Raw genomic sequence first — 72,089 nt, 5'->3', positions numbered from 1 at the left:
TCAATCTCGTTTTTGAACCGATTAATCGGTTCATTTTGAGTTTCCTCCCTTTCTTGGGTTCCTTCGGTCCAGATTAGGGTTCCTACTCTATTTAGGGTTTATGTGAGTCCTATCTCTGATTTGGTTTGTTCTCCTTCAAATTCCCTCTTCTATTTGTGTCTAGGGTTAGTGCGAAGAAGACACGAGGCCACGAGATCGCTTGCAATGCGGAGAAGACACGAGGCCAGTTTTTATCAATTTTATTCACTGTCTCTGCATAAAGAAATTTCTTTTCCTGCTTTAAGAATATTGTTTAGTAGGATCGTGGAACTAAGGAAATTCACATGATATTCAATTTCTTTTGCAGGTTGGTGAGAGGGGGATAGAACTATCTAGGGGACAGAAATAAAGGATTGCAATACCTCATGCCATAGTTAAGAATCCATCAATCCTTTTACTAGATGAAGAAATCAATGCTCTGGATGTGTTAGTTAGTTGTATGAACATTAAGGAATATTGAATGATCAATGTTTTCATCATATCAATCAGTGATACTATTTTGGTTTAGGGTTCATTATCTACATAAAGTGATTTCTATGCTTTAAGTTTGAAATGTGGATAAATTTGAGACATTATTTGCATCTATGTAGAATATATTGTTGCTGCAATGACTGGAGCATCTTTCTTGTTTTTAATTTTTTCCCCTTTTATTTCTTTGTGTGTCCATTTGTGAGATTTCTTCATGATGTTGGTTCGTATTGGTTGTATATGTGTGTTTAGGTGTTTATGAATTTGCAAAATTGTAGAAGACCTAAATCTGTTTAGTAGAAGTCTTGGGAGGTATTTTAAATTATTCAAATTTCTGGAACTCGTTGAGATGAAAGCAGTCATTTTAATTATATGAATTTTAATGTGTCTATTCAGACCCTGATGCTGAAGTTATGGCCTTGTCCCCCAAGAGTCTTCTGGCCATAAATAAATTCATTTGTGAGATCTGCAACAAAGGATTTCAAAGAGAGCAGAACCTGCAACATCACAGAAGAGGGCACAATTTTCTGTGGAAGCTGAAGCAGAGAACAAGCAAAGAGGTGAGGAAGAAGGTGTATGTGTGTTTAGAGCCAATTTGTGTGCATCATGACACCATTTATAATATATGGCCACGCATACACTTTCACACATTCCATATCCTTTCTTGCAAGATGATATGCGTTAGAACAATGGCATGTTTAACAACATTATTTTGGGTATCTACAAGGAATTTATTCATGAAATTTATGATGATCAACTCTTTATAAAGTTGAAAAAAGGGTTCAATTTTCCTGCCATGGATCTTTGGGTTGGTTAAGAGTCAATGATACATTGCATAGTTTGTGTTATGTGTTTTTACTTTTCTTAAAAAAATCTTTCATATTGTACCTGGAAGCATTTCCCTAAGTTTGAAGTATTTTGGATTATCATTTAATTTCAAATTTGTATATTGGCTAAATGGATAAAAGGATAACATGCAGGGACCATTGTTTTTAATTCATAAAATCCCACTGAGTACTTGTCTTCCACTTCCTTTGCTAAATTTTAATGTCTTAACTTCAGTTGTATCTTTGTATAATGTTTTCCAAATTAGTTTTAATAAAGTTTTAACGAAAATCAATAACTAGTTTTAATACTTAAAGGGATAATGCCTTTCTAAATATGAATGTAGATATTGGCTTGGGATGAATGTAATTGTTAGAATTTAATTATTTTATCCCTTACAGTAGTTCCAAAAGTACTTTTGCATTATATGTGTTTATCTTACTACACATTGATTTTCATCAATTTATTGAGCATTGATTATATCTTATACTCTTGTATGCTCTGTTTTGAAATTTTGGGTTTTTAATTGATTTCTCCTAAATCACATTTTAAATCATTAATACAACTTCAGAATACTAAGCTTTTTTTTTTAGTTTATTATCATTAAGACGTGATCTTAGAAGAGGGATATGTTTGAAAGCTTCTTCGAGGAACTTGTAATCAAGGTGGGTTCCGCTACCTCATCTTATAGAACCTTTGGGCATTTACTTTTTAGTGAATGTTTACTATATATGCCCATATTTGTTAATATTAAGTATTATGCAATTTTTGTATTTAGCACTACATTGGCGTATGAAATTTGGGGCAATTTTTTTAAAGTCACAGTTCATAATGAAGACCATCAAGTGGCTTTTATATAAATCAACAACTTTTATTTGTTTCAGAGTCCAAATGGTGTTTGGAACATTTTTGGTGGCAAGCTTTCATAGGACTTGAAGTAATTGTATGTGATGATCCAAATTTTGAGGGGCGTAGAAAGCCTTCCAATGGTATATTTATATTATATTTATTTATGTTTCAACTATAGCAACCATGTTAGCCTGTTGGTAGCATTTCAAGAGAAAGGAAGTAGAGATTTGTGGTTTGGGATAGTAGAAGTTAAAGAAGATTTTGTCAGTGAACTTTTAATGGTTTTTGAAATTTGCTGAGATTTGTGGTTCAATTTGATTGATCTTTTTTATCCCCTAATTCTAAGCCATCATCTGTTAGAAAACTTTTAATGGTTTTTGAAATTTTCTTTAAATATTTTATTTGTCCATATATATTGAAATGTGTTTCAACTAAACTTTTTGTTAATTTTTGGTTCAGGCACTGCTTAAGGCTATAGGAGCTAGTGTTTACTTGGTCAGGAAACCGAATAATTCTTGTAATTGTCTTTATGAATAAGAGTTGTATTTTTTTAGTTTTATTTATAGAATTATCTAATAAAGTTTTCATATTTTAATTATTTGGTTCAAGCACAATCATATGTAAATTTGTTACATTTGTAATCTTGTAATTATATATTATACATTATATATTATGAATATATTTGGCAATTTGATATTGTATCTGGCAATTTAACAGTTATGTTTGATTCTTATCAATTATATGAAATTTCTAGGTATTAGGTGTAAACGTGGAATTATTTAATTTTTTTTTATAAAACTATAAAGTTATATACGGATTACATACGGATTTTTCTGTACATAAATTACATACGAATTTTTTTGTATATAAATTACATACGGATTTTTCCGTATATAAATTATATACGGATTTTTCCGTATATAAATTATATACGGATATATCCGTATATAATTTATCTACGATCATTTTATATACGGATTTTTGTCCGTATATAATCCGTATGTAATACTATTTTATATACAGATTTTAGGTCTTATATACGAATTTTGGTCGTATGTAATTGCGTTTTTTCTTGTAGTGTTTGTGGCTTATCCTTAGGTCCAGTGCTTGAGGTTTTCCTTTAAGTTGAATTTCTTCATGTGGCTCAAGCTTTTCAAGTTTCACGCTTTAGGTGCGCCAAAGTCAGTTTACCAGAACTTGTTTAATGTCATTTAGCTCGACGCTTGTAATTCGTGGTTCATGATCAATTCTTCTAGTGTGTTTCTTCTCTTCATCACACCTATAAGGCTTCAACTTTTTAGTGGTCACTAATTTTGTCCTTCTGGAATAAGGATGTTCAATCTTAACCTTCCCGTCAACTTTTATTTCTTTGACAATCCACATCTTCGACCATTTTGCTCTCCATTTTTTGGGAATAATCTTGAACTTAGGTTGACAAAACTTCACTAGTTGGCTTGGTCTGTATCCATTTTCTTCATTCATAGTACTATCATGATCTTATCTATCATCCTTTTCCTTCAGTTGGGTGATTCTATTAACTTAATGTACTTTATCGATCATTCCTTGCACTGATCACTAGTGCAGCGAAGGGATACAACAACAACTATTTTTAAGTTATGACAACGATTTTAGAACCGAGACATATTAAGATGAGGTAAAAAAAAAGGAGACTTTAGGCCGCGATTCAGAACCGAAGCCAATAGTTGAAGATTTTTCTTCGATTATAAGAAAACCAAAACAGTAAATAGAAAAAAAATGAAAAAAGAAAAGAAAATAATTTTGGGTTTATGATAGCCGTTCCAATAGCAACCATTGCCATAGACCCTCTCAGATTTTAAATAATTATTTAATTTTCAGACTTTACAACAACATTTCTAGGGAGAACCTATTCCATTCAATAATATTCACTTTCTTTAGTTTATTTAAAATATATAAAATTTCACAAAATTTTGTCAGCATTTCGCATTGGTCTCCAGGTTACATGAAATGAAAAATGATTAAAAATTACAATCAAATATGCACCCAAAGATCAATACAAAACACGGTTCCAAAATATTCATGAATTTTAAGTCATGTATATTAAAATTTATATGCATTAATAAACTATGAAAAAATGATCACTCTTTTTAAACTGTTTAACTAGACAATTTAAGATTCGATACTATAAATAATAATTACTGTCTTCTCCTATATTCATTTTTGAATCATATATTTTTTCAACAAACTTAAAGACAATAAATAGTTTTTGTATTGAATTTCAAATGGTAAATTAAGGCTAATTTAATAGTACAATATATTTTCGCATATAATTAATCATATATCAAACATAAAAAAAAATGAATAACCTATTGAATTAAAATAGGAACCTGGTTGAGAAAAACAAAAAAAAGGTAGAGAACAATGGAGAATGCTGCAACTGTAAGTAGTTTTTTAAATAATAGAAACTAAAAGTTCAGTTAATAACTATAAATATACAAAGAGTAAAAAGGAAAAAGAGTATAAAAATAAAACATTAAATTACATATAATCTATTATATTTGAAAAAATTTATGTATGGCGTATTTTTAACATGTGATTTAAAGGATAATAAGGTAATTCTATTTTCAAAAAGTGTCGTCAAAATGGGTTGAAATCCGTGAGCCAATCCGGCTCACCACGCGTTTGAGTCGGGTTGGGTTGGAAAAAAATGTGAAAAATTTGATGCGAGCCAATTTTGACCCGGCTCACCCGGATTGAACCCGTAGTGAGCCGAGTTGGCTCACCAACCCATATATTTTTTTTATTGAAATCAAATTAATCAAATTAATTATTCAAATCCTATTTTTTTTTATTGAAATCAAATTAATTATTCAAAACGCACAACCTTTACTTCGCAGTAGAGCTTTTCGTGCTGCGTTGTGCTGTTGTCTATCGAAAAGTTCCCCTCTACTATATATTTTTTGTTAACGACTATATGTAGTTTCTTGGTCAAACGGTTGTGTATGTCTCATTAAACTAAATTGACACAAAATTTTATGCTTGATAGCTTAGAATATATAACAATAGAGTTCTTTTATTTCATTTTCTATTATATCAATTGATCTAATTATTATTGTTTCAATTTGATTGATCAAAGTAACATGTTATAAGAATCTCAGAAGAAGAGGGTGAAAAAAAGTTAAGTGAACCAATGAACCTACTCGTTTAACCCACCAACCCGTGGTGGGTCGGGTTCAAATTTTTTCGGCTCGTTAATAAATGAGTCGGATTGGATTGACTCATTAAGTGACCAACCCGTGATGGGTTGGGTTGGATCAGGCCGGATTACCCGTTTTGACAGCTCTATTCAAAAGGGTGGATAATAAACTTTTTATGCCTTTGTAGAGATGATAGTGTGAGACAAGTTGTGGGAGGGGTTTGTCTGAAAAAAAAAGTGCACGATGAATTGAGTATTTTAACTCATTGTTTTGTTTAGGTTGGTTTTTGCATAATTCATAATCTATACGGATTAATGACAGGGTAGGCGAACTAACCTACATAACCCCAGAAAAAAAAATCATTATATTTCTTTTGTATATATCAGTTCTCCATTTAATATTGAGTAATTACTATATTTTTTTTAGTTTAAACAACAATTTATTGTGTTTTTTTATCTCCTAAAAGAAATTTAACTTTAACATATTTATTTGACATAAATATTAATCATATGTTTACTTAGCTTATTTTAATATTTTTGTTAGAATAACAAAGATGTAAAGTATTAAAATAAAATTATTATTGCAACATAAGTATAGTTATTTGTAAGATTTTTTATTATACAGGCTAACCATAAACTCATAGTTCAATCACTAGACCAACATAATTAACACACAATTGAATTCTTACGCAAGATATATCATTCTAATCCACTCTTAGCGGATAAAGCCAAAACAAGTCTAACCAAACCGGATGTCATCCTTGCCAATTTATACCTCCCATCTCTAATAATATTACTAAGAAAATAACATATCACTATATCCAAGATATTAATGATATTTTAAATCTATTTATTTTATTTTTTAACTTAAAATTCTAGTATATTCTATTGTATTATTAAATGGATTGTCAACTGTGAATTTATTTTAGGGAGTGCGAAAGTATTATTTTGCCTTTAATAACTACTTATTCCCAAACCAAACTGTTCCCTATCTCATATACCAAACATATCTCATATACAAAGATACCATTTAGTTATTAGAAACTTTTGGATCAGTGTCATTTATTAGTCACGCTAAAAAAAATTATCAATAGAAAAAAAAATAGTTTTATAATCTATAATTAAATTATTAGGTATCTTTTTACAAATTATTTTATAAAAATTAATTTTATTTTTTAAATATTTATATACTATTAGTAATTGATATAAATGCTTTTAAATATAAACTAATGTATTTGGCTTATGTATAGATGAGGTTGAACCATGTTGCTTATAAATTTATAAATATAATAGGAAAAAACTCTATACAAATTAAGTATGAACCATAACTAAATGAAATTCATATATGAATTTGTCAATTAAGTTAGTAATATAATGTAGTATTAAGGATAATAAAAATTGTAACAGTAGATAAGTTTTGTTATATAAGTTTCTAAAACATATTTTAAGATTAATGATATCAATAATGTTATGATACAATTATTTTTTAGTGAGTTTGCCGAAACTGATTAGAGATTAAAAAAATATTTTAAGAAGTCGAATTCTTAAACTTTATGTTTTAGTAATTATTCAAAGATTTATTAATAATAATTAACTTACAAAATAGATTTTTTTTTAAAATGATATTATTGAATGTACATATATACATCTCCAAAATTTTCACAAACCTACTCATGGGAAGTAACAGGTGCAATGCCATAGTCGAGAAGAAGAAGAGTTTAACAGCGTTGATGAATTTAAAGAACCATTTAGAATTAAACCGGTGTAAGAGCCGGTAAACAGATAAAAAAATATATTCAAAATTGGTTAATACAAATATTTTGTTCTAGAAATGTTTTTAATGAAATTAATATTATTTTGATTCTTTAAAATTCATTTAAATTACTTATCATTTTAGGATTAAACATATGATTGTGATATATTTAACGTATATTTGACATTTTAAAAATGTATATGTTTAATTTGTAAGTATGATGATGATACTATATATTAGAAGTCTAGTTTTCAACATTGTACATAAAAGGTTTTTGGTTTGTTTGAGTTTTGGTTTTAAAATTTAAACATGGATGAGAGGCAGTGGAAATGAAGATGTGGCACAGACATATATATAGAAGAATTTAAAAATTTAGACACAGTAACAGGGGAAAACTGATATGGTTGGTTGTTATCTGATGCATATGATCGAGGATGGTCTCACACAGCACAGGCTGTCACCTCTTTTCTCACGACACATGGCGAACACCACTGAGGGCTTTGGACCACAGCTCCCACGTGGCTGTGGCCACCCTTGCCGGCCGGCGGCAGCGCCACCTGGACCCTCTTAGACGACCAAGTTGAGGACCACCTTAACCCCTTTCATGTCGTAGCTACCACTCCCATTTTGTTCTCACAAGTGCTATGCTTTCAATTATTTCATGCCCTTTTCCCCAAAACCCCTTCCCCAACCTCAACTCTCACCACACACCCATAATTTTTAATGCTTTTCTTCCTTTCACTTTCCCTTTTCCCTTTATTACCTTTTCCTAACCTACTCATACACACATTTCAGCTTTATCATAATCAACAACATGTTTTTTTTATTTTTAAACAAACTCATTTCAACTTATAATTTTTTTACAAGTCTTAATGAAAAGTCTATTCTGATAAATTTGATTGCACATCTAAGGGTGGAGTGACGGTGGACCCTTGGTGTAATGATCCAAAAGAAAGTGACATGTAGAGAAGGACATGGATGTCTGCTTCTCTTGTCCCAAGAACAACAACCCATCAGAAGAGGATGATATCTACATGGTTCCTCTAACTGCCTAATTAATTACATAGGCTATCAAATTAGAGACTAGACTGCCCTACATATCGCTGTAAGAGAAATAATAGTCAAAAGCTTCAAAATGGAATTTTCGTATTTTCCTCAATCCCCTCTTTCTAACACCATCATATATTTCTAATTATCAATACCTACCTAGCACGCAGGTATTCGGTTCCCTTCTTCTCTTCAAAGACAAACCTTCATTCATAATTATATCTAATTTTTATATGTATAAAACCTCTTATTTTTTCTGCAAGAGCGTGGAAAAGGGAACTTGATTGGTTATTTTTCTCTAATTAATCTATTTGTTTCCATTGTTTGAGAAATTAAATGAAACCTAGTTATATATGTCTTTGTTTGACTATAAAAATAAACTATGATGATTTAAGCAAATACTCATGGAGAAGCATATCTGGTACTTGTTTCTTCAAAAACAACATGTTTCTTTCTCTAAAATAAGCACAAGTCTTGGACAGTTCTGTTTGAGACATGAATAACATCAATTATAAATATGGTGACAACATGTTGGCATTATTTTATTATTTTTTTTCTTAGTATACGTCTCTACCTAGGTAGGGTTCAACGTTTTGCACGAATGAGGTGTGAGAAGCAAGTGTATTTTAAGAAGAAACTAGGGTTTGGTAATGCGAGAGCTCCATGGATCTTAATTTTAAAGCAAGAAGGTCAATCCTTGGTTGTTAACTCCATAGAGTGTTAAGAAATGCCCCATTTGAGGAAAATTTCGGTTAGCCCTTAACATCAGTAGGTATGGATTTTCGTCTGTTATTAAATACTTATAATATCCTACCAAGTAAGATTTAACAAGCAAGTTGATTATCCTATTTTCAAAAGTAAACAAACACACACAAACAGAACTATATTAATATCAATCTTAATTATTGCACTTATTTATATACCTAAGACTTCACTTTTTATGAGGTGATAGCTCCTATTCTGACTAAAAGATCCATTATTTGGATAAAAATAACTTTTTATTTTCATAAATTCATTTTACTATCTATAAATATAAATATGTTTTCAAAATGTTTCGGTGTTTTAATTTTTCTAGTTGGTTTTAATATTTATATATTTTAAAAGCTTAGTAATATTTATTTATTTCATGAAAACATGTTTTTGTGATGTGATTTAATTTTATATATTACATTATTACTAAAAAAGAAATAAAATTCAAAATGTTAAGTCAACAAAAAAATATATTGTTTGGAAAACTAAAACAATGTAAAGTCTTCTTTGATTATAAAGACTATAAATACATCTTACCTAAATTTATTAGTTTCTAGCTTGCTTGATTAGGAATAACAAAGGTGTTATAACAAGCTTAGATGAGTGGATTCAAATTGCAAAAAAATATACCCTTTTTGTCACATCTGGTTAACAAGGTTGGTTTGAGAATATTTTCAAATTAAAAGAAAAGAGAAAAGAAAGAAAAAGGTTAAGAAAAATACATCATAACTATAACTAGGTAGTTGAAAAAACCTCTTTTGCTGGTTTCAAATTATACAGTAGCAAAAATAATCCCCAACATTCTATTCTGGAACTAGAGCAGAATCTATGAATACAGAAAGCAAAGTCTACCCACAACCAGAGTGAAAAAATGTGATATTTAATAGACCCAGTTAATATATATATATATATATATATATATATATATATATATATATATATATATATATATATATATATATATATATATATATATATATATATATATATATATATATATATATATACATGTATTGGTTTCTCTGAGGTAGGAGTGTGTAAGTCTAAGAAAATCATAAGTGGGTCTTAATTTCCTTAACTGAGCAAGAGCAGAAGAAAGAAACTAATTGGAGGACCACACCCTTTAGCAAAATTGAAATAGTTTGTCTCTTGTGTTGGACGTTAGTTATGACAATATATATAATGAGGTACAGTAAGAAAGAATGAATTCGTAGGTTTAAAATGTAGAAACTGATCTCTGACAGAGGATACCTGGTTTATTCCTCCTTAATGGATTGATTATGACTATAATAATAATAAGATGAAAAGGGTTCGTAGAGAAGAGAAAAGAGTACGTATAAGGGGAGGGCAGGTGCAAAAGTTGGCATTATAGTAGTACAAATGATTAGGTCAAAACTCGAAAAACTAGAAAGAAAGGAGGTAGCGAGAGAAGTGAGGTTGTGGTCACAAGTTGAAAGATGGTTGTGTAAATGTAAGTGTGCTCTAAAGTAAGAAGAAAAAGGAGAAGCATCTAGAAAAGGAAAGAAGGGAAGAGGGAGGGACCATGCATCCATTTTGAAACAGAGCGTGGGTGGCATTCTGTTTATCATCCATTTATTTATTTGCTTATTATTAGAGATAGAAAGTGATTAGATAGATATAGAGAGAAAGAGCTATGATTTGTGAGGTTCTCAAGTGTGAAGTAATAGATGATGAGTGATGAGTTTCTTTTGTCGCGCTCTACCTTTTGCTTTGCATACTTTCCTTTTCCATCTCCATTGGGAAAAAAAAGGAGACAGTTACAATTTGGCGTTGACGCTTCCTCGTACATCAGTTTGTTTTTGTACTTTTCTCCTCCACACTCTTTCCCCTTTAATTTTTTATTTTCCTTTCCTAATTATTGCTCTCCTACCTTTCTCTTTTTCTTATCTTCTCTTCCCCTTTTTACTTTCCATTTCAAGCAACATGAATCAACTTCAAATTACAAAAACAAATTAGCTTATTGCAGTCTTCCATTATTGTCTTTTCTTGTCTTTTAAGTCTCTATGCTTATCAAATAACATACAACTATATATTTTAGTACAACCATGTTTAGCTCATTCCACTTCTGTTCTTTAAAAATTATATCAGTCGAATCATTTTATTGAGGAGAGAATTTGAATTCAGGACTGTTTCGTGTTTCTAGTCAATTCTGATATACAATGCAAAGAAAGAAATAAAAATAAAAAAACACATCCCTTTTATACATATAGAGTGAAATGAAAAAAAAAAAACTTCCAAAAAAAGAAGAGAAAAAAGTTGAAAAAATAAGGTACTACTTGAAAAACAAGGATTTTATTTTCATATTAGATAAAATGAAAAAAAAAAAAACACCCTTGTTAAATAGGACTGATAATTGCCCTTTATTCTTGAAAATAAAATACTTTCACACAAACTTCTAAACCAATATTATATTTATAAAAATAAGCATATATTTAATTCTTATAAAATAAGTGCGATTTCATATTTTTTTTATTTAAATTTCTACTAGATAAAATAAAAAAAATAATGTCAATTAGATTTTTTTGTGGTACAAGGAGTAAGAAACCCTTTTGTAAGGAACAAAAATGCACAAGTCAAGAAAAAGCTTAAAAACCACTTTACAAAAAAAAAAACTCAAAAAAATTATTGTTGCTATAATGAACTAACCATCATTAGTTGACCTCCTTCACAACTGATATATAGAAGAATTATCCTTATTAAGTGTATCTTCAGTAACCTTCCAAATGTATTTCTTAATCGCGGTAATGAAGCCTAAACATAATTTTTTTAATCTAATCAGCACTAAAAAAAGAAATTATTTTTATTTTAAAATATAAAATAAATTGTGATTAATCAAGTAAAAGTTTAAAATATTAATATTTCATTAGAGGTGAAAAATGTATACAAAAAATCAAAAGATATATTTTTATATTTATCGTTCTCAATTTTCATGTACATGATTGACATATACCAATAAATTTTAAGATATGTGTAGGGCTAGACAAAAATAACTGATCTGTATTGCACTATAGTTAATTGTACTATATTATACTTAAAAAAAACTGATCCATATGAGAATTGTATCTACTCTTTCTTCTTCTCTAGTTCTCGTTCAACTGTTTTGTCTTGCCAAGAAAATGTTATTTAATAATAAAATATTAATAAAAGAAACCGTTCACATAAAAAATTAATAATGAATTTTTTAAGATAATTTTTTTATCACAAATTTTTATATTTTTTTATCAATAAACATATATTATTTTTTAAATAATATTATTTTAAGTAATAAAAGTAAAATATATATTTTTTAATTTAATTTTATTAAATGATTAAGTAATAGAAATCATAAAAGAAAAAAAGACTGTATAAAAAAAAATATTTTTCTAAATGATATTTTAAAATAACTATTTATTTTAAAAATCAACTTACTTTAAAATAAATATCAATATTATTATTTTTAAATGATATTATTTTACATACTAAAGCTAAAATATATTTTTTAACGTTAAATTTATTAAATGACTATATAATGAAATATCATAAAAATAGTAATATAGCAAAATTAATTAATATTATAGAAATATCAAATGACAAAAAAATTAACAAATTGTTACAAAAAAAATATAAATAAAAAATTAAAAAAATAAATATAAAAGTAAAATAATATTCATGACAAAATAAATATAAATAAAAAATAAAAAATAAAATAAAATAAATAAATAAAAATAAAATAATTTCCATACACATATGATAATAAAAGAAATATAAATAAAATAGAAAATAATAATATCAAATAATTAAAAAGTTAATTTGTAAGACACTTATAAATAAAATAAAATAAATATTAAAATAAATTTCAATTAAAAAGAACATGTATTATTATATTATTCATTTTAAAAACTAGTATAATTCAGTTTAAAAATAGTACAATTCAGTTTAAAATTAGTATAGTTAGTAGTTCAGTTCAGTTTATATTGTAGTTTAGTACAATTTAGTATAATTCAGTTCAAACAAAAAACAGTTCAGTTTAGACAAATTAGTTTTTAGTTCAGTACAGATTTTAGTAGTACAGTGCAGTTCAGTTCTATTTGTCCACTCCTAAACATGTGTATAAGTTGATGAGTAAATAAAATGTAATTGCATTCATATCTTAGTTTAGACCATTTGCATACATAATTGCATTAATTGAATGATTTAGTCATGCATTATCCTTGTTTCGGATCATACATTGGGATTTTGAGTTTTTCTTGTAGATTGGTGATTCTAAGTGCCAAAATCACAATTTGAGAAGAATTGATGTCTAAGATGAAGAGATGAAACCAGAGAGTTCCACAACCGAGTTGTGGACAGTTCCACGACTTGTGGATTTTGCTCCAAAATACAGATGCAAAATAAAGAGTTCCACAACTGAGCTGTGAAAGTTTCCATAACATGTGGATTTAGCTCGAGAGAATAGAAGACAAAACAGAGAGTTCCATAAGTGAGTTGTGGTTTTTACCACAACCTGTGGATTTACGTGAAGTGCAGAATTGAAATCACAGAAGAGCACAAGCAGATTATGATTAAATAGAAATTAAGGACAATTACTTAGAGAGAGTAACCACTCTCTTAAAAAGATGCAAAACTAAATTTCCTTTTGTTAGATAATTGATGTAGTACTTTGGATTATAATTTCTGAACCTTTTCAATTGATGTTTTGTTAATTTTAATTGTCTCAGTGTTCTATTTATGTTCTAATGTCTATTCTATGAACAATTTCACAATTGGGAAATTGGAGATTGTTTGCGATTATAAATAGAACACATTTCACAATTGGGAAATTGGGCACAACTAATTAGTTTGCAATTGAGATAATAACTGTTTTTCATGATTTTATTGAATTGTGTAACTGACCTAAGGGATTGGGGGTTCGAATTCAATAGATAAGTTTATCTATCTAAGAAATTAGGGGTAAAAAAGCTCTTAATAAACTCAAGTGGATAATTATAATTCACACATCAATTGAAAAAGGGTAGGAATTTATATGAAAATTTATGAAATCAAGTCTCTAACATTGTTTATATTATTTGAATTTCAATCACTTGTTTATGTTCATCATTTAACTTGATATCACTTGTTTATGTTCATCATTTAACTTGATATTTTTGTTGCTCAAAATTATCTAAATTAGGAATCTAATACTCAACTCATTCAATTCTAGAGGACGATATTTTATTACTACAATAACGATTGGAACACTTGCCAAACGTTCATCATAAGTCTTAAATTCTAAATTGCTTAAGGATTTATTATCAATAAATATTTTTTATTGATAGTTAAAATTTTAAAATTTGTTATAAAATCTAAGATTTTTTTAGAATGTTTAATTTGTTAGTTTTGTTAAAATTGTTTGTTGTGACTTTGATTTATATATATGATAATTATCCGTTTGTAGTTTAAAACCATTAACTCTTTGAATTAAAAGAATTTATATATAAAGTTCTTTTTATTATATATATATATATATATATATATATATATATATATATATATATATATATATATATATATATATATATATATATATATATATATATATATATATATATATATAGAGAGAGAGAGAGAGAGAGAGAGAGAGAGAGAGAGAGAATTAGAGTAAATAATATTTTTATTTGATTTTGCATGCCAAATTTAATTAATTAATTGAGTCGACTAATTATTTATTAAATTTGAATCTTTAAATAGTTATATAAGAGGAATTATATTAAACTTAAATCTGTTCATTAACCTTTTTATCTATTGTATTATATTTATCCAATCTTTATTACATGTTTCATTTTAAAATGAGAGTAATGTGCATAAAAAATTACTAAAAATTAAATACAATATACACGTTTTCTTTGATAATTGACCTAAATTATGTTATAAAACTTTAGAAGAAAAAAAGCGAATTCTTTTTATTTCAAAATTACATTAAAAATCAGATACCTTCCATCATCTTTATTATTTTGATTTTCAATATTTATAACTACGTTTTCAATATATAATTGAAATTGAGTTTGACTTAACAATTGTTAAATAATTAAGATCCCTCTCCAAACTTATCTCATTATGAACTAGAATGAATCTCACAAACCCAAGAGTTCCTCATTTATCACTTTTTTATATGAAAATCTGATTACATTCTCTTCATTCTTATACCACCTCTTTGTTTACAGATTTTTATTTTCCAACCTCCTTCACTCTCTCCTTTCCTCTATCACACCACATCTTGTTCATGTAAATAAAAAACGTTTGAAATTCTATATTTCTATTTACTGGTAAAGATATACAATCCAATCAAATAGTGAATCTAATTATATGTTTTTAACAATACTAATTATAAGGTTTGAGCATCTAATCACATGTACCTTATCAGTAAGTAGAAACTATACAAACGAATAAAAGATACATTCATGGACATCCAGTACTATGCAATACCTTGTTTTCAAATTAGAATTAGAATATATAACAAATATGATTGAATTACAAATTTTCATTTAAGATTTTCTTTTAAAAAATAATATTTTCTATCATATTAAAATCGAGTAAGTCAACACTAATAATGTTCGTTGACATTAATATTTAATAATGAAATTTATATTTTTTTATATTGAAATTTTCAAACAATTAATTCTTTCCTTTTAACTAATTAGAGTGACCAAACATATACCAACTAACTTTAGCATTAACTTTTTTAATTACTCATTATGTTCATTCTATTATAAGTCAACGTAACATACTTAATTCCTCATTATGTTCATTCTATTGTAAGTCAAATTAACATAACTTAATTTTGACCATAATGAAATTGACAGTTAACACTATCAAAAAAATAATTATTAATATCAGTTAATTTTGATATTTAATGTTAGAAAAAACTCTAATATATTAGTTAAAAATATCCAATTAATTTCGGGGTTGAAAATAACACTAGTAAAAAAAGAGGATTTAAAATCGCTATATACGCTTCGGTTTAAGTAAACCCGAAGCATATAAAAGCGCGGTGGCAGAATCGTAAATAAAGCTAACATATATGCCTCGGTTAAGCTAAGACCCGCGATAGAATAACGATATTGCACCGATTAATCTAAGACCCGAGGCCTATATCACTGCTACGTCAGACTTAAAGGCATCGGTTCATTAGGAACCGAAATCGTAAATGGTTTCCAGCGCTTTATACCTCGGGTTGGCCATTTAACCGGTGCCAAAGCAATAGCTTATTTTCCCTGCCACTCTGCACTTAGCGTCTTTGCATCAAATCAACACTTCCACGGCTTCTCCTTCCTCAGCTTCTCCTTCCTCCTGCTCTCCATTCTTCCTCTGCGTCGCGGGTTCCTCCACCTCTTCCACGGCTGCGTCTGCGTCGCGGGTTTCATCCACCGCTCCAGATCGCGACCTCTGCGTCGCGGGTTCCTCCAGATCGCGACCTCTGCCTCTGCCGGAAATAGGGTTCCTCCACCGCGCCACCGTCACTGCTGCGTCTGCCTCCGACAGTGCTCCAGATCGCGACCTCTGCGTCGCGGGTTCCTCTAGATCGCAACCTCTGCCTCTGCCTCTGCCGGAAATAGGGTTCCTCCACCGCGCCACCGTCACTGCTGCGTCTGCCTCCGACAGTGCTCCAGATCGCGACCTCTGCGTCGCGGGTTCCTCCAGATCGCGACCTCTTCCTCTGCCTCTGCCGGAAATAGGGTTCCTCCACCGCGCCACCGTCACTGCTGCCTCTGTCTCTGCCTCCGACAGTGCTCCAGATCGCGAAGCCTAAATCGCGAAGCCCTAAATCAGCGTTCAACCTTGCGCGAGTTTGTCTCCTCCGCCTCGGCCACCATCGGCGTTTCTCCCCCAACGGCGAGTGGGTCGCCTCCGGCCCGACACCATCGCGCGTTTCTCCCTCAACGGCGACTGGGTCGCCTCCGCCTCCGGTACCGTCACGATCTGGGGCACGCGATCTTCAGTCCCGACGGCCACTGCGAAACTTCTGATTTGTTGATGATGTCTTTTGTTGATGTTGTATACTGTGCTATGAAGCTTCTGCGTTGTGCATTTCTGATATGTTGTTGTTTTTGCTATGAACCCCCAAATGGCTGGACGGCTGAGGACGGCTGAGTACGGTTGAGGATGGCTGAAAAAAAAAATAATATGTTACTGCCTCGGTTATCTGAAAACCGAGGCATAATCCTATTCTTTTTTACTCGACCAGCAACCGAGGCATAAAACCTACTATTTTTTATCTCGTTCGTATACGCCTCGGTTGTAGAACCGGGGCCTATAAGGAAAAGTAACCGGTGCCATTTCCTCTTATTGTACTAGTGTAGTCCAAAAACGTTGGTAATAAGAAAGTCTTAGGTTTTTTAACAAAAGATATCACAACATGCTAATGTCCAATTGATAACACTTCTAACAAAAAATAATAATGTTTGATATTTGTTAGTACACTAACAAACCTCAAATGCTATCTTTTTTTAAAAAAAAATATATATTTTTTATTTATAATTTTCATTACCTAAAAAATAGAAAATGTTATTGAAGATTTTTGAAAGTTTCGAGTATATAATTAACATTAAAAGCTATCAAAACTAAAACTAAAATAATAAAAAACTTTGTTCTAGATAAGTTTGAAGCAAAATACAATTGTTATTATGGGTCATAAATTTATCGGTATATATGCTTCTCACTTTTTCATTTTTCTCATATGTTATATATGATGGATTCTTAAAACCCTACAAAAATAGCAAAACTTTGTTATGTACGCATACTAAAGTTTAAAGTGATTTGTAATTTGTCAAAGGTATATATTATTACATCAGTCCAATAATCTCAAATTACATCTCAAATAATAATGGTTTTGATTCAAGACATGCCAATCAATCTGGCTAATTGTTACACTAAACATATAAAGAAAGTAATTACATATTAAGGTCATAAATTGACATGCGAAAATTAATAATTTTAATATGAATGAGTTCTACCTTTGCATATAGCTCTAACCTTTGTAACAAATTCAATCAATTTCAATTTTTTAACTCTTATAAGGTGAGACCTTATCCATTTGAAAAAAAATACTTTTCATAATTTGCTAAGATATATACGAAAAAGTCTAACATCATAAATTTGATAAAATTTTAAGAGCATTTTGCATTGATATCTGAAGTACACGAAATAAAAGTGATCACTCATGACCATAATCAAGTATGCATATGGAGAACAACACAAAGTAGTTTGAAGTGAAAATTTATCAAATTTATGCATAAATTTTAATATACATGTTATAGCGAATTATGAAAATTAATTTTCTCAAACTGTCCGAATTCAAGATTTAATGCAAATAATTAAAAGTTTAATCATTTGTACTAAATCTCAAATTGAAAACTAAGATTCACTCACTGTTTAACTAAAATTATAATAAATCTTAATATAAATAAAATTATTTAAATAAATAACTTCTAATAATAAATCTAAATTTCATACAACAAATATTTTAAAATTTTAATTAAAAATAAAATGTCAAAAAAACCAACTAAATTTTTTTTGTAAGATAAAAACAATAATGGTGAAGACAAAATAACCAATGCCACATAAGGAACAAGAAACAAAGTGTAATGGAAACTAAAAATGCAATTTAATCAAATACCTAAAAAGATTTGACCAAGTATATGAAAACCATTGTATCTTCAAATTTGGCTAAGTATACCACAAAAGACCAAAATTACATCCAATAACTAATCAAGAGACAAATTGCTTGCAATGTATATTGAAAACAAAAGAAAATAATTGTGTTGTCGCCAGTGAAAGAGAAGAGAGAACTCAGGTCATGCTTAAAGGTGTTCGAAACACAAATTCTGCATGAAAACAATTAGTGTGAAGTTATAAAATCATACCTAAAGTAGTCACAAATGCATTTGCTTTAAATGGTAGAAAAGTTACTTTTGGTGGTGGTCACACAAGTCAATGGAAGGCCTAAGAAAAGAGCACTAAAAAACAGTGAAAGGAAAATGCTCTCAGAGTGTTTTTTAAATTCTTTAAACAACACATGACATCAATTTCTTTAGGCGGCTAACATCATATCTAATTAGACCTCAGATTTGTAGACGGGTCGACATCTAATGGGTATAAGAAAATTGGTTTTCCATTTAATTTTTAATATTTTAAACATCATATGATGTTGACCACCCACACAAAATTCGACATCCAAATGGATATGACATTGACTCCAAGTATCTGGTTTTTTAAGGTCTAAGAATTTTGAGTTGTTTTTTTTTATTGTTTTTAACATCATTAGTCATCAAACCACTAGTATGCGATGTCTAAAAGGATATGTTGTTGGTCCTTCATACCTCCAACGTCAAACTCTTCCAAAAACATTGTCTTTCGACTAACTTTTTTAAATGTTCAAAAATAATTAGACGTTGATCCCTCTCCAAACATACCGTGTTATTGTCTCCTTATCTTCAACATCAAACTCTTTAAGAACATTCCTTTTCAAATAACTTCTTCAAATGTTTAAAAACAATTAGACATTGATCTCTTTCAAAACAAACGTTCTAAGATTATATAACGTCACATACAAACTGAGTCCGAGATTAAATTGTTTATTTTATTTAAAAAATATCATCGATTATATTTTATAAGTCGTGAGTATGCATAGAAAAGACAATTCATGGGAGAAATCAAAATCCAATCTAGCGTGAGGTTTATTGAGGATGGGAACAAAAGACAAGACAAACTGAAGAGAAGGAATATGTAATAAAAAAATAATTGCACGCATGTGGTATTTGGCCATATATCTTGTGATCACATTTGATTAGTTGATCTTGTGTATTGCCTTAAATATTACAATCACCCCCATGACCTTAACTTGTAGATAAAATTAATTTTGGTGACATAATATCTGTGTACTGCTGCAAAAGAACAATCGGCATCGTTATTAGTCAACGTAATCATTATTAGATTCTAAAATAAAACTTTTGGGTGAAGCTAAAGTGTAAACGTACTCCTCTTCAGTAAAATATACGTTTAGCTTGAAGCTACCACCAACATCGCAAACAACCTAAACATATATACACTAACTTTTTATATATTTATGTCAAAACAAGCACCACACTAACAAGTTCTTGAGTCTTAACCAAATCACTATCATTATTAATTAAAGTGCGCTCTTGCTTCTTAACATTAATAATGTCACTGTTCACATTTTTGCTACTTTCAAGGTTAGCATTACAACAAATTGATGATGTCACTATTCACATTTTTGCTGCTTTCAACATGAGGTTAGTATTACAACAAATTGCAGTGTTTCTGAGTGTTACAATTTGCCAATCACAAGTGAAATTAATAAAAAATATTAACAGATCAAATAATCAATGAATAATAAACCCTTTCAGAATTATTAGTTTTCAATTTTTTTTAGAACAAAAAAATGGAAGCTTACTTGGAAAGTAGACATGGGGAACAATTAGTGAACAACATAGATTGGTCCTTGATTTTCTCTTTTGTAAGCATCTTAAGTTCCTTTTTTATTTTCTAAGGATGAAGAGAAAGAAACAGAAATGATGAATGTGTTCACAGATCGGAACCATAACCCATTTATATAACTTTTATCGATTACTTTTTCTTAAGTTTTAATATTTTAATTTGGTCCCTCAACAAATTAAATATTGTTTTTGATCTCTACACAATAATCCTTTCATAATAACATATATATCTTTAGCCACATTTACTTAATTATATCACTTTATAAAATTGGTTAATAAAATAAAATGACCCTAATACAATTAATAATTGTTATATATAAATGACAAAAAATTGCTAACAATCTTCCACTTATCACAAATATATACATACATATAAATCTTTACAAATTTGTCAGACTTTATGAGCTCAAAATTGTCATTATATACCTTGAGCATATGCATAAAATCTCGTTCATTGATTATATCCGCATATAGAACCAAAACAATTTTCATTGTCACAATCGCAACCAAACATGACAGTGATCACTAATGCTGAAAAAACTAAATGACATAGATTCATCATGAAATGTGTAGCGTGAAAATTACTAGTCCTTACTTTATTTCAATAAGATCAATACAATAACCTTAATATACAAAGTGTAATTTTTGAATAACAAATCATATATCAAAAAATGTGTTCATAAGAATGTATGCAAACATTCAAACAAACATAGAACATAAACATACAAAAGTGATTAACTTCCACTGAACCAAACATTCCTCAAACTATATATAAATCACTCATATGAGGAATATGCTCATGAAAGACCTTGGTTGTAAGAGGCTTATTATGAAGATATACCATCATGGAGTTTGTCCCTGGGAGTTCTATGGAAATATATCCACTCTGTATCCTTTTTTTAACAACCAGGAACTTGAAGTCAATGTGTTTTGACTTGCTCTAGCTCTTATTGTTGTTAAACTACAACACAACTAATTTGTTGTCACAATATAACTTAAGTGGTCTTTCAACTCCTTTCATATATAACACACAACCTTGTGACAAAAATCAGTCATATTCCTTGACTTGATGCCTTATAACATGCTACAAATTCTGCAACCATAGCAGATAAGTTCATAAGGGTTTTCTTGTTACTGGGCCAAGAAACCACACCACTAGCATAAAAATGTAACCTGAAGTGGATCTTAAACTATCTTAACATTCTACAAAATTGAGTCAGAATACTTATTTATCTCTAACTCGTCTACCTTTATATACGTGAGCTTATAAACCTTTGCTCTCTTGAAAAAACTTCATAACTTTATTGGCTTCTTTCTAATGATCCATTCATGAATTGCTTAAATATCTACCTAAACCCCAACAATGTATGCTATTTCAGATGCGTACATACTTGGACATACATCAACCTTTCTAGCGCTGAAACATAGAGAATCTTTTGTATTTTTTGAATTTATAAATTTTCTTTTGGGCATTGATTGAGGCTGAACGCGTCTCCTTTAGTAATTGGAGAATCCCCTGATTTACTATCCTTCATGCCAAATCCTTTAAGTATGCCATCAACATACAAGACCAAGAAAATATACTTGCCTCCACTGAAATTTTTTATACACACATGATCATCAACAACATTCATCTGGAAACCAACTTCCCATTTTAGCCCACAAATGGATCTTGTTAGTTTGAAAACCATATCCTTTGAGTCTCCTGAAACAAAGCTTTATGGTTGCACCATATGTCTCGTTAATGTTGTCATTAAGAAACGTCGTCTTAACATCCATTTGATGAAACTCAAAATCATAATGTGCAAAAAGAGTCATTATTGTCCTAAAAGAGTTTTTCGATGAAACTAGAGAGAATGTCTCTTTAAAAACAATAAACCTCTTCCTTTTAAGTATAACACTTCACCACAAGACAAACTTTATACATCTCCATATTACCATTAAAATCTCTCTTGGTCTTAAATATTCACTTACTACCAATGGGCTCCATACCTTCTAGTAATGGGATAAGTTCTCAAATCTTATTTGTACAAATTCTGAAATAGAGATTCTAAACTTCACTAGTGCATAAAAGACTTTTAACGTCACCCTTTAAACGTCTGACCCTCGAATTTCCAACGTAAAAAATGATCGGTGGCATTTTTCGTAAATAAAACAACTATTTAGACGTCGGTTATGGAGGGGCCTGACATCTAAATACTCATATACGTTGGCTCCCCCGAATAGACGCCAAAACTAAACGAAAAAGTTAAAAATAATAATTTTATATTCTATTTAGATGTCTGTTATGGGGGGAACCGACTTCTAAAGCTCTTTAGACGTCTGTTATTGGGGGAACCGACGTCTAAATACTCAGCCCAGACATTTAAAAAGTCACTTTTTAACTCCATTTAGACGTATGATCCCACCACTCCGACTTCTAAAGCCATTTAGACGTCTGTTATGGGGGAACCGACGTCTAAATACGCAGCCCAAGAATTTAAAAAATCACTTTTTGACTCCATTTAGACGTCTGATCCCGCCACTCCGACTTCTAAACCCATTTAGACGTCTATTATGGGGGGAACCGACTTCTAAATACGCAACTCAGGAATTTAAAAAATCACTTTTTGACTCCATTTAGACGTCTGTTATAGGGGGAACCGACTTCTAAAGCCCTTTAGGCGTTTGTTATGGGGGAACCGACTTCTAAATGTGGGCATTAAAACACCGCAAACGCGAGACAGCCGTTACGCGCACTCATTGTTCATCATCTTCGTCACATTTTCTCTCTATGAGTTACGATTTTCAGGTTCGTTTTCTCACTTTTGCACCGTTTTAAATTAATTTTAGTCCGATTACATCACTCTTTGATGCATTATCTTTCATTTGAACCGATTAAAATGCGTTTTTGTTGGATTTTGGTGCAGTTATTATTGTGTCCTTGGGCAACATTCTTCGGCGGTGATTTTTTGCGTTTTGCAGTCCTCCAATTTCCTCCACTATGTTTTTAAAACCATCCAATACAAAAAAAAATGTACAATACATTCTCTTCAACTAAAATATAAAGTTGTAAACTCGAATCACCATGAGCCCGGATGTGACTTATATGGATCGGACGTCTGACCTATATAGGCCCGACGGCTATATAGACGTCTGACCTATAGGGTTTGACGTCTCATTAACGTCACTCATATAAACGTTGGATAGAGATCAAACGTTAAAAGCTCAAAATAAAAGACGTCTAAAGTCCTTTCTACACTAGTGCTTGCTTCATCATAAGAAATTGTATGAATCAAATCACTTTCACTGACTCTTCCTCTAACATTATTCTTCTCCCGTACTCAATATCCTCAAAGAATGGGTGTTGTTCTTATGTCAAAAGATATCTTTAATTTGGGATGATAAAACTTATAGTCGTTGATCTTATTTGTTAAGTATGTGAAGTTAATATTATGCTCAGTATCATGCAATTTTGTATTTAACTATACAATATAGAACATCACCTTATCAAGAATATATATATATATATATATATATATATATATATATATATATATATATATATTATCATTAATCAAAAGTGAATTGGTTCAAACAACACTTGAATTTAAAGATAATCTGAATTCATTATTTCCGAAAGAACATAATTGACATAATTTATCCAAATAAACAAATGAAATCAAATTTTGTCTAAGTGACGGTGTAGCTGAAGTGTCTTTCAAATCCAAAATAAAAAATCAGTACACAATAACAATTTATAATATTTTATGACTTCTATATAGCTCTACCAATTTTCCATCTCCAAATAGATCCATCTTTCAGAATCAATTCGCTTTAGGTAGCTTAAACAACCCTTTCTTTGCACACTAAGCATGATATTTCATACAGTCCTTCTTTACGTGTCTAATTTTATTGTAGAAGAAACATTTATCAAATTGTTTTCATTTCTTTTGTGATGGACCTTTAGCAACATCATTATTGGGATTCTTAGTTTTCTTCCTTTTGCCTTTGTCATTAGAGTTACTGGTTTGGTGAGCTCTTTCAGTCTTTTCTTGATTTAGTCTCTCATTTTCTTGAACACAATATGAAATGAGCTCGTTAAGAGATCACTTTTCCTTTTTGTCAGTTATATGAAACCTTAAATTGTCAAAATTGTAAAGGAAAAAAGATCAAAACTAAATATACGAGTTAGTCTTCCAACAACTCAAGTTTCAACCTTTAAGTTTCGAAGAAATGTTCAACACATCCATGATTTACTCTATCAAAATTCCTTTTCCTTCATATTTCATTGAAACCAAGCTTTGAAGAAGCGCACTTGTTTCTGTCTTATCGCTTTTCACAAAGCGCATTTCAATCTCAACAAGGAAATCTTTAGCACTTGTAATTTCTTCATATACAACACCTCTAAAGACCTCATGAATGTCATGCTTAATGATAATCAAACTCATGTGATTTGAATGGTCTCACTTCTCATATTCTCTCCTCTCATCAGAGGGACTTGAGTCCGTAAGAGAAGAAGGTTTATCAATCCTTAACATGAGATCGTGATCCATGCAGCCAAGAACTATCTCTATTTTCTCTTTCCAATCCTTAAAATTTCTACCGTTGAAGATGAAAACCGAATTTATATTGGCAGATGTTGAAGAAATTGTAGTTGTATTTCATACAAGGGAAACAAAAGAATCAAGCTTGCATCATAAAATTAATAATTATATAGATATATTCAAATAATGGTTTATCCCATCTCAAGACACCTAATGCTCTATTAATATAAGGTCTTTGGACAATAATATTAATTGTTAGAGGTTTCTTGGTGTAATTATCAAATACTAACATAAAAACATGTTCAATAACAAATCTATCTTTGGATTGATTTATCATTAACACGTAAAACCTTATAATTATCACACATTTACCATCATAAGAGTGTATGTAATCCGGCCAAATATTAATCTTCCTTTGGGCCGACCAATACTTGCATGGATATACACAAACACAAACATTCATAATTCTTTTATGAACTAATAGGATAAAGAATATTCATTTTGGTGATTTCTTAATTCAAATAACACATTTAAAATTATGAACAAGACCAAAATTGAATTTTTATTTATTCCAAAATCAAAATTAATTATTTATTTTATTTTATTTTATTTTAAAAATTCATTAAAAAACCCAAAAAAATATATCTCAAAACCAGATCATAGCTTGCATAACATATCATAGCTTGCATAACAAATTATAGCTTGAAGAATAGATCTGCACCTAACCGAACCTGGTCCAAAAAATCGATGGTAGGAACCAGCATGCCGCCGCATGCGGTGGTGTCACCCAAAGTGAAATAGAAAAATAGAGTAATCACACCTTTGATGTTGTAGCTTATGAACCACCACAAATCCACCATATGATCGGTAAACTAGCGAACAAACCAGCTCGATCGACCGCTGATCACCTTTGTTGTTCGCGACTCCTCCGTGAACAACAACAAATATACCACAGATCCACAAGCCTCACTAATTAAGGTTGTACCCGAATCAAATTAATATGATATTAGAGTGCAGCATAGACTAGGAAGTGACTTCTAGGCCGTTTCTCAAGGATCAAATGTGGTTCAGGCAATAGGTCGAACACGTGGTGATGGGTGGTTTATGGATAGTTTTGTGAACTAAAATCAATCAAATTAAAGCACGAATTCAAACACAAATTAAAATAGGTTGGCATCTAGATCAATTGCAATGCTTCCTATCACAGACTAACAACAATCAAACTATACTCTCAGCCCTAATCAACACGAATTAACCAACTAAACGAAGGTTAATTCGATCTTCAAAAATGTGAATTAAGCATACACATTGCACAAGTCTAATCAATTTTGCACCACAATCTAGTTAACTAAGTGAAAATCAAACACCAATTAGGCAACTAAGCGTATATCTAATTGTAAGCACAAAACCGAATTGACATCATGCAAGGCAAGAGAGCACCATCAATTATAATCTAGAAATCTCAAGGAAGCAAAGCAATATCCCTAATCAACCCAAACTCATTTACACTTTCATGAAAACGAAATTAAACATAACATATCCAATTATAAACATCCTAGGTCTGAAAATAAAATTCCACAAATTCAGAGATGGAAAACGAAATGGAGAACTACAAAATGAAATTGACAAGAAACTAAAGCAATACTGAAACGAAATTGAAGCTAAAATGAGTACAGCGAACAAAACATAATTGAAATCAAATTTAGGAAACCTAATTGCAAAAACGAATTCAAGCATGGAATTAGAAAACGAAATTAGAAATTGAAACGAAATTAGTAATACCAATGAAATTATAAAACGAATTCAAAACATAAAACGAGAATGAAAAAAAGAACCAAAAACCCTATAATGGGGTGGAAGACGTTCAAGATCTCTAAACCTAAGAAGAAGAAAACAAAAATGAGAAGGGAGAGCAAAAGACGAAAATGTCCTCATATGGGCTTCTCCTAAATTGACCAAAAATAGACCAAATCTAATTATGGTCCAAAAATATAATAATTAAAATTATAAACAAAATTAAATGATGTGGTGGCCCTTTTGAAGTCCTAATTATAATTTCAAAATTTTCCTGTAATTAATAATGAGAATAATTAGACTCAAATAATTCAAATTAATTAAAATAAGAATTATTAGTCAAATTAAGCCCAAATAGTGAAATTGAGAAAATAATAGAGAATTAAATACAATTCACTAATACAATTCGGTGCGGAAAGCTAAGTGCATAGTATAAAATAATGATTCATCACTCACCCTGACTAGGAACACGAATCACCATTGTGATGTCGCACTACCGTGACACAACGCGACTCCTTCTGTTGCGACTCCCTACGCCATGACACCTCCACACAAATCCACCATAAATCCCGCTATGAATCCTAGGGTTCTCAATCGTGACGAAGAACTTGAAGGAAGAAGAAGTTGCATGCCTTCCTGTAAGAAAACCATAACCAAAACCACCATCATCGCTGCGAATGCAGCGAGAATCCGTTGTGAGAAGACCATTGTCCATGGAAGACGAAGGAGTTGCCCGCTAAGTTTGGCTCCACCATGGCACCAACAAGGGAAACAAAAACGCAAAGTATTGGTGGTGAAAAATCAACAGAATCATCAAACACAAATTGAGAATTTTTCCCAATTTAGGGTTTCAGAAACAATTAGGGCTTTTAATTTTCAATTTAGTGTTCTTCAACATTAGGGTCCAGATTGGGGATTTTAATCAAAACTACTCCAAAAGCATTCATTAAATCAAAAGCCTTACGAACCAAATTGAATTTTATGCCATAATTAATGAAAAATCTCAAATTTTATAAACAAAATTTCTCATAAAATTAAGGAAAATCATATTAGGGTTCATACCAATTAATCATAAACTAACATGAGATCTAATAGCAATTGTTAGGTTATGAGTCACAAACACATCAAATAATTAATGAGGAATAAACCCTTCCACAATTAAAACAATTCTCAATTACTTTTAGAATAGAAAATGGAAATGTACCTAGAGGATTAGATGGGGAACAATTAATGAACAACATATATTGGTTTATCATATTTCCTTTATAGAGAATCTTACGTTCCCTCTTGATTTTCTCTTCCGATAGAATGAAGAGAAAGAAAGAAGAATGATGAATAAACTCACGGATGGAGACCATGATCCATTTGTGTAACCTTTGTCGGTTACTTTTTTCTTAAAATTTAATATTTTAATTTGATCTTTCAACAAATTAAATATTGTTTATGTTCTCTACACAATAATTATTTCATGATATATATGTCCACAGCCACATTTACTTAATTAAGTCACTTTATAAAATTAGCTAATGAAATATAATAACCCTAACACATTTAATAATTGATATATATATATATATATATATATATGAATAACCCAACAAAATTACTAAAAAAAAATTCATATTTTGATAAATTATTAACTATACAAAATCTTTCAATAATTTGTTCACTTATAGAATTCACCAATTGAATTACCTAATCCTTTTAATAATTATCGACAACACAAAAAATATCACTAAATTTGTATTACCAACTACACAGGATGTTGCTATTGAAAGGTATTTGAGTTGCTACAATAATTAATTAGTTGCAACTAGAATATCCTCCATGCACATGCATGATTGAGAGTTGTGTGTTTAATCGTGAGGTTGAGGTTCTGTGGACCTGTCTAGGTGTTTCTATGCCTTTTTTTTTTATCATTTTCTATGCCTAATAGCTAAGTCTTGCCAGTAAATTAGTGACATAATTCTATTGTACGATGATGGTACAACCTTACCACCTACTAAATAAAACAAAGGATATATCCATATTCCCAGAACAATTACTATGCAATAAATTGTTTATAAATTATCAGAAAAATAAACTATAAAAATATGACAAGAAATTATCATTGCTCTAAGAAACTACCATGATATAGGACCATATATGTAAACATACACGAATGATGTTTCTGGACCATTTACTTTTGTTGTTACATAATTAAAAGAACAAAGGGCATGTAATAATCGTTGTTGAATTGATCACATAACGTATTTCCATGAATATATATTCTTGCGAATTTTAAGTTCAATATATGTTGAAGATTCTACAATCTGTTGTGTCTTTCCCAGAATTTAAACTTTACAGAGACATTTAGACTCAATTGTGAGTTTGGTTGAAAATTCAACAATGATAAGCTTATTTAAAAAATAAGTTATCCCATGAATAATTTTAAAAACTTTATTTCTTATCCCACCCTTTATTAATGTCTTAAGAACGATTAAAGGTTAGTTATTTATCACAATTATATATATATATATATATATATATATATATATATAATTTTATATTTTTGTATTGAATAAATTTAAAATAGATTTCAAATATTGTGTCTTAATAAATTATTACTACTTAATAATTACTTTTTTAAATATTACTTGAATTTTGAATTAAGAAAAAAAATTATAATATTATAAATGAATTAAAATTAATGTGTATTCCTATTAAATTATTTTATTATTCAAATTGTCTTGAAAAAGCAATTGTTTTACATAATAGATTATGGATTGATGAGAAAAGGATTAGTTTATATTTTTTAAAAATGAGACTTTACACTAGTGTAAAAAATTGTCATAAATATTTTTACTTTTTATTTTTTATTTAAGCTAGTTACATAAGAAAGTGAAAAGAAAAACAAAAAAAAAAAGAGAGTCCTCTTTTACGTTATCTTCTACCTCAACTAACTTAAAAAGATTTTATTACATTACATGATTAATCGGCGTAAAAAAATTAACTTTTTATGTCATTTATTTTTGTACGATTATTAAAGTGACGTAATTTATTTTAAATAATTAACTCATTAACGTAAAAATATTTTTTACTCTAGTGTTTTCAATAATAGAATATATTTGGAATACTATATTTCAAATCTCTCTCTCACTCTTTCTATATATATATATATATATATATATATATATATATATATATACATACATATATATATATATATATATTATAGTCTAATATATATTATATATTAATCTATTATAATATATAAAGGATTCATTTATATTTTTTATATATATTTTACCTTCTAATGTACTTTCTCTTAAACTATATATAATATCATTCTTTTTCTGTCACGTCTATTAAATAACTGTAAAAAAATGGATTCTCTCACACTTTTTGCACTCCATTTGTTTTTTCCTTTTATAAATTCCAAGTCCTCTATTTTCTTTACACCCGAATTTTTTTCTGACTTGCGTGACGGTTATACTGAGTTATTAAAATAGATAAAACTACGATACTAGCTTTCTTTGTAAATACAAATCAAAGCTTCATATAAAAATTCTCCCTTCATCGAAACTACCATTAATCGTCATATATGCAATTTCCTTTTCCTGTGAGTCTTGATTATAATTCTGATATGCCTGGAAAGTATGACCAATTCCTTAATAATAGAAGTAATTTGGGGGAAAAGAAGAAATGAACAAACGGCAAAATTTGGTACTACGTGTAACAACGATACTCAAGAAAATTGTCAACAAATTAAGTTAATAGTGATGAATAAAAACAGGATTTGTGGGAAGGCCACCTAGTTAATGTGATGCACGTCATTCAGTGTTTAAGAAAAATGTGGGCTTGGAAAGATGCACCTCACTGGCTGTTCGACACATCATATGAATAAATATGAGCCGCTATCAAACTTCCCCATTAATTAATTACAATCAATTCATCACATTATAAAGTTATCTTGATACGGAAAGCTATGTTTCTCACATACAATTTTTTACCATGTCGCACCACCTAGTTTTAAACGAATTTGGATGCGAATGTTATTGTGGTCGGAGACACATAAAATCCATGGTTGTGTAGTGGAAGTGAAAGACGGCGCCATGAGAATGTGGATGAAATTGAGGTAAGCGGAGGTTTTGGTCCCAAATGTATAATGGTAGCAGTTTGCATGATAGATACGTATTGATTGATGCAGGTGGGGTTATGTGGAGGAGAAATGAAAAAAGAAGTAAAGCAAAGCAAAGCAAAGCAACTTAGGTGTTTGATGTTATGCTTGAATATGGTTTAGGAGAATGCGTGTGTTTGAGATGCATGAAAGATATATATATAGATATATATATATATATATATATATATATATATATATATATATATATATATATATATATATATATATATATATATATATATATATATATATATATATATATATATATATGGAGATGGTGAGATTTGGTTGTTGCTTGAAACAAAATCACATAGTGCTGCCAAAAAGGCAAAGGGTACAGCCAATGCTATGCTATTGTGCCCTTTTAGGCTTTAAAAAGTTTAACCACCAAACACAAAGGGGTGGCTCCTGTTCCTTCAAACTTTCCCAAAGCAGTGCGGCACTCGCAGCCAGAACGTGAACTACTTTAAAAAACAATACTTGTAAAAGAAATCAAATTCAAGAAAGAAAAAGAAACAAGTTCATAAAAGAGGTCTTCTCCCAAAGTAAAGACACGTGCGTGGGGGATTTTGGCACGTGAGTGGAGGATATATAATTAGGTTTTAGCAATGATGAAATGGGAGCTGTGTGTGTACGTGTGGGTGGGATTCATGTGACGTCACCAGAAAGAGGAGAGTTGAGAGGAAGAAGGTTGGGATGTCAATTTGTCGATGAGATTTTGAGTTGAAAAAGAAAAGCAAAGTCTTTTGTTTCCCTCTCTCAATTGAGTGTTTGAGTAATGAGTAGTAATTTCGAGTCTTAAGGTTTGAGAGCTATATATATATAGCTATAGCTAGCTACCTAGCTTTGTTGCATTTCTAAGATGACAATTCCTTCTTTCTCCCATTTTCGTATTCTATATTCCTACTTGCAATCCAAGGAACCAAACAATTTTCACTTATTAATAACCCATCAAACTTTTTTCTAATTATAAAACTATATCTTTCATTCAACCTAACCATGGTTAACAATCAAGCAACCATAATTCAATATTTTTACGTATTTATACTCTCCCTGGTATAACAAGGCCAGACCACTATGTATTTTTGTGGAATTCTACACTTGCATATATTAAGGTTGCTTCTATAATTGTCAACGACTTTAATTTATTCATTTAAACATAAAACACTCACATATATCAGATAAATATTATCAATTCCTTTTTCGTAAATCAATATTGTTTCCTACGAATTCTCTAACTACATCTTCACACAAACGTGAAAAAAATATTCATTTTAATCATACAAATAATTACTTGCGACTCAACCTAATTAAGGTTGGCTCAAAGTATGCAATAAACCTAATATTTTATGAGAAAATTAAGTTTAGTGTTGGGTTGACTTGTTCGTCATTTGATTAAAATTTTGTTAGTTAGAAAAATATTGTTTATTCACATATTACTTTTTTTACGATGAGCACAGTGGGATGAACCCGAAACTTGGTATTAATGATCAACTTCCACTAAGAATTTCACATATTTATTGTTGTGTTGAAGGAAAATTGCAATTCTTCATATTTGTATGATTGTGTACTTAAAGAAGTACACTAAGACTTTATATTAGTGTACCTTTTTAAGAGCATGCATTTATATGGTTGCTTAAACTCCTTTATGTCTCCGTAAAACTATAACTACAACTTTATTCGAAAAGAGAAAATGAGTACAAACTGTCTTATACCAGTTATGGGGAAACGGGAAATGAAGATCTCTGCTTAATTAGCAACCAATGGGAGAAATTATTAGTGAGCTTATGCTAATATTGAGATTGATGGAAACATCAAACAATTGATCACCATATTCCACATTCGGAGATACCACACCCATACGCCACCCAACTGATTACTATTAATGGCAAATTCACTGAGTAAGTAATTTTCTTTTCTCATGCATTTCAATAAAAATATTAAATAATTATACATGCATCACATTGGAAAGATATTTTCAGCACTTCTTCATTAATAATTCCATTGCCATTTAATTAATTGTTGGAGGGAAATATGGGGTTTAACTTATTGGAGTAACTTAATAAATTATACCAATATACAAATCGTTTGCCCCTTGGTTGTTTCTTTCTTCAACTAAAGAAAATATTATTAATACAATAAGAAACAATCTTATCCATATATAAATAGATGTTAAATTTTGACATATAAACTTTAATCGTAACAAAGGGTGTGTGTGTGTGTATATATATATATATATATATATATATATATATATATATACTCAATCAAGAATCAATTACTTTAGAAAAAAAATTCTTCAATTCTGTATTTGTGATTAAAAATATAATAAATTATCATGAATACAAATGTTTAATATTTATTGGGGTTAACATTTTTATACAGTGTTAATTTGACCCTTTCACGTATACTAGCTCATTCATATTTAATTTTTTTTTGTGTATATATATATATATATATATATATATATATATATATATATATATATATTCAAATTGATCTTAATATAAAACCGAATTAAAAATATTACGCATAGATATGGTCTAATTTAAGAACAATATATAGTTGAATGAAAAAATGTTCAGTGTGAAATAAAAATAATGGTAGCAAAGATTAAATTGGTATAATTTATATATAAAAACTAATTTAATAAATATGTTTTTACTTATAACTAACATCAAATTGGAAATATTTTATTTATATAATTACATGTTAACTCAAAATTTCTAAGTTTAACTAGAGCATATCTCTCATTCAGAGAAGTATTTAAAACTCAAGTCTTCTTGTTCTTTCACCAACAGCCCATGTTAGAGGAAATATGCTACAATTCAAAGGGAAAAAAAAATTAAAACTCAATTATGCATCCATTATATTCATCCATCCAAACCATCGATCACAAAAAAAAAAAAAAAGACCATGTAAAGAGCACATTGAAATGAAGAAAAAAAAACTTCAATATGAGAATTTCTTTTCATTAGGTTGGCAAAAAATAGTTTAACTATATATAGGGTTGAAAATATTTCATTAGTTTAGCGAAAGTTAGTTTATTTATCATTGAGAGATTTTGTGAAAGGAACTGTTTAGTACGTTGTGTCTGGAAAAGTCAAAGTCTCACTTTTTACATACTCCAATACATGCAATGCTTGGTATATAAAAGAACAACAGTGCTGCCTAATTTTTATAATAAATAGGAAAAACTCATGTCTTTTGGGACATACGATGCCTATGAATATGTAATATTGTGAAGAGTGCAAGATTTATAGGCCTTTGCTTGTTTGTTGATAGATTGGTACAATTTATTACAATTTATGATTTTGTAGAAAATAAACCATACCAACAGATGTTGATTTATTAATATATAATTAATAGATTGCATGTCTTACCTTTCATCATCCTACGCAATTATTTTAAAACGAACTAACCTTCTACGTTAATGGAGAGATAGTCCTGTGCACCTTTTTTACTGCAAACCATACCACTGGAAACTTTTTCACGTATACACCTAAAAGATAAAATCTGAAATTTTAAATATACTATAGAATAAATGCTTATTTTATGTGCTTTAAATATATAAATTAAATTTAAAACAAAAATGAATGAAAGGTTAAGGAATATTCTTAAAGATAGAAAATTTTGAAATATGTTCTGATTGAAGAATAATATTTGAAAATATTCTGTTTGAAAAAGAAAAATATTAGTTGTTAAGAAGATGTTTGAAATGATTTATTGTACATGTGGGTTCATTGAATGAATAAGTAGCATAGCATTGATTTTCCGTAGAGGTGAATGAGGGTGAGAAGTTAAAGTTAACACTTAACACCATTCTAAGATGATAATTAAATGCAAGTAAGAGAAGGCGAAACATAAGAAACATCAGTAAAAATGAAAGGGTTCATAAAAAGGGAAAATAATGAACATGGCTGTGAGTGACAGCGCCAAACCTCCTTAAAGCGGTTATGGGTGCTTTTCAGAAACTATGTCTCCCACACAATTAAACCTAACTTGTCTGTTTTGCCCATCCAATGGCACGTGCCATCCATCCACTTTCTTTACCCTTCCCCATTTATCACTATCTCTCTCTTCCCCCTATCTTACATCACTCCTCCTATTAATTCATCAATTAGTACTAAATCAAATACCCCCAATACCCTCACACCTTCTTTGCCTCTTCATCCCTCTGCAATCATTTTTTAGGGCTTTATTGTCATTCCATCGCATAAAAAAGATGGGGTAGTTTGGATCATCGAGATGACTTTCTACTCACCTTATCTTTATTTTATTCCGTAGTTTGCGTTCGTTTCCAAAGGACGTATTCAAATGACAATAAAATCCAACGTTTCTTCCTCCTATTATCAACATTTCAAAAATGCTGCCCAATAAATCACTTACTCACAAAATATATTTTTTCACAACATTTCTACTAACAAAAACATTTGTTTAAATAATTTAAGATATATTTTGCTGATTTACGTGTAAATATAAAGAAGTGAAAAATTAGAGGTAATTTATAAATCACATAAAACACAGTTAAATATATAACAAGTTAGCGGTTTAAATTAGTTGGTTATGGTTTATAATTCGATGAAGTTGTGTTCTTTTGTTATTAGCTAGCTTCAATATCTATTATACTGTTTGTCTGGACTTCATAAGGTCATTGTGGTCATTTAACAAAATGAATATTTTGTTTGGTTTGCAATTTATTACCACATATGTTAATTTTGTGTGATGTGGAATAAAAGAAAATATAAAAAGGCATTATTGGTAGGGGGAATACTAAAGGAGGAGGTGAAAGTTCGAAGAAGAGGAAGAACAGCGACCGCTTCTCTTTCCTCTCTCTCTCACACACAACCCAAACACTGCGTTTTATTTGAGACAGATATGTGAGTCCCCCCAAAGCCTCCATTTTCAATTTTATATATTGTGTGCAACTTCCATCTTTCATTTTCCACAAGGCGATTGCAAAAACACTCACTGCAAAGAGCAACAAAGAGAAAGTAAAGGAGCGAAAGAGAAAGAAAGAGACGACAGACGACAGAGCGACAACACAGAGAGAGAAAGAGAGAGAGAGAGAGAGAGAGAGAGAGAGAGAGAGAGAGAGAGAGAGAGAGAGAGCGTGTAGTGTGTATGTATATGTCTGAGAGTGTCCCTCAGATAGGTAGATAGAGAGAGAGTGGAGGAATTCAAGAAGCTTTCAATACCACAGAAGGGAAAACGATGTCTGAGAGCTTCACATCCTTTCATACCCTTCACCTCTAAGAGGTACATATATGTGTATCTATACATATATGTGTGTGTATATATATATATATATATATATATACAAGAGATGATGAACAAAGGTGAAAGTGATGATGAAATGAAAATTACCATTTAGGTGAGAAGAACATGAGAGGAGCCTATATAAACCCATTTTCCTTCTCTTTCCTCTTTCCATTTTATTATCTCTATATGGTTTGTGTATAATTGACCTCAGTTACATGATGTGGTTGATTGTTTTTGTTCTCATTCTCAGATTCGTTTATTCCGGCACGATCCTTGATCAATTCGATTAGTGACAAGGCGAGGGAGAGGACGATGATGAAGATGATGAGCAAGATCTTAGCATGGGAATAGCAACACCCTCTTCTTCCCTTCCTTCTATTATTTCTCACTCCAAGACATACCAGCAACACCATTCCAATTCTATGTCCCAAGATTACCACCACCAAGGAATCTTCAGCTTCCCGAATGGGTTCCAGAGATCGGCTACAACCATGAGTCACCAAGACCCTCACCAACAACAGCAGCACCAGCAGATTCGTAGGGACAAAGTAAGGGTGCAGGGCTTCGAGCCACAGCAAACTTTGGTTCCCATAGAAGAAGACGAACCGGGAAGCCTCCCGGTATACGAAACTGCAGGGATGTTATCAGAGATGTTCACTTTTCCTCCCGGTGCCACAGAATTATTAGAACAACAACAGCATCAGGCACAACAACAGCAATCAATGACGACGACTTTTCGTTCGTCGGCGAGAGCAGTAAGCAGTAGTGGCAGCGAGTGGTACGGAAACAGACAAGGGATGCTAACCGGGTTGGGACCGTTGGGAGATTCCAAGAATCATCATCATAGCAGTGTGAATAGCCGTGACAGTAGCAGCAGCAACATAGTTCAGCATCAACATCATCATCATCACCACAACCACCATCATCACCATCAGATGTCAAGCATTAATGCAGACTCAGCAGCTGCCATGCAGCTTTTTCTCATGAACCCGCAAACCACCAGATCCCCTTCTCCCCCTCCGCCTCCTTCTTCCACTCTCCACATGTTACTTCCCACGTTTCCTCCGGGCTCAGGAGGGTCTTTTGGTCAATTCACGTGGCTCCCTGACACTGCTCAAGATGGAGGAGGACCCAGTACGGTTGTGGAAGGCCCCGGTCACGGTCAAGGACTTTCCTTATCCTTGTCGTCCTCCTTAGAAGCTGCGAAAGCGGAGGAACTTAGGATGGGGGATAGTGGGTTTTTGTATTACAATCAAGCTAGTGGAGGACCCTCTTCCTATAAGAGTGCTCTCGGGGGTCATCACCACCAAGCATTGTTGGGACAAACCCATCAGGGGCATGTTGGCTTTGCGGCATCATCGTCCACATCATCCTTAGGTGTTGTCAACGCCTTGAGGAATTCAAAGTATATCAAGGCTGCTCAGGAATTGCTTGAAGAGTTTTGCAGTGTTGGGAGGGGCCAGTTCAAGAAGAACAAGTTCAATAGGCAACTCTCAAACCCTAGCTCCAATCTTGGAGGTAGTGGCGGCGGCGGCGGCGGCGGTGCTTCCTCGTCTTTATCAAAGGATGTTCCTCCTTTGTCAGCAGCTGATAGGATTGAGCATCAAAGGAGGAAGGTCAAACTTCTAACAATGCTTGACGAGGCATGTAATCTTTCTCTCTCTCTCTCTCTTTCTCTATACCTCTGAATTCTTCTTACCTTCTCTCATTCTTCTAGAGTCAAGGTCTTCGAATTTAATTATTTTCTTAGTCCAATAATAAAACACAGTTCTCCAGCGAGTATCTAAAATTCAACAAAATGAAAAGCCGGCTGGTATAGTAGGGTTCCACTCCTTAGGATCAGTTGGTGAGGATTTGATCGTTATTTTAATCCTTACTCGATTTTTTAATCTCGCGATTCGATTGGTGGGAAGATCTTAGAGTCTTTTCGGATTTATTTTAACAAAAGAAAATATATATATTGTTTGGTGAAAGTGCGAAACCGGGACACTACCATTATAGGAGAATACGTCCATCAAGAAGCGACGTTTCTTCTGATTATTAAGACTCACCAAACAGATGGAAGGCAATCACCAATCATATATATTATTGCATAGCAAGTTGTTAGAAACACCACTGCTCCTTCGGATCCTTACCCATCTTAGTAATATTGCAGTGAAACCCATTGTTCACATCTCAGATGACCGGGTAGAGCTATATATATATATATTTCGGGAGAACAGTCTTTTCTTTTTCTATCCTTTTCCCAATTCAATTTCTCTATAACTGTTTTTTTCAAAATGAAACAAACCCAAGCACATTCTTCATTCGCATTGACCGTACTGTGCACAACAAGTACTCCTCCATAGCCTTTTTTTTATTAAGGAAAAGTCATGTATATGTATATCCCTCACACACGTGTGTTTTTGTTTCACTATTTGCATGAGTGAATTAACTCCCATATATCGTATTCTTAATTAAACCATACATGTACCCATTTCTTTCCTTAATTAATGCTGGTTAGTTCACCCAGCTTTTCACAAACCGCACAATGAATATGATATGAGTAATGAGATGGAACATGCATTTACTGTTACAGGTGATTCTTTCAGCACTGCATCCTACCAATTAATAACGATACCATAATTTATTAATATCATCTTTTGACATTGTAAAAGGTTCTTGCGGTTTTGCAGGTAGATCGGAGATACAGCCACTACTGCGAGCAAATGCACATGGTGGTGAACTCGTTTGACATGGTGATGGGTTTTGGTGCTGCTGTGCCATACACAGCACTTGCGCAGAAAGCAATGTCTCGTCACTTTAGGTGCCTAAAGGATGCCATAACAGCGCAACTGAAGCATAGTTGTGAGCTGTTGGGAGAGAAAGATGGGGCAGGGAACTCAGGGTTGACCAAAGGAGAGACCCCAAGGCTCAAGATGCTTGAACAAAGTTTGAGACAGCAAAGAGCGTTTCACCAAATGGGGATGATGGAACAGGAAGCTTGGAGACCCCAGAGAGGGTTGCCAGAACGATCTGTCAACATTTTGAGAGCCTGGCTTTTCGAGCATTTCCTTCATCCGTACGTTGTTTCATGTTCTCTCCTTCATTATTACTTACATATATAAAACCAGTCATCCTTAAAATTGGCATGAGCATGTTCATGTTTGTTTGTCTACATTTTTTAACCTACGGGGTAAATTTCAAACGACGAAAATGTGAGTTAGAAATCTTGGGGAAAACAAGTGAATCCTCATGGCGTTAAACATGTAAATTTAGGGTAACATTCAAACTTTTATGAGTAGGATAGCATTGAAACAAGGGTTTGTTTGAACTCTATAAATAAAAGGGTTTTATCAGATGAAACAAAGCTGATTTCTTTAGAGGGGGAAAAGTATGGTGGAGGAGAGGATGTGGTCTAATTTTTTACTTGGATATAATTAGGGGTGAAATGTGGTATGTTAGACTTACGAGAGGAGAAAAGGCAGTTAATGATTGCGAGACTGTGAAGGAGAGGGACAGTGAGACATAATGAGATTTAATTTTAAAATGTGAAAAAGCATAACACACAACACGATAGATACCGCGATCCATAACAGGAAAAAAGTAGCAGGGCTTCCGTTAATTAACAAAGAGGGAAAAAAGAGTCGCAGAGGGAAAGACCGAAAGAGGGAATCTAAAAGCCATTATGCATAGGATCGTTTACAACAGTCATTAATACTGCAGAGTCCTTGGGATGCATGTAAGCTCGACAGCCAAAAGCTGTAAAGATATAGAAAGATAGATACATGCATGTATATATGTAACCAGTTACTGGTTTAACCGGAATTTCATTTCTTCCCTACTCTTTCTCTCTCTTATAAACAGCGTGTATAAATTTTGTGTGTATATGGCACACTCATTGTTTCTTTTTATTTCGTTCTTCTCGTATTTATATATATTCTTGTATGTTGTTGTGTAGTTTTCCTAATAAAAATTAGAGGATTACTACTCCTGCCAAGAGAAGATTTGGAAAAATTTTATGGTGTTAAAATTTGAGATGGGATTATTATGCCAAGAAGTGAAAAGAGGTAATGCAGTAAAGATAGGTAAGTGGGATAAAGAAAGTTGAGAGAGTAGTGGTCAGTGTGTACAGCGATCTACTTTACTTCTGCAATGGCAGCTAGGACGTAGATCTTTCTTTGTTTCTCTTAGATTCTCACGCCCACGAAGGGACAGAAAGAAAGGTTTCATACTCAGCTAAGGGTACAGAAAGCTGGGTGTCTCTTTATACGGTTAAGGCAAGGACTCTGATGTCATTTTCTGGTCTCTTTCTCAGGTACCCAAGCGATGCAGATAAGCATCTGTTGGCACGACAGACTGGGCTATCGAGAAATCAGGTTCGTCCCCTCCACTCTTAGCTTTCCACAATAGAAAGAGAAAGAGACAATTTTTGTGTAGTGTAGCACAGCACAGTAATAATAATTAATTACATGCACGGACCACATACATGATAACAATAATATGAAGAAAAGGAAAACATATGGATGAGATCAATGAGAAGGGACCAGCAGTAAGTTCAGATGCAACTTACATGGTTTTGGGGTTTCTTTCTGTGCTTTTCCTTCTTGATCTTTCTTCCCTTTAGAGAAAGACAAACACCAATGTGGGTTCAATTGTTTCCTAGTTTCCTCTCTCCACTTTAACTTCTTCTTTTTTTCTATCAAAGGGTTTGGTACAGTTATTATTTGTGACATATTTAATGAAACTAACTTACATGATTTCCTTAAAAAACAACCTTATTAAAATTTCTACATTTTTTTTAATTTACTTTGGATTCTTTTCCTTGGTGGCATAAATTCTGAAATTAAGATGTTCCTTGGTGACATAAATTCTGAAATTGAAAGAGCAGGCATAAGTACAGAGGCAATAGGACATGGAAATTTTGCTGTTTCTTCTCAATTTAAAACAAAAAAAGATCAAAGTATAGTGTTTTAGAATCTCCTGCCTCTCCCTGTCACTGATTTTCTCTCTCATATCAATTGGCTTCACTTCTCCCAACTACACAATGGGGACCATAAATAAGGGAAATAAATAATGTTTGGGAAATATCATAATCTCCTTGTGGTAAATTCCTTACAAGTTTATGCTTCTATATACTCAGTCAATTAATGTCAATCTTACGTATTCACGCATCTTTGTCTGCCAATTCACAATGTTAGTTTACTTTTCTTTACTTACACATAATCAGCTAATTTAGAATGCCATACTCTCATAAGATAAGGCCTATTCTTAATTTTGGCACGTTCTATCTGAATCATTTAATGTCTTTTGTACATACAAAATGTCAGATACATAAGACTAACAAAACTATGCCTCCACGCCCTCAACAATGATACATATATTTACAAATATGGTATTCATTATTTTTCATTAAACAGTACCTCCTCCTGTATGTTTTCTTAATGGATTTTGTACATCTGCAATTCTGCATCAACAGTGTGTACCTTGTATTTTCCCTGAACAACCAAAATCCAAAGGAAAAAGCTACTGCTACAATTTACCACAGATCTAATTAGGTGGAAAGAAAAACACGGTGTATAGTATATAACTTCCTACCTGTTTCATGGTTGCCTGCACCCTCTAAGAGTCAGTGAGATGAGGTAGGAAACAGTCTGGAGTCTATATATACATTGGGCTATACTTAGCACTGTCCCTAGCTTCTAACAACAATCTGCTGATAAATAGCTTTGCCTCGTAGAGTCTATATACTACATATAATTGCAATATCATTCTCAAATGTCATTTCGCTGTCCTATATGCCACTCCACTCAGAAAATATTTCATGGCCTAATTACAATTTATCTTGGAGGGACAAACGGTAATGAGTCAGAAAGCAATCTTTTTTGTTTCCTTTTTCTGGTATATCAGAGCTGATAATATTTTTTCAATCATTAACCTGGATATTATATATTTAACATTTATTTTTCTGCTCTCTCTTTTTATTTCTTTCTTCTGTCTAATGATGCATACTAAACACTTTGATAAAGAGGGAGTCGACTACGAAGATTTATCGACATTTGTAGAAATATAAAACTGATGAAGGTCAATATCACATGCATAGTTGAGGTTTTCCATGCCATATATATCGTAACCTTATCTAACATTAATCAACCCCAAGTGTGTCAAGCGCATGGATATATATTTCTATATTTTAATGAGTGTGTATATAAATATATGCATGCCGGAACTTTCTTTTCTTTCTTAATCTATGTTGTTTAGTTATCTATGCGCCAATAGATAAAAATATCATTATCAATTGAACAAGTAAAGAAAGCAGCTAGCAAAACTATAATCTGAGGTCATCTTATAGGTATTTGTCTAATACAACTAGTTATTTAATAATTTTATTACAGTTAGTGGGTCAAAAGATACGTAGGATTTTAAGAATAAAAATACTCTCCTTTTCATTCATCACAAGATGACAGATTTATCAAAGACATGTCATGTGAGTATAAATGCATAGTTGTTAACATGGCATTAGAGTAGTAATCATAGTAGTATTTACTGGCATGGGGGTGTTTGTGTGAAGGTGGTGGATTGATTAAACGTGTCGCTTGTGCAGGTATCAAACTGGTTCATTAATGCAAGGGTTCGGTTGTGGAAACCCATGGTGGAAGACATGTACCAACAAGAACTCAAGGAAGCTGAAGGGGCAGAAGAGGAGAGAGAGAGAAACCAAAGCAGCAGCAATAACAGTGGCCACCAACTGGCACAAACCCCAACGCCCTCCACCACGGCATCGACAGCAACAGCGCCACCACCGCCTCCAACAACATCGACAGCGACGACACCACCAACAGCCAAAAGATCCGACACCGAAAGCGACCCTTCACTCGCTCCAATAAATAACAACAGGCCACAGGGAGCCTTCTCGGAAACACAACCCAACTCCTCAACCACCGCCACTGCCTCTGAGGTGGCGCCGCCCTCCGAGCTTCCCCGGTCGATGGGGGCTGATGACTCATGCCGGCACGGTAGCCTCGTTGCGGCGGAGTTTGGGACTGGTCCTGGCGCTTCTGACATTGGTTCGACACTGATTAGGTTTGGGACCACCGCAGGTGACGTGTCACTGACACTAGGGCTACGCCACTCCGGGAACATGCCGGAGAAAACTCCGTTCTCCGTTAGGGACTTTGGAGGCATTTAAACTTAATCAATTCCCTCTGTTACTTCACATGATCATAAAGATAATAATGATACGTATAGGAGGTTGCTTTATTATTACTATTTTATTTTTATTTTTATTATTATAATAATATGATTATTATGATATGATATATCAAAAGAAACCATTTTTCAGAATCTCTTTGATGCTAGTTCCTCCTCTTGAAGATGCATTTTTATGGAAGATGGGAATAGAAAAGATAAAGGTGTAAGCTCTTGCGTTTTGTGAGTGTATAGTAGTTTTTGTATCTTAATTTGATAGGAGTTCATCTAATTAATTGAGTAACTTATGCTCACTCTCATATCGCATATGCTACTTGATCTTTTGTAACTTAATTTTGTAGACTTGATCTAATTAATTTTTCATTACATGTTAAGAATATATTTAAGGGAAAAATAATTTAAAGGAGTAAAACTGATATATATATATATATATATATATATATATATATATATATATATATATATATATATATATAAATAGAGACTATATTTTAGTTTTTTTTTTATTATATGATACATACATTATTATTATTATAATTAGTTATTAAAGAATTTGAAAATATTACGGAAGTTAAGTATATTTGGCCAGAAAGTGATTTCATAAATAGTTCATAGAGAAAGTATTTGATTTGTAAATGGTTCATAGAAAGTGATTCTATAAATAAAAAATATATGGAGATTCATAAATTGTTCATACAAAAATGATAATTTACATTACTTAATTTATGTATGGAAGTGAATAAGTTCATGAAAAAAAAATGCAATTTCATTTTTGTAAATAGGAGGAATAGATTTCTGTAACACATTTTTTTATCTTAGGCAAAATAGATCATTTACATTTTCTAAAATTATTGATTTGTTTTATATAGGATAAAAAGATGTCTGACATTAATTTTTTTTTATATCAGATTCAAGGTTCTTTTCATTTTTCACTGTACGAAAACAGTGAATGGGTCTTTTCTCCCCCACTGCGGAAGTCCGTTACTGGCCTCCTGCCAGGCTCACCTGATCATGGGGGGGGCGTACTGTTGGGGGGAGGTTCGGGGAGGTTCGACACACACATAGAACTCCCACACATGATAAGATATTGTCCGCTTTGGGCCAAGCCCTCACAGATTTGCTTTTGGTACCACTCCAAAAGGCCTCTTATCATTGGAGATATCTATGTGTATATAAACCCTTGACCAGTCCTTATTTCACTCAATGTGGGACTTTGTTTGCACTCCAACAATTTTTAAGTCATCGACTTTGTGTTTCCGTTGAATTTTGAATTTTTTTTCTAATATTTACATTTTCATTTGTGATCATGAATGTTTATTGGAAACTCAATGACTTTGTATTAATGTCCTTTTTGTTTTGTTTGTAAGATTATGTCGTATTGGTAAAAAAAGAGTTGCAACTTTATACTATGACATTTTAAACCCGAAATCTAAATCGAACCTCAATTCTCATATTGATTAATTTCTACCACCAAATAAAAATATTATAATAAAAATGGACATTTTTGAACTTGTTTTAGTTTGTGATATTACATATCAAATGAAAGATTTTTTATAAAGACGAAGAAAAGTTAATGAAAGATATTTCATAAAGATGAAGGAAAGTTATTGAACAGAAAGGTTAAACTTAGAAAAAAGTTGAACCATTCGGAGAGAAGATTGAGTTGAACGGATTCAATGATATCTAGGTTTTTAGGATACTATCTTGAACTTATACAACTCAATCTTTTTTATGTAATCTAACTTTTCTCCTATGTTTCGTTTTCTAATTCAGTAATTCTTCATTTTTTATTAAAATTCTTCATTTGATACACAATATTTAAATTAAAACAACAAATTTAAAAATACTCATTTCAATGTAATTTTTTTATATTGGTGGCAAACTTTTTTATGTTAAATTTAATAATGTCCGACACAAATTGATACATTTATATTGAACTTAAAGTAGTGTCTAACAATTTACAAGGCACTACTTGATATAAATTTACATTAGAGTAAAACGACTAATATTTTTAACAAAAAAAATCATTGTACACATAATTTGACTTCTTAGAAAATAATATTATAGGAAGGATGTTTACTTCAACTTTTAATGAGGTATTTACTTCTAACGAGATAAAATAATACATATAGAGAATTTAAACAAATTGGGATAGGAGAGATGTTATATAGATATATTAACACTACGTTCACTTTTTTTTCCACTAAAAAATATGCTTTAATTATTTATTTAATTTTAATTCATAAAATGTGTAATTATATTAAGTAAGGTATTTTGACTTTTGTTTACATAAATTATGATGAGATGATTTGCATACTGCAGGTGCTTAAGTTTTCAGTGTTAGTGATATGATTCACTTCCTAAGTCTCCTGAAAGACATCAAATCTATATTTATGGAATATCGTTTGAAGTTAAGTAATTATGATTTTTGTTACGATCAAATTAATGAAATTGTCTTATTATATTAACATCTCAATTTCAAATTACTTATCTTTCTCCTTCTGTTTATGGTTTTATTAATTTTTAGGCTTAATACCTTTTTTTATCCCTCGAAAGAGGGGGAATATTCATAATCGTCCTACCATTTTTAAAATGTTGAAAACGGTCCTAACTTTTAAAAAATTTGGTCAACTTAATCCTTTTTGGTTACGACGTTAAATTTCTAATGATACAGCTGCCACCCTGGACAAAAGTTAATGACGTGTCCAGTTTATCTGACTGCATGGCAACCCTAATTCCCAAACCCTAGCTTCCTTGTGCCGCCAACACCATGGGCAACCGTAGGCCGCCGTCAGCCACCCTGCCGTCTTGCTGCAACCTCGCCATCACCCAACACCAGCGTCGCCGCCGGTAGCCACCATTGTCACCAATACAGAACGCGAACGCCAAAGTCGCGAGTCCTCCATCATCATCTTCAGCATCTTCCTCGACTTCCATCTCCACCATGAGACACTTTTCAGGTCACCGTAGAGCTGCAAGGACCGCCATCCACCATGACCATTGCAAGAGCACTCTCTCGCACACACCTGTAGAAACCCAAACGGAAAAATCCCCACTTCCAAAAATCTTTCGAAACCTAAATCATCGCCACAGCTCTTCAAGTCATCTCCTCGTGAGTTTCGCCCAACCTTGAGCTAGCCATCAGCGCCTCCACCAAACCTAAATCGCGCCATCTCCCACTGTGATAGAAACCCACCATGGCCAATGTTCATCATTTTCTTCGCACGGTAGAACCATCACGCCACACCTCTAGATCGCAACCTGCACACCATGGTTTCTCCACCTTCGCAAACCGCGAGCACCTGCAAGAAAAGAAATCCAGACAGAGATTCTAGATCCAAATTGTAATCGTGATCGCGCAACCATGGTTTCTAAATCACGGCTTTAGGGAGCCTGAAACGTGAGGCAAGGTTGCGACAAGATGACAGGGTAGCTGACGGCGGCCTATGGTTGCCAATGGTGTTGGCGGCACAAGGAAGCTAGGGTTCGGAAATTAGGGTTTCCACGCAGTCAGAGAAACTGTACACGTCATTAACTTTTGTCCAGGATGACAACTGCACCGTTAAAAATTTGACGCCGTAACAAAAAATGATTAAGTTGACCAGTTTTTTCAAAATTTGGGACCGTTTTGAACATTTTAAAAAAGGTAGGACAATTTTGAACATTTCCCCTCTTTTGAGGGACCAAAAGAGATATTAAGCCTAGTTTTTAAAACTACATTTGATACATGACTAGATATTTATGCATATTTAATAATATAATAGCTGAACTTGGAAGTAAATAGATATAATATGAAGTTTGAAATTTATGTTAGTGTAAGATGAACATGTAGTTATAGTCTATTTTAAATCTTTAAAAGTTTGAATTAACCCTTTGAATAAATATTATAGTTATAGTTTAGTGAAAGTGTTACATTTAATATCAAAGTGTTATATGTTAGGATGATCTAAGAAAAAAAGAGCTTATTATTCTTCTACAATTATAAATTATTAGTTCAATTAAAAGAAAGTTAAAAATTTTAGGTTAAATTAAGTTTTAGATAAATTTGTCAATTTTTAATTGAATATCTAATAAAACTTTATAGTCTATTAAATAATTAAAAAACATTTTTCATTTGAGACTCGATAGTACGGAGTATTAATGATGCTATTATGATATTTTTAGAGTGTTGTCATATATAATTATAAAAATTTATAAATATACTATTCTAATATTTAAAATTTTACTAGATTTTCTGACTTTATCAATTTATAATTATATTAAAATTGTGCATTTCAAGATTTTGTAATCTTATAATGTTATACAACATTTTTTTTTTCATTTAATAGATTTATAGTGTTACAATTTTATAATTTTAGAAAATTTTAATTATATAATTCGATAAGTTTTTAAATTTTTATAATTTTTCAATTTTATAATTTTATAATTTCATAATTTCACAATTTTATAATTTATTATTTATAATTTTATAACATTATACATTTTTATAATTTTTTAACTTAGTAATTTCATAATTTTATAATTTTACAATTTTATAATTTTAAAATTTAGTTACTTTGAAATTTTATTACATAGTAATTTTGTAATTTTAGTGTTATAATTTTGTAATTTTAATTTTATAAAATTGTAATTTATATTTTTCTAATATTTTAATTACAAAGATTTAAAATTTCGTAATTTCGTAATTTAATAATTTTATAATCTTTTAATCTTATAATTTCCTAATCTTATAAAATGATAATCTCTTCATATCATAGTCTTATAATGCCATAATAATTTCATAACTTCGTAATATAGTAATCTTATAATCTTATTATTTTATAATTTTATAATTTTATAATTGTATTATTTTATAATTTTAGAAATTTATAATATTATTATAATTTTATAATTTTATAATTTTATAATTTAAAATTATATAATATTTTAATTTACAATTATATAAATTTATAATTTTAGAATATTAAAAAATTTATAATTTTATAATTTTATGATTTTAAAATTTATAACTTTATAATTTTGCAATTTCATACTTTTATAATTTAAAACTTTAAAGTTTTAAAATTTTCTAATTTTAAAATTTAATAATTTCATAATTCTAAAGTTTTAAGATTTTTTATTTTCCTAATTTTTTAAATATTTAGTATTAGATTTTTATAATTTTATACTTTTATCAATTTAAAGTTTTATGATTTTATAATTTTAAGATTTTATAATTTTATAACCATACAACATAATTTTATCATTTTACAACTTTTTTAGTTTAAAATTTTATAATTTTACAATCTTATAATTTTTTTATAATTTTATAGTTATGTAATTTTTAAATATTTTTAATTTGTAATTTTGATATTTTATAATTTTATTATTTAATAATTTTATAATATTTCAGTCCTTTTATAATTTTATGATTTTATAATTTTTTAATTGTTAAGAAGTGAACTTTAAACCTAATTCAATCCTACAAAACCGACTTGTAAAAGGAGGTTTGTTATAGAAAAATTGATAAAATCACAAACAAAATTTCCCGAGACGTGTAACAGGAACTTCTCAGAAATTTCTGAGAATCTCAAAACTAACAACTAAAGAGAGTAAAAGAATAAACTCAAGATATAAAGAGATAAGAAAATAAACAAAGAAAACTAAGAAGATAACTTGAGGAATAAGGATTCCGTTTGAGAGGAGAAGAGAAAGCTTGATTTTGTGTGTTTTTTGGAATGCAGAAAATGTTTTTATTTATAGTGCAGAAACTTGGTCAAAAATCATTGCCACAATAATGAATAATAAAAACTGACCATTAATGAGAAAAAAAAATGTGCACTTATGAACATTAATGAGAAAATAAAAGTTGTTGGTCAATTTTTAAAACTAACATTTCTTTTGTAATTATAATTATTTTATAACAATCTCCTACGTATTGCAAGAGAAAGATAAGAAACTTTTATAATGGGTTTCATAGATTGTAATGCATCAGAGCTAGCAAACTATATAAACTAGTTTTAGATAAACAAACTTAACAAAAGCGTAGTTGGTATAGCAAACTATATATTTAAACCAATGACACTTGATTTATGTTAGAGGTTTACCAATCAAAATAGACTCATGCAATCCTTGTTATCACACTATTGCACTTGTTAAGTTATACATGTATCCAACATTTATGAATACCTGCAAATTTCAAAACATATGCATATAATTTTTAAACGGATATTCGATAAATGACAAATAAATAATAAATCAATTTTTTTTGCATGTGAAATAAAAAAATAAGTACTCTCCGTGTCAGATCCAACTCATGCCTAAAAAAGATAATCTAAATAAGAATGACACGTGGATTAAAAGAAAAAATAAAGAGATTTACATTAAAAACAACAATGATATTCACTGGAATGAAAATGTGGTGATTAACTAATAAAATATCTCCAAAGAGGCTAACTGTTCGGTTTTTCTCATAGGTTTTTATGTCTAACAAACCAATATTCAACAAATACATAAACCAAACAAAATTTCTCTACAAAAATAATTAATGTTGGTAGGTTTAATATGATAAGGCTTGTGGCGATTTTGTTTCTGCAAGAATATACATTCACATAGATAAAACATTGATAACTGAAAATCCATAAACATAATGTTCTTGCCATAAAAAATGAACAAATGTTCTCACAATAGGCTATGGGAACCTACACACCCACCTAAACTAGGTGGTACATGTGTAAAAGAAAAATACCACATGGTTTAAAAGATGAAAAACCTTTTAATGCAACATTCGCATAAACAGCTCTCACCTTATGGGTTTTGTTTAATTTTTAAAACCAAATATTTCTTCAAAATTAATTCTTAATATATGTGAGTTTTACAAAAGAAAAATTATTTATATTTGATTATAAAAATGTTTTTTTTATTGAAAGTGTTGTTTTTTCAGTCAGTTTGGTACCCATATATTTTAATATGTTACTTTAACTAGCTTGTGAAATAAATTGTTTTAGTTTTTTTTTAATTAAACAACATTGGAAAAATATAATAATTATTTTATGTTATTTTTTTTTTCTAAAAGAAACTCAAATAAACTCAAATAAACTCGTTCAATATCTTTTTTCCACTCAGAGATGGGAAACCCTCGTATTTCTTCATCATGCCTCATATTTATATATAATGACATAGACAATAATCTGAATGATGGCATAGTGTAACATATAAACTGCAGCTTTTTATAACCTCTAAGGCAGAAAGAAGAGAGAAAATTAAAAGAGGTTTTGTTAAGGTAGTAATAGGAGGTGAGAGGTTGTGTAATGTCACTTTCTTTAATATTTAGTTTCAGAAAATATCCTTCAAGACTGAAGTATTTTATTTAATGAATTACCAGAATTCTTGACAGTCCAGGAAACACGTCTAAAGAATCTCATCTATGGACCATCCTCATTCTATTTATTCAACTTTTAAATACACTCTTTTAAAGGACAAGATGTAAAAAAAAATTGTAATATCAAAATATATTTAAAAAAAAATGCTATGAGATGCGTTTTACAAGCATTAAAATGCATTGAGATGTGTTTCATGAATATCTTATTGAAAATCGTTGTTCTATCAAAACTATTGACACATTTTTACTAGAGATTGCTATAACATTTTGTTTTCAAGAACACATATTTGATTGTGAGAATTAACTAAAAACTAGAGGAACATGAAACATGATTCCAAAATAAGCTGTTTTGAACTTTAAACCCCAAAAAAGAAAGTTGTTCTCAGTTAAATAATTTAATAGTATATGATATTTATAGTTATTATGTACTAAATAGTTCAGTGATATAAGTTTGATTGTCATAGCGACATGAGATGTTGATGTTTGGAAGAAACTGATGCCTGCGCCAATTAAAACATTAACTGAGTTATAGTATCATTTTGAATGCATTAAAACCTATGATGAAGACTGTAGGGTAGTGGAGTGATTAACATTTAACACCAAGATAAAGAAGGTAGGGTCCTTTGCAGAAACACTGCATTGTGGATATTGATGAACATATTAGAACACTGAGAGATGAAGGGATTGGACCTCCACACCCAAATCGATTGTGAAGGGAATCCCCACTTCAGAAGAATGGTTTATTTGTCTTATTTAGCTGTTCTAACGTATTACTTTGCACATTCAATAAGAATGAAGAGGACAAAACTTTCATATGAACGTCCAAAACCCCACTCTTCTGACCACCAATGACCATGTTGTAGGGTCCACATGACAGCAAATTTCACTGGGCCCCACATTTCCCATATGCCAGAATTGAAGACTAGCTACTCATCATAACCTCAACTGTGGGGGACACATCTAAGTTTTTGTTTAAAATGTGACATTGTTTGCACCAAAACTTCTACTCTCTTTACACCAAAAACATTCAACATCTAATGTAGATTAAGAATTGCTCATTGCATGCGTATAGCAAGCAATCAAACAAAATCCAAATGCTTTTGACAGTCACCATTTTACTTGTTTTAACCTCATGTATGCTGTTATTATTGTGAGTTATAGCAAATGATGTTTGGAACAGAAGAGAGGTATGCAAAATGAAAGAATTAGGTAAAAGAATAAATGGAGAACGTGGTTTAGATAAGTTAGGCTTCGATAGCCCACGTGATGCTACCAATCCTCTTCCATACAAAGGTTGCGAATTCTGATAAGAGGTACGGTCTGCTCTGATGCTAGCTAGATACATATATATAATCTCGTAATCATTTTTCTCAGTTACACACTGCTTTTCTTTTCCCTCTATCCATTTTCAATGCTATAATTCATGTGGTCCAGCACATGTATATGCATGCTAAGTTCTACCTCACTCAAACCTCGAAAAACATCTTATTAGCATTTTGAATAATGCTTCTCTTCTATTCTTCAAAAACAATCAACCACTGCAGACTTTAAATTGAAATGAAAAGCTTTACAAACTTTGTTCTTGGAAAAAGTAAAGGTTCCAGAAAATGAACGAGCATGATTCAATTTTTGAAAACCTATAAAGGATGAGGCGGGATAAGGTTTGGTTAGAAGGGCCTACGAAGAGCACAATCATCTAGGGTCAGTCCAGGACCACTGAACACTTATTCAATTCTCGGTCGAAGAAAACCCTTTAACTGCATTATGTATTCTGATATGATTTTACCAACTGTTATTCTTAAATGCTATAATACTTAAGAAATTAATAAACTATGAAATTTAATATCGCTAATTAATGTACTTTTATCGTTGTTTTAATCAAGACCTTATTATGTTATTTCAGTTTCATATCCCTAGTGTAGAATCTGGCTTTTAGTATTACTTTTTTGCTTTCAACAATTTGGTGTGGTGTTGTCTGAACAAATATGCATGTAGAGGGAATCTACATTTAACCCTTAGAAACAAATGTTGAAAAAGCAAAGACAAACTTTTGAGGGGCTAAGTGGAAACTTGCACAAAGAGAGAAATTAAGCTTGTAGAAATGGATGCAGATATTTTCATATGGAAAAAAAGTGTGGTAGAGTTCCTTTCTTATGCAATTCATGTTTCTCATCATCTAGTATACATATCAGTTGATGATTTTGAATTTTTCCCTTCTCAGCTCAGGTTTTTGAGACCCGTGTGGCATTTGTACTAAGAGAGTAACATCAGAAAAATCAATTTGAACTGAAATTGGAAAGTTGGGTATAGAGTAAGAAATTAAAAAAATGCATATGCAATAAGAGTAGAGAGGTCCTGCTATGTGTAATTTCTTGATTTGTGTGAAAAACCGGGAATGGATTCCCTACAGTTTTGTTGGTATACCAAAACTAATGCCTAGTTAAAAGCTTTTAATGAGGGTACATGTTTTTTGGAATTCCCATGAGGTAGTACTCATATTTCACATAGAGAGTAAAACTAAAAGCAGTTTTCATTTCTGCTAGCTGCATGTGTGATGTGGACTTGAAATCAATGAAAGAGACTCAAGGAATGTCTCTGGCTTTTTTGTGTTCACTTTTGGGGACTTAGGGACAGATACAGCAACGAGTAGGACACATGAAATTAAATCAACCACCTATATATCTTTCCCTATTTCAATCTTCTATATCATAACATATTATGTGACCACAGTAGTTAACCATGGTTTGTAATATATACATCAGATAATGTTAGTGTACGTTTAGAAACTTGTTCAAATTTAAAAATAGATGAATCACGTGTAAGATATTAACATTATAACTATTATAACTTGTAAAATTCACATCTATGAATGTCAAAAATGATATCTAGAACATGAAAGCAAACACGCAGGTAACGTTGTACCTGAGATTTAGATGTTAACCTAGCGAAAGCTGAGGCATATATACATGTGAAGAAGTTAGACAGGAGCATCTTTGTTGGCAGAAATTGTATCTCCTTTTTTCCACCTGGGAGTGGTAGCAAGTGGTTACGGTGGACAGTGACAATGTCACATTCACATGCATGGACATGAACATGAGGAGGGCACAGATCATAATCAGAGATACAGTGGTGGAGATGTTCCAACCCTTGCTTTGTAGGTGCTGAACTCCCCAGAGGACAATGTTTGATTCTCACTCCCCAACCTTTGATGGGACAAACACGGATACCCAGGCCACCTTAAAAACAGAAAAGGAAAACATACATTTGCTGTTCTAATTTCATTGTCTTTCTGCTCCTAGATAGTATATGGTAAGATAATGTTTTTGGAACTGCACAATTTTTCTAGAATTTTTTATTGGAAAAGAAATCAACTTTTTCATAAATCTTTTTTATAAATTATAAAGATCAATTTTTAGATAAGTATACATGAACAAAATATTATTTCTCAATCCAGAAAAAAAAAATTCAAACCAAACAGTTCAAAAATTACTTTTTGAAATCTTAATTCGAATTCCAATTGAGTAAGGTAATCTTTTTTCTAAAAATAATAATTAATGGTGGATAAAAAAGATAAAATAATAACTATCAGACATAATATTTTTGAAATGTTAGTTTAATATGAAAATAATTTGAATCAATATTATAATTATATATAATTTGCTGCATTAACTGCTCTTAAAGAGAAAAAAATGATTTTAAAAATGGACAAATTTTCTGACAATAATTATAATCAATGTCTTGAATATTATTTGATTTCTTTTTCTTGAAACAGACATTTTCTTTCCCAATTTGTTTGTTGTCAATTAATTCACAATTAAGGAGAAGATTACCATAATATTACATGTGTGTATATAAATACGCTGTCATGAAAAAATGGGACGAAAAAAGAAAAATAGGTTCTCACGCATAAAGGTTTTGTCAACGGCAATCACCAAAGAAGACATACGAGAGTACTGAAAGCTAAAAATGTATGTCACCTCTACACCATTCTTTTTCTTTTTTATTGTACTCTCAAGTTTTTCCTAAAGGTATTATTTTTCTTACACACAAATAATGTTTTTTTCTAAAAATCATAAACTTTTTTATAAGTATGTGTCGGCCTATGGCCGGTTTCTTTCTTTTTCCCACCATTCTTAAATAAAAAAATACAATATCTTTAAAACCAAAAAAATGTCAATCTTGTTAAACCAAATCTTTGTCGGGTTAGCTTTTCAAAAATCTAAATCAATCCATAATGATTTTTAAACAAACTCACAAACATTTTTCTACATAAAAAACTACGCGATCTCTGATTGTCAATCATAAATGGATATACGTAGGAGCAAGGTCAATCTTTGTCGGGTTCATGAAACAAAAAAATATTTTTTTGTTTCTTAATAGTTTCTTTATATTATTTTTTTAAGGAAGATACTACCTTTGAAAAGACACAATAGGGTGTTAACACCTTCGTTACACGTAACCGATTCTCGGACTTAAAATCTAGTTTTCACATACTATATTTTACTATTGCGGACACTTGAAATTTATTCTATATAACTAAATTATAGCTATTTACTTTTTAACACATTAATTATTATTATTAATAAAATAATTTACTGAAAATCGCAAAATATCAAGATCTATAAATTTTTTAATCTAACAAAACAATTCTATAAATTTTAATGATTAGTATTGGAATGCACTAATGTATTGTACTTCCTTTAAGAATATATGCGAATCACTTTTGCCTTTCTTTATGACAGAAAAATGTTAACATGAACTTTAAGACATTGTTTCTTCATTTTTTATGTTTCCAGCTAAAATTATAAAGATGATATAAAAATATTTAGACTGAAATGTATAATATTTCTTATAGACACGTGCTTGCTTATGCTGTAGACTATTATTGTTAACACTAATTTAATGGTCTGGGCTTTCCTTTGTTACTTTCTTCACTTTCACGGTGTGTATTTGTTCAGTTGTTCTGCAGGACCAGTTTGGGCTATTTCAACTTCACTGAAATGAAAGAGGTTTGAATGTCAAATTTTACTATTCACACTTCCCTACATTTCTATCTACACTTTTTTTTGTTTTATTATAAATAAAAAAAAGTTATTTAAAAAGCGTAATATAATAATTGTCTTTTAATTGTCTAATTATTCAATTAAAATTTTATAAATTTTAGTCTTTGAATTTTCTTTATTGTGTTTACTTTAGTCCCTTCTTAAATAAGGTTAGTAAATTTTTTGTGTGGATAAAAATGTTTAAATTTGTACACCCATGTGGTTTAATTATATTTTTGCGTTAAATTATAATTTTTCACTTAAAGAATAAAATCCTAGATTAATGGAATTGGATGTCACAAATGTTTAAACATTTTTACTAAGTGTTATTATTTTTATTGTAATTCGAGAGTGGAGTTGAAAGGATAGACACCTTTGTCTTTTGCAAGATTTAAGGTCTCTTCATAATGATTTCACTAATAGTTCTATCCTTCACTGAGAAAAAGGTATGTTTACGTGGAGAAAGAGTTTTGTTAACAATGAAATCAATTTCTTCAAATGAGATGATGAAGACCTTGGAGTAGATGCGATATACATACAAAGAGGAAAAATATCGAGTTACTGGAACAAGAAAAACAAGAAATTTTTTTAAGATACAAAATAAACTTATGAAAGATAATATAATGTAGAGAAATATAATAAAGAAAATATCTTCATTGGACCATGATACAATAAAATCATGGGTTAAATATGTTTTTAGTCCCTTAACTATCAAGTGATTTTGGGTTTAGTCCATATTCAAAAGTTTTGTTTATTTTAGTTCTTTTAGTTTTGAAACTCTTATAATTAGTCCTTAAAATTGGACAGTGTTAACTTTTATTTAATGTGGCAAACGACGAGTCCACGTCTGATGCTAGCTTCCCTTTTACTCTCTGCCACGTTGCTTTTCTTTTTAAAAATCAGATTAAGTGATTGCCACGTTTTGGTTTATGAAATCAGATTAGCATTAGGGTTCTTAACTTAATATTTTTTCAATAGCTTCAAACAATAACTATGTCCACAGCAACGATTTTGACCGTAAAATCAAGGTTTTTGGTTCACCCAACATCATCACACAACAATTGCAGTTGCATTGACCACATTTGTCCAAAATACCAAGTATCAAAATGAAATCACAACTGTAGTCACAATCAAATCCTTAATCCAAATCCCTTTTTGCCCACTCAAACCACTATAAATTTAAAATATTTCCCAATAGGAAAGAAACACCCAAACTTGGAGAGTATAAATCCCGGGAGGCAAAACTGCGGACGACCCCGCCCTCTCATACTGCTCGAAGAACTCACACGACGACATAGAGGGGTTCTCCACGGCGAGCTTCCGGACCCAAGAGGCGGTCAGCTTCCAGCAGCCAGCATCCACAGAGTCGCGATTCTCCGCCGCAAGAACTCTTGAATTGACACAGAAATTCTTCCGGGAGGACAACCCGAGGGCGAGAATCTGTGCGGCAGGACCAAGGTGCAGGAGCTGGTAGTCGTGGAGGCGGCGGAGCTCGGTGAGCGTCTTCTCCATCTCGTGGACAGTGCGCGTGCAGTAGAGAAGCTTGAGGGGGAATTGGGCTTGGAGAGGACGTAGTTGGTGATGAGGGAGAGGAGCGTTGCAATTGAAAGAAAAAGTAAGTTAAGAACCCTAATGCAATCACTTAATCTGATTTTTAAAAAGAAAAGCAATGTGGCAGAGAGTAAAAAGGGAAGTTGGCATCAGATGTTGGCTCGCCGTTTGTCACATCAAATAAAAGTTAACGTCGTCCAATTTTAAGGACTAATTATAAGAGTTTCAAAATTAAAAGTATTAAAATGAACAAAACTTTCGAATAAGGACTAAACCCAAAATCGCTTGATAGTTAAGGGACTAAAAACATATTTAACCCTAAAATCATTTATTCAAATGACTTCATTTTAAAAGCTCAAAATTAGTAAATCTAAAAAATAAACTATACAAACCTCATAATAACAAAACCTTAAATTCTAGTTATTAAATCAAATCTAGACTTGAACCAAACTCTATAATACAATTCTTATTTGAAGTTTGACTTACATCAACCTCTAATGTATGTTAGTATTATGAAATTTGATTTTAGTTCAACATTATATAATATTGAGAGAGATTTTCTTTTATGTTTTTATACAAGTAACACATAATAAAGCTTTAAACAAACTAATGTAAAAAAACTTTTGTGTATATTAAGCTTTATACACAATAATGTTCAAATATAGTTTGTAAAAGTTTGTGTCCAAGCAATCAATCTATTAAAAAAAAGTATAAGGTGATATTAACTAAAGTCATTCTTCAAAGCACAACAAAGTAAATCAAACTTTAATATAAACTATGTTAAATCTTCAAAACCTTCAAATGTATCAAAGCAAAACTCAATCATGGTAAAAAAACACACTATAACTTTGATACCCAACAAATCCAAATGCAAATTGTTATTTCCTGAAAAAAACATTGTAAATTCTTATTCATTGAAAAACAAAACAAATATAATGATAGATAAAAAAAATAACATCTTATCATTTTCATATGATTACCATAGTTGTGATTGTGATTTTCATTACTATATTATACCATGAGAAGGTAGATGGAAAGAAGTCAAATCCACCAATTTAAGAAAATTAGATTTGGTAGGGGAAGAATGTTTTTTAAGGATGTTTTGACCTAATTATTAGTCATACAATAACATTTCTTCAACTTTTTCTTTTTCAATCCTTAAAGGAACCTTCATTTTATATGATATGATCAAGCTTTTCATGTCACAAAGATGTATTCATAACCATAACATTCACGTTGTCTTTTGCAACCAAATATTTTGTCCAATAAAACTTAAAAAATTTCTCCCTTTTAGCCATAAACAAGTTATCTTTTAAAAGTTTTCACTTTCCAAAACCAAAATGATTACCATAACCACTATTATTAAGCACATGCATAAAACAAACATCTTGGTCATGTTTATCACCTCTCCAGAACAATTTATTCTCATATATTAGCTTGAAAGCACACATCACCAACACTTATCACCTTAGACACAACATCATTACCAATCTTTAAAACTTCAAATTAATCTAGATTATAAATTGTGAAGAACTTTTTTCTGGTTCTAACATATAGCGTAACACCATTATTAATTATCTACATGTCTTTATCATATACAACATTAAGTTAATCATGGTCACAAAGAATAACAAGACATCAAAAGTCATAATAATCATATGATTATCATTATCACGATTCTTGTATTGTTTTTCTTTCATATCCTTATTCGCATTTTTTCAAAGAAAACAATTTCTTTGTCTATGTCTTTTTTGTGACAATAATGACATTCCATACTTTTATATTGAAACCTAAAATTTTTCTTATTTTTATTTCTAGGAACATTTAGTTATATCTTCTTCTACTTGTTTTTATTTTTAGTAACAAGCATTTTTTACTAAAATGACGTATCATATCCTCATTTTTTTTTTCATTAAGAACATCACTCTTTTTCATTTCAAAAAAAATATTACCATTAGAAACAATACTAACTATAAAAATTTTTAAAATGTTTTACAATAATCATATAGAGTTAACAATAAAATATTCCTAAAATATCATCATCAAATTTAATACTTTCATAAGACAATTAATAAAAAGTTTTTGAAAATTAGTCAGGTGTTTTGAAACAAAAGTTACTTGTACTTATACTTGAATTCTAAAAAAAAAATATTTCAATAACTACAATTCGTTCCTTTTTCACCTAAATACATATAGGAATTCAACCTTATCCTATAAGGTTTTGACTTTTGTATCATGAACAACAAAATTATATACATTGCCATTTAAAAAATACCTAATAAAATCACAGTGTTAGAAATCTTATTCTTCATCAGGCATGAAATTCAGCTTTTGTGAACCAAAGACAAGAACATGCATATTCTTTACGGTAATAAATCTTTCATTTTCCCCTTCCATAGTTAATTATATGCTTCATTCAAAGAATTAATTTTTGTATGTGCTCCATTCTTCCAACAATAAAAAGAATAACTTAACTAATTCTAATGTCACTGTGATGTGAGAATATATCAAAATAACAACTCAATACTATATATAGTAATAAGTAATAAAATAAAATTTCTCCAGACTTGCAAAAGTATATTAAGACTATCAAATAAAATCAAACATGACAAGAAAACAAGATGAAGAAAAACACTTGAGACATAAGTATATGTAATGTAGAAAACTTATAAATATAAGAGTAAAAATCATTCAAACCAAAGAAATATATCTACTATATATGATCAATAAAGGTACAAGAAAGTCTCTAAAAAGTGCGTATAAATATTAAAAAAACATATAACTAACGGGCTATTTGGTTGAGTCTCTTGAGTTATTATCCATTACATTGTGCAATAAATGGCATATCCTAAAACATGATTTTAGAAAACAACATCAGTGCAGACAAAATTAACCTAGTCTGACCACAAATCCAATCCTGTAAACCACAATGGTGAAAGCGATTTTCATTATTTGAAATAAGTTTTAGTCTTTCTCTAATTGCAACGTGCTAGTTGAAAGCTTTGAAGCTATTTCATACACCAAAACCTGCTACTTGGACATGCTATTTGTTTGGGTTTCATCGTCAACTCATCATTTTTTTGTTCTTCAGCACTTGTATTTTCTTTATATAATATGTTCTTTTAATTCTTCAACACTTTTTTTTTTCATCAGCTCCAAAATATATATAGTGAAAAACGAAAATGAATAACAAAAAAAGAAATTGGAAAGATATAGTGAAAAATGAATATGAATAATGAAATATCACTTTGCATGACCTGAAAATGTATAATATCTAACCATTTTTCCTGTCATTTATTAAAATATTATTACATCTACAAGAAAATTTTTAAGAAGTAAATCACAATTTCTAAGTTTTTGTTGCAAATTATACTCGCAAGAAAAAAACATTGTATCAACATAAACACAACAATTTTTTTAACCACAATGACAATAGTATAGAAAATTCGCAGGTATTTTCTGTGGAAAATTTTTTCATATAGGAAATTTTTTAAGTATTTCCTATATGGATAATTTTTTTTTTATAGGAAAATCTTGAGATAATAGATAGTTTTTTCTAGTGAAGGTTAAAAAAGCACTTACATATATAATTCCATGAAGTGCTTGGGTACTGCTTTTGTAAAGTAATTTCTAGAACAATTCCATAAGGTGCATTTTGAAAAAAAAATTGGAATTACATTTTGAGAGAGCTGTAGAAAGAATTTTTTTCAATTATCCTATATTTGGTTTTTAAAATTGTCAAAAGGGACTTTCTCAAATGACGGGAAAAAAATAATTATCTCAATTTTCTGCCTACAATATATAATTTATAATTATATAAATAGCTAAATATAATAAATTATGATGAAATGAAATTAAAGTAAAATGATTTATTTTTAATGGAAAAATACAAGAAAAAATTGGGGGGAAGAGTTAAGAGCAACCTAAGTGGAGTATAAAGAAGATCGTTAAGGATCTATACATTTTTTAGATTAAAAGGGCATTTTTGGTAATAAAGAAGAGGGAGTGAATGTAGAAATTTAGGAGAATGTAATAGTAAAAGCCTGGGCTTTAGTACACCGATTAAGGGCTTAGGCCTAGAAATTAAAGGGCCTTTAAAACCCAGTCAGACTTCTAGGCCTAGTCACTATTGCATGATGTCTTATGAAATTCCTCTGGTTCGTCTCCAAGTAGTGTAAATGAATTCGCCAGTTATTCACTTTACTTGTTAAAACTCAAAATCTTGGTTTAAGGAGAACGACTTCACTTTTGTTTATTATGATTTTATCTAATGTCAAATTTCAAGATTCATATTTTCAAATAAATTCCACCAGATACATTGTCACCCGCTTTACCTAATTTTTATGAATTTGAGTTATACTTTATTACGACTTTACATTTTAGCAGGAAACTATGTTAAACATTAAATTCATATTAAAATATTTGAAAAGAAAAAGATAATCAAGTCATAAATTTGTGTTAAGTTCATGTTTAATTTCTTTTAATAGTTAACGTGAAAAATATATTAAACTAGTCTATCTCATTGGAGTTAACCCTAATTTATATGGATTGGGATTAAAAAAACTCAAAACAAAAAAAAAAGTACTTTATTAAAAAAACTGACAGTACCAAATATCTATAAAGCCGGGTCGGTTTATGGGTTAAGATTAGTCCATTTCTTGTAATAGGTTGACTATTTTATTTCTAATAATATATTTTTAATAATATTTAAAAGTTATGTAATTAAGTTAATATATTGATTTAATTAATTTTATAATTTAATCATATCTATTATCATGCATTATTAAATCAAATAATTGTATTTTCTTATTTATGTTATATTAGTGTTGTTTTTATCAAAACAATAACTTATTTTATTTTTGTAAATGATTCTTTTGATAAAAAATCATTTCTTTTTAAACTGAAATGTGTTTATTATATTTTAGACATGAAAACTGAAAATAAATTAAAAATTTATTTGTATATAATCTTTTTAAATAGTTTACCAAATTCTAAATATTTTCACATGAAAAAAATCGAAAAAAATATGCTTTTAAAATTGTATTCAAATATAAGTAATTTTTGAATTTATAAAAATATTTATTTTAAATATTTTTCTTTTAAATTATTTTATTTTTAGATTTAAACAAATTCAATATATATTATTTTTTTAACTTTTCAAAATAATGAAATTATATATCTAAAATATTATTACAATTAAAAAATTATTTTGAATAGATTTTTATAAAACCAATATTTATATATTCTTTAGGAAGTGTTTATGATTAAAGATAAATATAAATTAATTTTCATTTTCCAAAATGTATATAAAATAATCATAACACTAATTTTTTATCAAAACTAGTTGTAACATCCCAAAATACAGGAATAACTATAAATTAGAATTAATTACATTTAACAGTAAACAAATGTAGTCTTATACTATAATTAAACTTCCAAAGCCGAACGGCGTAAGTACAGAGTTAATTACAAACACTGCAGTAACGAAAAGTTCAAAGACGAACGGTTTTACAAAAATCTAACCGAACGTTCATAATAAAGGCTGAACGACTAACAATTAAAAACCTAGCGAGCGCTCTAAGGCTCAGCTTTAACTTCTACTTCAACCAGATTAGCGTCTTCCAAATTTTCTTCTTCTAGCATTTCTTCAAGGGACGCACCTCCATCTGCTCACATCCACACGGATGATCATTGCAATGACAGGACGAACGTACAAAGACAACAGACAACACAAGGAAAACGAAAGGGTAAGCTTATGTAATTTAATTTATACATCAACATATACACTAAACATTTCAATTCACACAAGCACATAATTCAACATATAACATCAACCGAAATATATATAGACTAGACCGACCGTCCGGACTGTATGAATCTGTGTAGCTACAAGCGTCCTTGCACCCGAGTGATGTAGTAACTGGGATACACTCAACAGCTGCCACTCGAGGTTAGTCCGTTCTTACGTCGCCCATGTTAACTTATGGACTAAGGACCTCCTGCCGTTCCCACACATGACATACCCTGTAAGACCCATAAAAAATATATATATATTTCTAATAGTAATTTTTAGCATTTTATTAGTAATAATAATTTTAATGGATAGAAAAATGTAAATTTTTGGATATAAAATTATAGTAATTCTAGAGGGAGAGCTTCAAAATTTTGATAACTTATTTAGGATTTTTTTAGAAAAGTGAATAGTGAATAGTGAATAGTAAATAGTAAATAGTGAATACTGAATAGTGAATGGTTAAAAAAAAATATTAAAATAAATTGTGGAAGAGAACACTCCACGTAGAATTAATCATTCAGAGATAAGAATGGTGAATAAAAAAATAATTTTTGAATAGTAAAAATGAATAGTAAAAGTGAATAGTAAAAATGAATAGTAAAAATGAATAGTAAAATTTTTGGCTATAAATAGCCAAGGGGGGAGGCTGAAGATTTACACCAAAATTCTAGAGAAATTGTGAGAGAAGAGAGTTGGAGGAAATTCTAGTTGAAGAGGGAAAATTCTGGAAGTTTCCGGAGAACGGTTTGAGAAGAGGAAACTAAGTCTGGAATAGAGGTAAGGGGAGCTAACTTTGAGTAATTCCTTTTATATTATCTTGAGTCTTGAATATGCTATATTTTGCTTTTGTTTGATCTTAAATCTTGAATATGGAATATTTTGTTTATGTATGATCTTGAATTTAAATGAGAGTATGCTTTTGTGTTGATATCCGAGTGTGATAGTTGTAAATTGTGATGTTGAATATGTTATGCCATTTGTATGTTATTAGTTGTTTATTTTTGTAATTTGGAAGGATTAGAAATTGTCTAACCGGCTCTGCCAGATTCAATTTCTTGTTTCCCCAAACATTTTATTGTTTTCCTTATTTATTTTTATTGTAGTTTGGAAGGATTAGAAATTGTCTAACCGGCTCTGCCAGATTCAATTTCTTGATTCCCCAAATTTTTTTATTTCTTTCCTTACTTATTTTATTACATTTTTGGAAGGATTAGAAGTTGTCTAACCGGCTCTGCCAGATTCAACTTCTTGTTTCCCCAAACTATTTATTGCTTTACTTATTTATTTTATTGCAATTTTTGGAAGGATTAGAAGTTGTCTAACCGGCTCTGCCAGATTCAACTTCTCATTTCCCCAGACATGTATTGTTATTGTTATTTAATTATATCGTATTGTTGGATGGATTAGAAGTTGTCTAACCGGCTCTGCCAGATTCAACTTCTTATTTCCCCAAACATGTATTGTTCTTGTTATTTAATTATATTGTATTGTTGGATGGATTAGAAGTTGTCTAACCGGCTTTGCCAGATTCAACTTCTTGTTTCCCCATAAAGTTTTATATTAAGATTATTTTTATGATTGTCAAATATTGTATTCTTCTATGACCATTTATAGTAATATTTTATTATTGTTAATTATTTATAATTATCTTGTATGAATTCTATTATGGATGTTTATTGTGATGAATTTATTGAATGAGTTTGTTGGCTGAAATTGATCTTGTTGGAAGGTTTGGAGAAAGGGTTTTGTAATAACTTGTATATGGGTATTAAATATACAGATACTGTTTGAGGTTGTTGTGAGAGGAAGTAAAATATTAAAATTAGGTATTTTAGATTTAGAGCATAAGAGAACAAGGTAGATAAATTAAATAAATAAATTGTAAATTATTAAGGGCCTCCCTTTGTTGGTAGGATAGAGGAACCTTAAAAACCTGAGTTGGCACATCCCTGATCATAGAGCAGCCCTGGCCTGGTCCAGTCAGTTGTGACTAGTCATATGTGCTGGCGTCGAAGGTGAGTTTGATGCGTTCAGACATCTGGGTCCTCTCCGGTGACCAATTGGGGTAAAGAAAGATCTCTAATAGGATGAAAATAAAATAAAATAAGTCAATTGTAGATGCATAACGTTATCATGGTAAAAACTTCATATATATTTTATTTGTTATTACATTGAGCCCAGACTTTATTATGTAGTTCCTAAGATATGTTGATATATTTTTGTTGATCCATAATCTTTGTTTGGTGAAAATATGTTGAGTTATACTCGTTATGGGCAAAATGAGTTTATAATATGAAGCATGATATTTGGCAATATGTTTAATTTATTGATACCAAAACGGGTTATTATGAATTCATGATTAAAGAATGAACATGATTGAGTTAGGTGGATAAGAGGGTATGAATTGTTGGTTTTATGAAATGTTGGGGTGGATATGAGAAATTCATTACTTATGAAATGATGTTACTACCGGGAGTAGTATGATCGAGTTATACCATGAGAGTTTGGTATGAACAAAGTAACATTGAGGTTTATAGAAGCAGGCAGAGAGGGGTCTGACCATAAGGCTTCAGAAAGTAAGACATAGTATATAAGTGAGGCTTAAGGAAGCAGGCAGAGAGCGGTCTGACCATAAGGCTTCATGAGTAAGCATGGTACACTTGTAAGATTTATGGGAATGAGGAAGATGATTTTGATAATGATGAATTAATGACATCGGAATAATGATATTTTATCAATTGCAAAAATACATGATTATAATATCTTTATTACAAGTTTAATGATTTTATGATATGGTTGGCTCACCCTTATTTGTTTGTACTATGATCATATAACTCATGTTATATGTGATTAGATAATGTTGCAGATGCGGTTGAAAAAGCTTAGAGATGAGAGAGATGCGGGGAAAAACTTTCAGGAATTTTTGTAAAAAGAATAAATTTGTATTGGGAAGATTATGTTGTGTAAAACTTATAAGTTGAAATTTCAATGGTGAAGACTATATTGTTTAAAGTTTGTATGTTTGGTATTGTACTTTGGAGTAATTGAAATAAAGTTTGATTGTTTATATGAGATATTAAATTAATTTTAGTCTCTACTATCAGTAATACCCTTTAAAATATTTGGGTGTTACATACCCCCTCTACGTGAGGATGAATACTCACGGAACATCAGGATGGACAACAAGTCTTAGCATAGCCACAGTCATACTTTACCAAATTTAATATTCAATATATGTAAGAGTCGTTCCTCCCTGGAACGCTCGTTCAAATTCCACAATCGTATAATCACTCAATATAGTGTTCACACTTCAACGTCTTATAATTTATCATCATCTTTATCTTCAGTTTTAAAGGTATAAAATAACGAACGTTCATACTTCTGAAGAACGAAGACGAACGCTAAAGACTAGATTTAGAAAGACTCGTTGCCCATCAAAATAAGTCAACACATACTTATATGGAGAACGTCACTGCTACTCGAATCAGTTGAATGAACCGACTCTTAGAAATATACAATCAATGTTCAGAATAATTTAGGTACAAAGACTCTAGACCGAATCCAAATGGATAAAGATACAACAAGACAATTAATTAATTATACTGAGAATAATTTGTTTAAAGGAATCGACTGTCAGTCAATGACCGAACGCGATAATATACATTTACTAATAATTTGGACGGACGCTATTTACGCCCATTTAGAAATCAAAGGTAAGGACGAGCGTTCGGTATAAGACCGAACACCTCTTAGAACGAACGCTAGATATGAGACCAATAATTTAATTAGAGCGAATGATTGGTATAAGACCGAGTACTAATTAGGACGAACGCTCAGTATAAGACCGAACGCTACTAATTTGTAAGTATAAGGGGATAATACTTTATGACTTACTTTTAAAATATACGGTTACCACTAGGCTGAGCCGAACGCTCAACATAGTATTTCACGGAACGCTCGTTCTCGATCAGAACTCTTTCCAAATGAAAGGATTCCTTTTTAAGCAATTGATTAGAAATCGAACGGTATAAGACCGTACGATGACGAACGTATTTTATCATAGCAAGGATTTCATATTTCAGATTTTCATCTAGTTCAATTATCAATTTTTAACATATCAGTTCATACTTTATACTTCATATCAATATCAATTTCCAAACTTTATATGATTCACATTAATCATTCATACCTCAAAGTGATAACTCATCTCATATTCATACGTATCAACCATAAACATACATTTCAACCAACATATACTCTATTCATCCAGTACAATAACGTTCGTTCATGCATACTCAATCAGCATACATTTCATACATTCAGTTCATATCATGCTTGCATACAACATACAAGTATTAATTAAATTACTAAGCTTCCCTTACCTGGATAGCGGTGTACGTCTAATAGTATGACTTGGTCTCGTTCAAATATGGCTTTCTACCCCCAACGATTTTCTTAAGCTCTTCACTAAATCTAACCAAAAGAAACGTAGAAAAATTTAGCCTATACCCTTGCATGCAGCCAAATCTTGGTTTGCATGTAACTCAGAAACAAGCGTCCAGAGTCGAGCGACTTACCGGTTACAGAACTTGGATCTGTTCGGTTCAGATTGAAGCTCACGGCGCAGGGAACGTTCCTACGGTTCTGAATGTTGAACGGAGAAGAAATGGGTGAGTAACAGTAGAGAGAAGTTGAAGGATTTCTAGAGAGAAGGAGGAGAAGAATGAAAAGTTGAGTTCTGAGGAAGAAGACGATTGCATGCAGAGAGTGGGAAGAAGGTTTTTTAGAAAATTGGTTTTCTTCCCAAGTCAAACGGACGTTCTCTCACACACAGACACCTGTCTTCCACTACATATTTCTGAACATTCCATTTGTGACACTTGGCAGGCGTGCGTCAGAGTGTGTGAGTGCATTTTAATGAAACTGAGTGTGTGGCGCGGTGCATTAATGAGAGCAGACAGGTGACTCAGCAGTGCATTAAATGGATTGGACAGATGACTTACGGTTAATTTTCCAAGGCCTCACACTACTTCTTGTTTAAATAGTAGAAAATTACTCTTGTATAATAAAATTCTTAAACAATAATTTTTTTAGATATTAAACATTACAAAAAGATAGGTAGAGTGAAAGAAAAAAAATGATATTAATAAAATATCACATGAAACTTAAAAATTGTTGTACAGTTACAAAATAAATGAAATAAATAACTAAAAATATATTAAAGACAAACTAATTTAGTTTTAAAAAGTAAATCTACCCTAATTCTGTTCAAATTCACTTTATATAAGACTTTAGAAAGTTAGACTTAAAAAAAATCCTTATTAAATGAATAAAAAAATAAGATTTGATTTTAAAAGAAGTCAAAGTCAATTCATAAGTCGAGAGATTCAAATGACAGCTCTAATATTAGATTGTGTTTATACCTATTAATCATTTGATTGCAGTGAAACTGGAAAAAAAAACTAGAACTCCATTCCATTACTTTCTTTGAAGAGATTATACAAAAACCAATTACTGAATTCCTGAAAGAAATAATCCAGAGGCAACTCATGCAACACATATCTCTATACATTGATGAAAGAGTGAAACTCCATTATCAAAGAAAGAAAGACATTGATGAAGACTTTTTCAGTCATGTTCCTTTGGCAATATTGAACTATCTGACACAGCAACGTTACCTAGGTTGTCCACATAAGGCCTGATGAAAGTTCTCCTCCACCACACCTCAAAGGCCCTCTGAAGATTGGGACAGCTATCACCAGTTTTCAAGAAACTCTGAAACCATGAAAGCAAAATGCTCTGTTGATCCTCCAGAGGCAAGGTCAGAATAGTCCTCCCAATTCCTTCTTCCACAAGTTTCCTATCGAATGATCTGCATCCATGCTGCAGCCAGTTGTAGTCATTCATCAGAGGCTGAAGCCATGTCTGTAACAACAACCTCCGTGTCTCCTTCGATGGAAGCAACTCCCCTCTTCCAATGCCCACATACAATCTCCCAGAAAGACAGCTAACACAGTACCGCAACACGGTTGGCAGCTTTGCATGTAACATGGCAAGTTCCTGTTGGTTTGCCCACATCACTGCAAACTCATCACCAGCTTGTTTGTCAACTAAAATCTCAAGCAACCACGTTAAGTTATCAGCTTCAAGAGCTATGCACTTTGCCAGAGGATCTCGGTTCTCACTGGGTTCTGCAGCCTGCTTGAACAGTGCCAGTAACGAATCCAAGCAGCTTCTGCATGATTTGTAAATGGTGTCATTGCATATGTCGGTTGTGCGTGCATAGCTTGGAAGACTGTTGTTCTCCCTTAGGAGCTTCAGAACGATGGATTTCATCTCTCGCCGGCCTCTTTCCTCGTTGCTTTTCAATACAAGGTCGATGATTTGGGAAAGAGTATCTTTTGGGACATTAGAAATGTCAGATGAAACTCGTTTCAGTACAGGGTTGACTCCAATTCCTTCTGCTTGGAGTTGTAGCACTGTTGACACCACCTTCTCTTCCTCTTCTTCTCCAACCCAAGGGACTGCTTCCAAGAACTCCAAACATGATTGGATGCATGAGCTGAAGCCAAGGAATTCTGCTACCTGAGGAATATCACATACTTTTAGGTTTTTTCACAAGTTTTTATTTCTCTGTCTTCAAAAAATTTCAGCATATGCTGATCATAAAAAAATCCACTTAACTTCAAGTTTTAAGTATGATAAAGTATCCTACATCTGAGCAAAATATGCGTGCTTTGTTCATAGTTTCGTGGAAATTCAAACAAAATCAAATTGAAAATTACCATAATAACAATTAGACAAATTTGTAATGATGGGCACCGCGTGCTGTGGCTTTAGAATTTTAGCCACAACCTTTGCTTAGCAAACCTTAGAGACAGGATTTTGACCAACATTAATAATCTGATGATTTTGTGGCAATAAAAAGTAATTGACTCATACATCTACTGATTGTTTTGAGAAAAATAAACCACCCCCATGTGACACCAAGATATATCATGATCATTACTTAGTCCTCATTCATGGAACACTCCTCTCTGCAATGCAACGGTTGACCTTCTATGTCAAACTATACATACATCTATATATATAGAAATATGTATATATAGAAGTATGTATTACAAGGTGTGGTTATATACGTTTTAGGAGCTCATAATTTTAAAAGAAATACCCAAAAATGTGAGACTAACATTTTGGGGGTTACATGTACATGAGGATTACTTACAAACATTTTAATATCTATTATTAGAGGTATATACGAGTATATGAGTATATCAATCATAAAAAGCACAATTCCTGTCAATGAAGTATATGAGTACTTTCCTCTTTTAAGACCGGAGTTGAAAAGAAGTAATGATTTTACTACAATTAAGGTGTACAAGAAAAATCAACCTGCAAATAGCTGTATAAGAAATTAATCTGCAATGCACCAGTTTCCGTTTCACTACGGCAGCGTCCACAATTAATAATCAGTACTCGTTTACATCATTACAAATAGACCAAGATAGATTGATTTATTTTGAAATCCCATTAATTTTGAGAGGAGTATAATTGATGAGAGAAGTAACTCGAGGAGTATAATCAATGAGGGAGTATTAATACTCTTTATAAGAATATGAAGATCAAGCACGTAAGCCATCATTTGATTTCAAAAGAACAAATGAACATCCGCTGATAAAGATAATCTCAACACAACATATTACATCCCCATAAACACAATTATACAACAGAATTGGGTAAGCATAACACATATCAAGGTTGATAAGAAAACATCATCAAAGCAAGAAAATAATAGGAAATTACCTTAAGTATTCGAAGAATACGAGAAACACTTTGCTTCATAAGCCGCTGCTTCATCTCCTTACAGTACATAAGACCAACAGTTTCAACATATATCTCAACATCCTCGCAGTCACCGATTTGGAGACAAGACAAACCCGATTGTTCAGATAGTTTTTCGGAGAAGAAGCTACTCTTCTCGGTCAGAACATTCCTGTGCACACTTAACTTGACACAAAACCCCTGCTTTCCTAGCAAAATCACTTTCATATCACAAGTTCCAGGTTCACCAAACTCAATAGCAACCTTCTTAGGCAAAGATTCAATCTTTGGCCTGGGTCCCCTTTCTGCAGCAGCCACAGATGAAGTAGGTGGAGGAGGTCTTTCTGGGGCAGTTGAACATTGCTGATCATCAGAAAACACCAATCTGGAAGGGGAAGCTGCAGTAGTTCTTCTCTCGTACACTGGCGTAGACACTGGCTTTTTTTGAACATTGGTTTTTGGTGGGGGTGAAGAGGGTTTTGACTTATTGAGAGGATTCTGAGCCTTGAGGCTTTTCTGAAACACCACAGGGGAAGGACAGCACCAAAACCCTTCTGGGGTCACAGCTATTGGAACATTTTTAATCTTGGTTTGGCCTTGCTCCATCCTGGTAAGCCTAATTTCTGCCATGTCTACCAATGACTCCCAACACAACACAAAGCTAATGAGGAAGAATAAGATATGAGAGCATCACAAGGAGTGAAAACTGAAAATGATGCAGAGGAAGAAAAAACCAAACACGCCCCTCGTTTTGCTGAGTAACAAACAACCAAATTTGTTGTACTGTACTCCAAAGTCAAGTCAAAGGAAAGAAAATCTCTCGGCAAGTTTTGTTCCACCCTTTCCACTAGTTCAGCTCTTCCCTTGAAAACAGTGCTCCTCCCGCATAACTAAGGAAACAAACAAACTATCCATCTGCAAAATCTTAACTTGATCTACTTCCCCCCTAAATGCAGTTTCTTATTTGATTTTTTTCCACAAAAGATTTAAATCCCAAACGAATTTAATTTTCGAAGAGAGAGAGGGAGTGGTTAAAGTATTTTTTTATATTTTAAAAGTATAACAGAAGTGTTATCATGCTGAAGAGAAAAACTAAATAGAGAAAGGAGAAAAGGCCAAAAAACAGAAAAACGGCTTCTTTCTCTTGTCACCAGTAACCGCGGCACCGCGAAAAGGTAACTTACCAAGTCA

General features: G+C 31.1%; 2 protein-coding genes and 1 long non-coding RNA gene across 8 annotated transcripts in view; 2 read left to right on the top strand and 1 right to left on the bottom strand.

Moving 5' to 3' along the window:
• LOC108319159 (uncharacterized) overlaps positions 1 to 2,870 on the top strand; it is a 3,377-nt gene extending 507 nt beyond the window's left edge. The window contains exons 2-7 of one of the 3 annotated variants that reach the window (XR_008250283.1): positions 347 to 412; positions 760 to 819; positions 904 to 1,067; positions 1,926 to 1,997; positions 2,217 to 2,321; positions 2,641 to 2,870. This is a non-coding gene — a long non-coding RNA (uncharacterized LOC108319159). The other 2 variants (XR_008250273.1, XR_008250279.1) reach the window with 2 other exon arrangements.
• A 32,781-nt stretch (positions 2,871 to 35,651) lies between these two features.
• LOC108319167 (BEL1-like homeodomain protein 4) lies at positions 35,652 to 43,465 on the top strand. 3 transcript variants are annotated; one of them, XM_017550207.2, is made up of 5 exons: positions 35,652 to 35,760; positions 36,393 to 37,785; positions 38,818 to 39,203; positions 40,440 to 40,500; positions 42,726 to 43,465. In XM_017550207.2, exons 2-5 carry the CDS (start codon positions 36,484 to 36,486, stop codon positions 43,308 to 43,310), a joined length of 2,334 nt encoding a protein of 777 aa, XP_017405696.1. In that variant the 5' UTR covers positions 35,652 to 35,760; positions 36,393 to 36,483; the 3' UTR covers positions 43,311 to 43,465. The 3 variants fall into 3 exon arrangements, with proteins under 3 accessions (XP_017405696.1, XP_052731037.1, XP_052731035.1); XM_052875077.1 differs by having other exon boundaries at positions 35,652 to 36,139; XM_052875075.1 differs by having other exon boundaries at positions 35,652 to 36,254.
• Positions 43,466 to 68,527: 25,062 nt separating this feature from the next.
• LOC108319171 (BTB/POZ domain-containing protein At3g50780-like) overlaps positions 68,528 to 72,089 on the bottom strand; it is a 4,212-nt gene continuing 650 nt past the window's right edge. The window contains exons 1-3 of one of the 2 annotated variants that reach the window (XM_017550213.2): positions 72,083 to 72,089; positions 70,881 to 71,530; positions 68,528 to 69,662 (exon numbers count right to left, since the gene is read on the bottom strand). The exon at positions 72,083 to 72,089 is cut by the window's right edge and continues 650 nt beyond it. In XM_017550213.2, coding sequence (XP_017405702.1) covers positions 68,706 to 69,662; positions 70,881 to 71,528 — 1,605 coding nt within the window. In that variant the 5' untranslated portion in view covers positions 71,529 to 71,530; positions 72,083 to 72,089 and the 3' untranslated portion in view covers positions 68,528 to 68,705. Of the gene's footprint in view, positions 69,663 to 70,880 lie in introns of both variants that reach the window. The other variant, XM_017550212.2, reaches the window with a different exon arrangement.

The sequence above is a fragment of the Vigna angularis genome, chromosome 1 (genome assembly GCF_016808095.1).
Source record: "Vigna angularis cultivar LongXiaoDou No.4 chromosome 1, ASM1680809v1, whole genome shotgun sequence".
Taxonomy (NCBI): domain Eukaryota; kingdom Viridiplantae; phylum Streptophyta; class Magnoliopsida; order Fabales; family Fabaceae; genus Vigna; species Vigna angularis.
This window is presented reverse-complemented; position numbering and strand designations above follow the sequence as displayed.

Coding starts and splice junctions, on each gene's coding strand:
- LOC108319167 (XM_017550207.2), top strand. CDS start 36,484: ATGGGAATAGCAACACCCTCTTCTTCCCTTCCTTCTATTATTTCTCAC. Junction 37,786..38,817: donor TTCTAACAATGCTTGACGAG/GCATGTAATCTT, acceptor GCGGTTTTGCAG/GTAGATCGGAGATACAGCCA. Junction 40,501..42,725: donor CTGGGCTATCGAGAAATCAG/GTTCGTCCCCTC, acceptor TCGCTTGTGCAG/GTATCAAACTGGTTCATTAA.